General features: G+C 44.9%; 1 protein-coding gene and 1 pseudogene across 6 annotated transcripts; both read right to left on the reverse strand.

The window, feature by feature from the left end:
• Positions 1–3,577: 3,577 nt before the first annotated feature.
• DCAF4 (DDB1 and CUL4 associated factor 4) lies at positions 3,578–33,729 on the reverse strand. Of its 6 annotated transcripts, none has more exons than XM_065870903.1 (14): positions 33,644–33,729; positions 22,153–22,246; positions 19,933–20,033; positions 19,378–19,535; positions 18,618–18,700; positions 17,341–17,443; positions 15,375–15,518; positions 14,437–14,486; positions 9,625–9,704; positions 8,439–8,537; positions 8,219–8,316; positions 6,967–7,140; positions 6,496–6,610; positions 3,578–4,621 (listed from the first exon to the last, which is right to left on the reverse strand). In XM_065870903.1, exons 2-14 carry the CDS (start codon positions 22,239–22,241, stop codon positions 4,428–4,430), a joined length of 1,488 nt encoding a protein of 495 aa, XP_065726975.1. In that variant the 5' UTR covers positions 22,242–22,246; positions 33,644–33,729; the 3' UTR covers positions 3,578–4,427. The 6 variants fall into 6 exon arrangements, with proteins under 6 accessions (XP_065726975.1, XP_065726974.1, XP_065726977.1 ...); XM_065870902.1 differs by lacking the exon at positions 33,644–33,729 and adding an exon at positions 21,492–21,497 and having other exon boundaries at positions 4,428–4,621; positions 19,933–20,035; positions 22,149–22,241; XM_065870905.1 differs by lacking the exon at positions 33,644–33,729 and having other exon boundaries at positions 4,428–4,621; positions 8,240–8,316; positions 18,618–18,693; positions 19,374–19,535; positions 22,153–22,241.
• LOC136118356 (CBY1-interacting BAR domain-containing protein 1-like) lies at positions 31,272–32,228 on the reverse strand (annotated as a pseudogene).
• Positions 33,730–50,839: the final 17,110 nt, after the last annotated feature.

A 50,839-nucleotide genomic window follows, 5' to 3' on the forward strand; every position in this document is an offset into this window, starting at 1 on the left:
GACCAGTAGAGGAAAAGAAGGTAACCCGGTGTCAAAATAACCAAAGGTTCTCTTTTCTTGCCCTACATACCCAGGGTTCATCTTTTTCTTTTCTTTTTTTAAAAAATTAATTTTTTTTGCGGTACGCGGGCTTCTCACTGTTGTGGCCTCTCCCGTTGCGGAGCACAGGCTCCGGATGTGCAGGCTCAGCGGCCATGGCTCACGGGCCCAGCCGCTCCGCGGCATGTGGGATCTTCCCGGACCAGGGCACGAACCCGCGTCCCCTGCACCGGCAGGCGGACACAACCACTGCGCCACCAGGGAAGCCCCAAAATTAATTTATTTTTGGCTGCATTGGGTCTTTGTTGCTGCGCCCGGGCTTTCTCTACTTGCGGCGAGCGGGGGCTACTCTTTGTTGCAGTGCACTGGCTCTAGGCACGTGGGCTTCAGTAGTTGTGGCACACGGGCTCAGTGGCTGTGGCTCATGGGCTCTAGAGTACAGGCTCAGTAGTTGTGTCACATGGGTTTAGTTGCTCTGCAGCATGTGGGATCTTCCCAGGCCAAGGCTTGAACCCATGTCCCCTGCACTGGCAAGTGGATTCTTAACCACTGCGCCACCAGGGAAGTCCCAGAAAATTATCTTAAGGAGGTCTTAAACTTCCAGAGGAAAAGTAAAAATTCCATTCCCTCCAACACATGGGGCCTAATAGATTTCTTGAGCAGGAGACCCCGTTGGCTCTGCTACTTATTAGCAGGAGACCTTGGACAAATTGCTTTATTCTCAGCTTTTTCTTTGGTATATAGGAGTGACCTTCACGTGCTTCGTAGGGTTCTAAGAATTAAAAGGGAATAATGCTGGCAAAAATTGTTCATTCAACATACTAAGTGTCTAGATGTGGTAAGTGCTGGGGAAACTAAGCTTCCACGAGGTTTCTGTGAAGCTGAGACTCAACAGATGAAAGGAGTGGAGGACAGCTTGAGCAGAGGCCCAGATGACGGAGGGACTTGTAACATGTGTCCTGAGAGCGCCAGGTGGGAAGTGGAGAAGGGGCAACAGGGTGAGGCACATGTGATCAAATCTCAAGATGCCGCACATTTTATTGCGAGGTACAAGAAGGCGTTGAGTGCAGGGATCTCTGGGAAGGTCATTCCCGTGGCAGTGCCCATGTGGTGGGTGGCCTGGAGAGGCAGACTTAAAGGAGTGGGCCCAGGGAACTCCCTGGAGGTCCAGTGGTTAGGACTCTGTGATTTCACTGCCAACGGCCCAGGTTCAATCCCTGGTCGGGGAACTAAGATCCCACAAGCAGCGTGGCGTGGCCAAAGAAAATAAATAAAAATGAAAGGAAAGGCTTTTACTAACATACATGAATGGAGAAATGGAAGAAGAAACTGAGTTTAGCCTGCAGTTGTTTTCAGAGGTGGTAACATGGAAGATTTAGACCAGGGCAGATCGAGGGCTGACAGGTAAGTGGGGCTTACTTGGTCTCTGGGTGCCCTTGTTGGGGGACACCAAGTGTTGACCTGTGGACGTTTCTGGTAACCAGTTTGTGCCACTGTTCTCATCTGTTTAGAAGGCTACAGCAAGCAAAGAGCAAAGGGTTTACTGGAGCTCAGTGCTGCTGCCACCACCCCCTGCTCATTCGCTACCTTTCACTGTCACCTGGGGAATGGGGCAAAATGCCCTAACAGACCTGCAAGTGAAAAATGCTTCCAGACTGGGCAACATACTAATCTCTGGGACACTAAGAAGCAAACATACCAAAATGCTGAATCAGCTTCTCTGCTGAGTTTAACCACTTCTCATATACTCTAGACCAGGGGTCCCCAACCCCTGGGCCGCAGACCCGTATTGGGTGGTGGCCTGCTAGGAACTGGGCCGCACAGCGGGAGGTGAGCTGTGGGCAAGCGAAGCTTCATCTGCCGTTGTTCCCCCGCCCCGCCCCCTACCCTGGTCCGTGGAAAAACTGTCTTCTGCAAAACCGGTCCCTGGTGCCAAAAAGGTTGGGGACCGTTGCTCTAGACCAAATGTTAGGTGCAGTGACTGCTCACTAAAGATAAAGAACAGATTTTGAAGATGTCCCCCACCTCCTTTTCTTAAAAGCCCAAGGGAAACATAAAACTAATTCTTTGACAACTGTATTTGCCTAGCAAGAAATTTGGGCTATGGCACAGCTGATGAGTTAGGGAGGTATATAGGGATAGAGCCCCACATGTCAGAACTCACCAGGTATTCTGAGTGGTCAGTCGTCTCCACTGTCTGTGAGATCAAAGTTGGACTGAATAGCCACAGCTCCATTGAAATAGTACAGAATAGTGGCAAAGGCTCTTCACCAGAGGTGCAATGCCAGTGACTGTAAAGAGCAGATCATGTAATGAACAAACTAGTATGTTGTGAGAACTTTTAACTTTGGGGGCAAAAGTATGAGTGATATTAGGGTCATGGCTCAGCACTTATGCTTTTTTGTGCTCTTGGGGAGGGGCATGTCACCAAAATTAATCCAAAAGACCCTGCTGTGACTGCGGTCACCAGGACCCTTCAATCATATAGCTATTTCCTGGGACCTATGTGCAGGTCGGTATGCCAAGGCTGTAAAGATACAGGGGTGATGTCTCAAAAATTAAACACCTAAGAAATTTGGTAACTGGCAAGCTTCTTAGTCTTTGGTGAGTGCCAGAAAAGTTCATTTACTTAGCAATTAAATATGAAATGTTAGCACTGCATGTTTACACTCGCACCAAGCCACTCTGTGATTTCTCCTCAGCACTAGCTGTGTGTGATACACAAGTACTGTCAGCAAACAGAGGAGTGTGGAAAGTGGAGAACGTGATCTCTTCTGGTTCCAAGTCCCAGCTCTCCACTTAACAGGTCTGCGTGGAGGCACGTCATTCAATTTCTCTGTGCCCAGAAAATGATGCTAATAATTTTTATGTTATTACTACTGTCCTACCTCCTTCATACGTTGTTTTAAGGATCAAGTCAGCTAAGGTGGAGGAAAGTTATTTATAAAACCTAAGGCACTAAGAGTATTGTTGTCACATACTGCTCATCTACCAGATGACCAGTCTGATTCTCTCATGTTTTTTGGATTGCGCTCTTTGTACCTAGTAGGGTTCTGGCAGGACACAGATGCGTAACACTCAAGGGGGTAACTGAAGAGAGTTCAACTGGTGAAGCACCCTGGGCTAGCAACAGTGAGATGCAATTATCAGCTGTAGGTCTGAAGGGACAAATGGAGAGAAGTTACTGGAATCCAGAGAGCTGTGTTCCAGCAGAAGCTGTAGACTTGGGTAGAGGAACACAACCACAGCCCATCACACCCCAGCAGAAGGGGAGTCAGGGAACTAACAATCCCTCAGTCTTCTGCCTTCTGCTATCCTGCTGCTACGTCCCATAGGCTGAACCCACCCTGGGCCAGGGAGCCTGCTGAGGTAGTCCATAGCTTCTTGGGGCACAGGAGCAAGTGGAAGCTTTCCAGCAGAGCCATTAAAACTGGTCTCAGTTTCTTCCTCACACTGGGTTTGAGCAGATGTTGGTTTGATGCTACAGCAGCCAAGCATCACGATCTTCTAAACCATTAACAGAAGCAACAGGCCATGTCTGGTTCTTTCTACGTTCTAGTTTATTGTTTGGTAGAAAGGCTCTTTGTATTAACGCATTGTATAAACATCTCACAAACTGCTTCTCCTAGATTACAAAAGTCAAAGCCAATTTTCTCTGAGATGGGGCCCTTGAATCTGACATTCAGGTCACCATGATAGAAACAGGAGCTGCTGTACCTAACATTCTGGAAGGTACTTCAACATATGCATTCTAAGGCCTGTCTAGCATCTAAAAGGATCCATCTTTCCTTACAATGCCTATACATGGTAATGAATGAGAATCCCAGAGATCTGACACTGGTTATCGAGTGAGTTTGAGAAGGCTAGTTTAATGATTCCCAACTCAGCCGTAAAATCTCTAGAGACTCAGATAAATGACTCCCCCTTCTCTCCAGCTGGCTTTCTCAAGTATAGATGCATGTCTTTCTGGGACCCAGGCACTGACTGTCAACAGTCTCACCCAGTTTCATCATTAGGCTTCTTGAAAGGGCTTTTGGTGAAAGCAGCAGCTTTAGTTATTGTCAATCTTCAGCCCTTAGAAAAGTATTTTTTGTTAAAAAAAAAAAAAGGTGGAGGAACTATTCTAAGGAATTCAACAAGGAAATAGGTACCTTTTATGAAAAGGACTTTTAAGCTTCTTGAACCCACAACTTAACTGAAATAACTTAACTGAAGTGTCTCCACATAAAATACAGCACCTTTTCCCCAGCAGCTGGATGGATGGGATACACATACACAAGAGCATCCATCGGAAACGCCCTCGCTGAAAATGGCAATTGTGGCAAAAATATGGCTACCTATGCTCCCCTGAGTCACATCCACGGCTCTCCAGGCTGCAGCCTGCAGAATTAGCTGTAGGAGAAGCAGTAAAGGTCCTGTTGGATGGCCATGAGCAGCCCTGGCGCTCCCCGGAAGCCCCCAAGCCGAGAAGAGAAGGCCACACTGGGAATGTCGGCCTTGGAAGTGGGGTGTGGGGAGGGTATGGTTCTGAGCAGCTGGGCATCATGGAGGCTCCAGATTCTCGTGTAGCAGTCCTGGCCCACTAAGAAAGAGAGAAGACATGCGGCAAGTTAGAGAATGCAGAGAGCCTGTGTACCTGTGGCCCTGGCTTCTATGATTCCTAAGGGCTAAAGGTGATTTCACATGAGCCAAACAAACTCACAAATGGAAATTATTTCTACTGATAAGATGTCCCTTTTGAAAATTAAAGTTACAGGACTTCCCTGGTGGTGCAATGGTTAAGAATCCACCTGCCAATGCAGGGGACATGGGTTCAAGCCCTGGTCCGGGAAGATCCCACGTGCCATGGAGCAGCTAAGCCCATGCGCCACAACTACTGAGCCTGCTACAATTACTGAAGCCTGTGCGCCTAGAGCCCATGCTCCACAACAAGAGAAGCCACTGCAATGATAAGCCCACGCACCGCAATGAAGAGTAGCCCCCACTCGCCGCAACTAGAGAAAGCCTGTGCACAGCAACAAAGACCCAACTCAGCCATAAATGAATGAATGAATGAATAAGAAAAAGAAAATTAAAGTTACAGGTTGCCCTGGTGCTTTAGAACCACTGATTGCAGGTGTTCAAAGTGACAAGATGCACTGGCTGGCTGTGACACCCTGGGGTGTTCACGTGGCATCTTGGCTATCAGGTGACCCATTCTGCTTTTCTTGGTGACAAGGGCTATTCAAGAGGGAGCCCAGGCCACCTGTGCTAGATGACATGCAGCTGATTTCCTTTTTATGAGAGAGTAACCAGGAAGATCTCATAACTTCATTACATCCTGGGGACAAATCAGGTGACAACTCTCCCCAGAGCATTTTCTGGTGTAATGATTCAGTTCATAAGACTTCATAGTCTTTCAGGGTTCATAGTTGAGAGGAATCTGATACCTGACACCACTGGTTACAGCAACTCAGATAGGAAATATGTGCTACTGGAGATCTTCAGGGGGAGAAGGGCAGACCTTAGGCATCACGGATTTTAGTGTGCTTTTGACCATCTGAGTTGACTCTATGACCTTAGCTGTGGTTCATTCAGGTTGTACAATTCAAGGATTACTGCAGCCAGCCTACTCCCCACATCTGCCTCTCAACAAGGCTCATATCTTTTCTACTGTCCAGAACACAGAAACTCTCTGGAGATGAAAATTTGTGGAAAACAGACTTAAGGAAGCTAATTACTGGTGGTGGTGACAGTAGTAAATAAGTCTAAGGAAGTTCTAGCCAAGTGATGCTTCTTAGCCACAGAAAGTTTCATAGCAAATAAATACTTTCTGTAGGAATATTAGAAAATTTGACATCTGTGAAGACTGGAAACATATTCCTTAATGCCAAGGGCCTACTATTTCGTTTGTCAAACTGCCAAATAATCATATAATCTGTGATCAACTTGTTAACTCCTTTCAAGGGGGTTTGGTGCTAGAAAGCTCTGCTTCTATTCTACAAATCATGGGTTCACAGCAGTGGTGTTAAAGGAACCAGGTTCCTTTACAATGACCTCCATCTCTTTTCTTAGCATCCTCTGGTGGAAACGGGAGCACAAAGAACAGGGAGCCCAAGCTTTTCGACAGGACAGCTGCACGATGGGATTGAGGGTCACACTGAATGCTGACCTGGTGAATAGGCTTAAACTCCACACCCAGGTCTCCTAAACCAGTGTTTTATTGCTCCTCACTCATCTGTAACTGAAGTGACATTTGCCCAGTCACGTGGGGACACAGGGCTATCCACCTGGTGAGTGTTAAAACTGTTGCTTACTAATGTCCAACTCTACATCCCATCTTAACTCCCTGACCCCAACTGTCCAAAATCCCCTTTATTCAGTTTCGTTTTAGAGTAATTTCTCCCTTATCTGCTTAAGTTGCTGGTGCTCCTAAGGGACAGTGTTTGATGGGATTATCTCCTCCTCCCCAGGTACCTGCCACCACGATTCCTTCTTCCTCATGCACGTGCAGGGGCAGGTGGGCATACTCGTTGACGTGCCCTTCGTACTGCCTAATACACTTAGTGGTCCTCAGGTCCCACAGCTTGATCTGTGGGAAGAAGCACAAGGGGCGGTTAGGGAGGGTCCAACAGGTACACTGGTGAAGCCCAGGCACGAAGCCAGAGAGGGCGAGGTGGTCTCCAAAGACCTCTTCAAGTTAGAAAATATGTCTCAAACCCCCGAGCCGCAGAGTCCATCAAAAGCACCATGACCAGTTTCACGTCTGTTTAGACCAGATTGGGCTCCCAGCGGGCAGCAAAGCAGCTGCCCCGCACAACTCCCAACTCACCTGGTCTCCAGATGCCTTTCCCCTGCCGCCATCTGACGTCAGGGTCTCTCCTGCAGAGCCCCTCCCCCCACCCAGAGCCAGCTCCAGCGGCTGGAGAAAGTCAGTGGTATCCGTACCGTTCCAGCCATGTCGGATGCCATCAGGCATTGCTCCTCTTGCAGGATTTGCACAGAGGTAACTGCTGAGTCATGTAACAGGCGGGTGGCTTTCCAGCCCTTGCCCTGATTTCGACAACGGAGATCAATGGCAAAGATTTCGCCGGAACGACAGCCATTAAACAGCAAAGGAGCCTGCGGAAAGGGGGCCTGCTCAGTACCTCCCTCCCAAGGCTGGGAGGGGTGTGCCCTCCAGAATACACCCCTGCCTCCCCTCCCCTATCCCAGCCCCTAGGTCAGAGGTATGCGTGGAGCAGGTTGGTTAGGGTTTGAGCCTCAGTGGAGATGGAAGGGTTCCTTATCAAAGGGTCAAGAACTGGACACCAGGTGTCCCTCCAGTGTCCTCCCCACTGCCTGCCAACTGGCCCCTAAGGCCTCACCCTGAACCCCTCCCTGTGAAGTGAGGGTGTGCCCTCACTCCTCCCAGGTCGTTAGTGAGAAGCTGGGTGATGAGAGTGGAGTAAGAGAGATCAGAAATCCAGGTAAGACATGGGGTCCCAGACTGAGTGGGAAGATGGCTGAAGAAACCTGAATAATGAATTCTGTGCTTATTGCCCAAAGCAGGTTGGCACATCTTCCACCCTTTTAAAGAAAGGTGGCATTTTTTTTTTTTTGCGGTACGCGGGCCTCTCACTGCTGTGGCCTCTCCCGCTGCGGAGCACAGGCTCCGGACGCGCAGGCCCTGCGGCCATGGCTCATGGCTCCGCGGCATGTGGGATCTTCCCAGACCGGGACACGAACCCGTGTCCCCCGCATCAGCAGGCAGACTCTCAACCACTGCGCCACCAGGGAAGCCCGAAAGGTGGCATTTTCTACAGGTCAAGTCTTTGAAACGTAGTAATGACTAGAATTTTGATTTTTAAATTTATAAAATGTGTAACTTGACAGCTGCAGATAAAAGTGTTATGAATTGGGACATATTTAATTTATACATTAAAAAGTTTTACTGTCCTGCTGGCTAATCCAAGTACTCAAGAATTGCTAACAATTCGTAAGTTGTTTAAAGGCAGCTGAGCCATGCCCTTCCGGATCAGCCAAATTTCATTCAGCGCTGACTTATTCACCGAGTAACCTGTTAATCACTTCTGGTGCCCTCCTTCTCCCTGTAAAAGAGGGAGGAGGACTAGACTCCACACAGGGGAATCCCATTCCAATCCAGCAAAATGTCCACTCTTGGGAAACTTTCTATCAGGCCCTTCCCAATCCAACCAACCATAACAGCAAACTGCTGGGCCAAGACGTCACTGCTGGTCCCAAATGACTGCCGGTGTCCCGTCACCACGCTGGTCACCAGGACTCGCCGAGACAAGCCTGACAGAGACGGAGATGGGCGGACAGTGTCACTCGAGGTGTGGGGAGAGGGACTGTGGACAGGGGTTTAGGGTCTGTGAAATCCTTTACCCTGGGCACCTGGGAAGGCAGCCGTAGCTCACCTGTACTAAAGCAGTTATTTGCCTGGATGTTCAGGGACCACGCACAGGACCAGGCCCCGGGGATCCGGAAACTGCAGAGCATGCCAGGCCGGTCTCCTGCTGAGGGGACAGTAGTAGTGTTAGAAAGACTAACAGCTATCAGGGAGGCAGTATGGTGTCAGATAGGAGGGTTTCAATTCCAGCTATGTGGTCTCAAACTTTTTTCAAAAATAATTTCTTTAAATTGATAAAACATACATTAAGGGTACAAATCATAGTATATATACTCTAACGTATACTATGTGAAGTATAGCTATGTAACCACTACCCAGGTTAAGAAATAGAACATTCTAGTACCCTGGTACCCTTCCTGTCCCCTCCCAATTACTACCCTCCTCACGCCTCCCTAAAGGGAACCACTATCCTGACTTCTCACACCATCTTTTGGTTTTGTAAGGGAAATTCCGAACTTCTTTTTGCCTCAGTCTCCTCATCTGTAAAACGGTGATAATATATACTCCCACCTCATAAGCTTGCTGTATGATGAAATGCCAGGCACCAGGGTAAGTGCGCGTTAAATCATTTAATCCTCCATGTAACCTGAGGGGGCAGGTATATACTTTAGAGAGCTTAAGCGATCTGTTCAAACTGGTAAGGGGCACAGCTGGGATTCATGTCAGGTCTGCCTGAAGCCTGCACTCTTAGAGGCCTGATCCTTGTCTAATTGATCCTAATTCTCTGAAAGACTGAAAACTTAATATCCAGAATGCTGCCAGGCAGTTGGACTGCGTTCAGCCAGGCAGAATGTTAAGTATCCCTGACAGAAACTGCCATACAGTAGGAGCTTAACAGATGCTCTCTGGGCGATCTATATAGGCAGCCCCAATAAATATTTTCATCTCTTGTACTGGTCACACACACTTTTAACTGTTCCGGCTGCTGAAATGACCCAAAAGGAGGGTATAAGTGAAGATGCACATGCTTCTAGTACAAATCCTGGGTCAGGTTTAAGAAATCCTCCCAGGTGCTCTGCAGACTGTCCCCACCCTGCGAGCTCCGACTTGGGCTCACCAGCCCATGGTTCCCACCCCTCCTGTCCAAGCCATCACCACGGAGCTTATGCTGCTGTTGGCTGCAGCTCCTGGGAGGCAAAGGACAAAGATGTCCCTTAGCACCTCCTTATCCAAAGGAAAAGGACCCCTTGTACCTGGATGACTACTGACAAACAATGACGCTGGGAGCAGGGTGGCACAGCCTGGAGTCTCTGCAATTCCCATGAGGCACAGCCTGGAAAAGCCGTTAAGGACAGCCAAGTACAAGTCTCCTCTGGGAGGAGAAGGGGCATCAGTACCCTTCGAAAAAGGTATAATAATACCCATCATCCACATTTAACATGTTTACATTTTCCATATTTAGTTTCAGATTTTTTAAAAGGAAGAAAATGTCACAGATACAGTTAAAGGCCCCCTTTTAACTTTCCTCCACCCAGAGAGAATCGCTCTTCTAAAACTGGTCTGAGTTCTAGGGCTTAGTATTTCCACTACACATTTGTCCATCAACAATATAAAGAACACATTTATGTGTTTGATTTTAAAACGCATGTAAATGGCATCACACAGAATCTCCTACAACAGCTCAATCTGCATTGTCTCCTAGATGCAACTGTATTCATATTTGTAACTCCAGTTCATCTGTTTTCACCGCAGAGCATTCCTTTGTATGAACAGACCACAATTTATTTATCCAGTCTCCTGCTGATGAGCACTGAGATGGTTTTCGCTTTTTTTTTTCCCCCTCTGCTGCTGAAACAAGCCTCTCTTCCTATCCTCCTGTCTCCCACTCCCATGTATGGGAGGCTTCTCTAAGACAGTTTCTTACATCTGTGGTTAAGAATTTCATTTTTCACCACAGTGTGCTATATACACACAAACATTTGAAACAAAAGTTTCATAAAATATTTACACTTACTAAATATGAAACTGATATTTTCTAACCTATTTCATTAAAAATAAAAAGCTGCTCAATAAGCTGATTTCCTGGGCCACAGTTTATAGGATAGGTCATGACTCACAGTTTGAAAACACTGCTATACCTAGGGTGGAACTGGGGGGTTGTAAAGTACACGCATCTCCAACTTGAAGTGGCTGTATCGTTTACTTATACCAGCATTTCCCCCCATTCTCCACCTAGGCCAAAACTTGGCACTATCAGACCTTAAAAATCGTGTTTATCTGAACGGGCATAAAATATCTCCTTTTAACTTGCATTTCTCTGAACTACATCTGATTATAGTTATTTGCGTTTCCCTTACTGTGAACTGCCTCTTTATATCCTTTGCCTGCTTTTCTATCGGACCGTCTTCTGATTGATTTGTTTCCTTTCCCTTTCCCTTCAGAGCTTCAAGAGGAGCCTGTGTTTATCCCCACTTCCTCGCCTTTCTTCTACTCTTCAACCCACTAAAATCCAGGTCAGACCCTCACCTTTCCAGTGAAATGTTCTCCCCAAGATCTCCAGTGAGCTCCTAATACTAAATGTGATGAAGGATTTCCAGTCCTACCCCGGGCCATGCAGCACAATTTCTACCTATACACTCCTTCTTGGCCTCCACAACCACTCTCCTGGCGTTCCATCCTTGGACCTTCTCCTATCACCAAGATTCCCTGGTCCAGGTCCTAAGCCTCTTAAACTCGTGTCCCCTCCATTCCTGCTCATCAGTTCACACCCTCTCCACCACCGTCTTTAGTCTTGCAACAGCCTTCCATCCGAGGTCTCACCCTCACCAGCCTACCACCTTCACTGCTATATGAGAAATGAATCCATGACTACAGTCCTCCAGGGGCATCCCACAGCCCCAAGGATTTGGTTTTGCAAGGCACTACCTAGCCAGAGACGTCACCGATACCAAACCACTTACTGCTGCCAAATGTGCCAAGCTTTCCTCTCACTCTTCTAATGGGAGCTCCACGCCCTCCTTCCCATGTGGGAACCACCACCAGGAAGGCCACCCCAATCCCTGCACCCTACAATTCCCCATTGACATCACTGCAAAGACTGACCACCTGCTGAGGTGCCCAGCTCCAGCACCTTGCACAGGGATTCTAGATGCCCAATACATGCTGGTGGAATCAACACACACACCTCACTGAAAATGTACATCTTTGCCAAGCAACACCTCACTGAAAAAGGTACATCTTTGCCAAGCAATCAGGCAACGATCTTGACCATCTGAATGTGTGATGTGTGGGTATCGTGTTGCCTTGGGTGGTAAGCCCCACGTTAAATATCTCTAGTATAGAGGCTGCTGAAACTATAAATGAGAACACTGTATCTGGGCAGCTCAATTCCTTCTGAGATAAATCTCTTTTCCTTCTACGTTTGTAGGGCAAGGATGTGGGAGAAAGTCCTTACCCGTGTGCACTTACCCATGTTACTGTGGCTGAAACCCAGGTTACACTCAATCTTTATATCACACTTATAGGGCCAGTATCATAGAGCTAATCCTTTAAAAGGCCACAGGTCAATGAAGAACCTGCTAAGTGTAGAAAACGTTCAGTCTGACCTCCCACCACTCTGGGGAAAAGCACAGAGTGCAGGTCTGAACCATGTGTCATTTTTGTAAAGGAAGAAAGTTTAAGACCTTCAGCAGAAGCATCAGGTGCACAAAAGCCTGAAGATTACCTGAAATGACCACCAGAGGGCAGGCCGCTGACCAAACCACAACAGACCACACTCATTTCTTTTACTGTGCTTTCCTTTGCTGCCCTTCACAGATAGTGTTGTTGTTTTTTTCTTCAAATTGAAGATTTGTGGCAACCTGGTGTTGAACAAGTCCACTGGTGCTATCTTCCCAGTGGCATTTTCTCATTTTGTGTCACATTTTGGTAATTCTCACAATATTTCAAACTTTTTCATTACTATTTTGTTAATGGTGATCTGTGATCAGTGATCTTTGATGTTACTATTGCAAAAAGATTATGACCTGTTGAAGGCTCAGATGATTAGTATTTTATTAGTATTTTTTAGCAACAAAGTATTTTTAAGTTAAGGTATGTACATTGTTTTTCAAACGTGAAGCTACTGCACACTTAACAGACTACAGTATAGTGTAAACGTAACTCTTACATCTGTATCTGCATCTGTCTATCTCTGAGGTATGCCTATATATGGATTTTTTTTTTTCTTTTTTTTTTGCGGTACGCGGGCCTCTCACTGTTGTGGCCTCTCCTGTTGCGGAGCACAGGCTCCGGACGCGCAGGCTCAGCGGCCATGGCTCACGGGCCCAGCCGCTCCGCGGCATGTGGGATCTTCCCGGACTGAGACACGAACCCGTGTCCCCTGCATCGGCAGGCGGACTCTCAACCACTGCGCCACCAGGGAAGCCCCTATATATGGATTTTTATCCTCACAAAGAGAATCATGGATAAATGCCATATTGTCTGAATATCAGAAATGAGAGCGAGGTTCTTGTTTTCTCTCTTTTAAGGCTTGATCTCTTCTGCCCTCTGGTAAGATCAAGACAGTAACAGGTGGTCCCGTCACCCCACACACCCCACCAAATGAAAGCCACAGAAAACTTTCAATTTACAGAACACACAGTTTTCTGTTTGTCTTACATAAAAGTTATAATCAGATCTCTAATGTGCTTTAAGCTTTAAAACCCTTTGAGGGACTTCCCTGGTGGTCCAGTGGTTAAGACTCTGTGTTCTCAATGCAGGGGACCTGGGTTCAATCCTTGGTCAGGGAACTAGATCCCGCATGCGGCAACTAAGAGCCCACATGCCACAACTTAAAAAAAAAAACGAAAGAAAGAAAAAAAGGATCCCACGTGCCGCAACTAAGACCCAGGGCAGCCAAATAAATAAAATAACAAACAAACAACCCTCCCCCAAAACAAAAACAAAAACCCCAAACCAACAGATTCCAATTCAGGCATCATTTGTTGAGGACCCGTGACATGGCCAAGCACTGTGCTAAGTGTATTCACAGATGTTAACTAGTTAACCTTATGACAACTCTGAAGCTGGCGTCAGGTATGACAAGTGGCCACATAGTTTCATTTATGTGAGCGAACTCAGTTATTATGGAAATGAACCACAACACGACTCATTAACATGTGGCTTTGGCTTTGGGTCAAACAGTATCACTCCATGAAGGACATGACGGACAGCTCTCCTCTGCATCATCAAGAGACCCCAGGGGGCTTCCCTGCTGGCGCAGTGGTTGAGAGTCCGCCTGCCGATGCAGGGGACACGGGTTCGTGCCCCGGTCCGGGAAGATCCCACATGCCGCGGAGCGGCTGGGACCGTGAGCCATGGCCGCTGAGCCTGCGCATCCGGAGCTTGTGCTCCGCAACGGGAGAGGCCACAGCAGTGAAAGGCCCGCGTACTGCAATAAATAAATAAATAAAGGGATGTCGCCAGATCATATCCTAATAAAAATAAAGTTAAAAAAAAAAAAAAAAAGAGACCCCAGGGATCCCAGCTACCCTGACACTGTACTGTGTGCTCCTACAAAGCCCAGATGGCTCTCTGGGTAGGGAAGGAAGAGACTAGAATGAAGAGTGCTCTAAAGAAGGCCATCTCTGGGCAGGGGACCTAGGCCCAGAGCCCACAGCCCCAGTCCGATGTCAAAGGAACACCCTTCTCTGGTGTGTGCCCTCAGCCTCCCTGCCTTGGGAGGCTCCTCCTCCTCTGCCTCAGGAGGATTTGGGGTTCCTTTTCAAGGCTTTACTGTTCCTTTCTGCTTTGTTCCTCTGCTAAAGCACCAACTCTCAAGTTCCAGAACAGTGTCTGGCACCTGGTAACACTGACGTCATTCCCGGACCTCAGCTACTTCTCTGTGCTCCACGGGAATCCTTGTTTTCTAGTGGGTGCATTGCTCTTTCCTACAAGGTGAGACATTCGTGCAGAATGGCCTAGACCTCTGGACACTAAAACACCATCTCACAAACCCCACAGATGCCCTGGTCTACATCAGGGCATGGCCGGCCCACCAAACCTCTTCACCTGCCAAAAGATACAGAATGTGGGAATCCAGGTGATTCAGCGAGGCCCAGCTCACAGCGTTCACCTGGTGAGGAAACACACAGCCAGATGGCAAGATTGGTTTGATGCCAACTTATGGAGAGAAACAGACAAATACTTTCTTATAGAACAGTAATGTGACTGACTGCTTTCTTCAGGTCTCACTCCTTGAATAGGGACTGGAACGAGCATTCTGAGAACAAGGAAGCTCCCTGCCCCACCGTGCAGAACCTTGAGGGGAAAGGGAAGAAGTAACCCCCAGGCCTCAGTCCTTCATCATCAGCATAGCATGGGCATCACAATGAGCCATCTGGTATACCCTCTGGTATAGGCCAGGGATGAATTCTCTGCAACAGATCTCACTTCACCCAGAAACCATTTTCAACCTGTGTCCATCTTGTGGCTCATGTCTCAACAGAACAGAAAATCACGGCTTTTTACAGATGCAGCCATCACCCACTGCAATGTTAAAAGTTGCCCCCTAGATAGCAGGCTCCTTACATTTACATAAATTTCAGTGCTGGCTACGACTGACTGGAAGATTGACATAATGTTCTGATACATTGGGAGGGCCCTCCACCCAGCCCTCTGTGGCCCACCTCCCAGGAACTCTGTGCTTTAGCATCAGCTCCTTTGGATCAACTTAACCCCCCGGAGGGAAGTCCCTGCAACAGTTTAATTAAAGCAACACTGCTTCAAGTCCTCCCCCATGTAAATTCATTTCTCTTCCAAGATGAGAAACTGATGAGGCCCTTTTCTTCCCCTATGAGTTCTCAGGATCTAAAACTCCATTTTTTCCCTTGAGAAAATGAGGTAACCGAGCCCTGCCTTCTTCACAAAGCTCTCTCCTCTACTCTGAATTTGGCCAATTACTGCAGTGCCCTGGATCCAATGGCAGAGCAGGCTGCCATGGCTAAAGGGAAGCGCAGCATACCTTCCGGTTGGTGAAGTAGAGGTTTTCATGCATGTGCACCCTGAGCGTGGGGGTCTTCAGGCCACGCAGGTTGATGATGCCATACTTGGAGCCCCCGACTTTGACATCGTTCACGGTGAAGAGCCGGTCACTGTTGGTATCCGCCTGGAGAAGGGAGGCGGACTGTGGGTGGCCTCCCAGGCTGAGCCACGCGGTCTGCCGAAAGACCGTCTACCTAGCTCCCACGCTCTTGTGTGTTTTCACCAGGTGAGGGTTCTCGCCCATGAGGAAGTGCGGAATGACCTGACTTGCCCCTACTTGGTGAAGCCATCACTGGGCAAAGCTGACAGGCATCTGGTCTCACAGTTCAGGAGCAAAAAAGGCAGTGAGGGGGCACGGCCAGTCTGCACAGTGACCCCTCTCAGAACTGGGTTTGGGAGAGTCCTAACGTCCACCCAGAGGAGTTTAGATGAGCCGCGTGGTGACAGAGCAATGTGGCCATCATGAAAGCCACACAGAAATGTGGAAAATGCTGATTATAACTGCCAAGGGGTAAAAGAAGAAAGCAAAATTGTATTCCTATTACATAAGCATTGTGATTATCACCTAGTAAAAAGAAAGGCATCGCATGGGGGAAAAATTACAATAGGAAAGATGGCACTGGGATGTGGGTTATTTTTAAGATTTTGTGTTTTCATTTAAAAAATGTGGTTAATAATTATTTCAAAGCAAAACCTTTATATGTTTATGTGTTTTTTAAAATATATTTATAAATATAACACACACAAATACACATGGGTTTGGGTGCTGGTGAAAACACACTCACTTTGCAAGTTTACTTGGCAAGAATAGTTATATTCCTGAAGAATCATTACCAGTGACTAGAGTCAGATCTGAAAACTCTGATCCCTGGGTGACAAACTGCCCTTCCCACCCCTCTGGGTCACACCAGCCATCCAGTCTTCGTAACTCTGGATCATGGGGAGGGTCTTCCAGACACCAGCACACAGAGTATGAAGAACAGGTGCTCAGGCCATGCTAAGCAGCAGGTGGCAGTGATCTCCACTGTCCCCACCCAGTTTACTGGAGAACCCACCACAAGAAAGTATTCTACTTGACTCGGGTCAAACTGTTCCCCAAACACAGGAGAAAACATGAGTCCTGGCCCCTGACACTCCTTACGTGAAGGGCTCTGTTGTAGAGGTCCTGGGGCAGGACCTCAAGGGTAAATTCCGTAGCCTCAGCCTCCAGTCCTGTCAGTAAACCACCAGGCTGAGGCTCTCTATTTTGTGTCCTTCTCTCACTCTCCTTGGCTGTCCCTCAGCCTCCAGGAAGGCCTCCAGGAGTTGCCAGTCCAGCTGAGAGGTCTGGCTACTTCTGTTTGCAGTGGACCCCCTGATCCTCTGCCAACATTTCTCTGCCCCCTGGCTTCCAGTCTGGGTCTAAACCAGAAGCAGAGAGATCATTTTCTGCTCCCCGCGAATGATGCAGTGGAGGTGTGCTGGATGTGCAGGCCCAGAGACATGGCCTGCAGGCCCCTGTTACTGAGGTCAGGGACAGAAAGCAAGAAACTAATACGCTGTTGCTACTGAAGGACACTGGTGCTTCAGGTTTGGCCACCAAATCCTGTCCAGTATGGAAAGGATCAGAAGCCCCTGGTCCTCCATGTAACTTTTCAACTGTGTACACAACACACCCATGGGAAAGTTACTTTGTGATGGTTCTCTGTCAGCGTGTGTGGACCCCGGCTCTAATGTCAAATGACAGAGCTGTAGTGGGGGTGACAATGGTCACAGCACAGCCTGTCTTGCCAGCTTGGCATCTGCCAATGGGTAGCTGGTAGGTGCTTGTTAAAACCATAAAACCTGCTTTCATGGCTAGTGGCTTCTACACAGCCAGGCTTGATGAAAACAAATGCAAAGCCACGAATTGTCCAGGGGATGGCAACTATGTCTCTGGAACCTACAGATGGCTCCCTCCCACTCACCAGTATCAGGTTAAATCGGTCACTTGCCAAAGCGGAGGGATCCGAGCTCTGAACCTGGACCTTTTTCCTCTGCATGCAGCTCACTCGCAGCTCATGGGCTAAACTGCAGAGGAGAAAGAGGGGAGCAGGGGAGGTATGGACATCGTCCCTGGATATCCATGAAGATGCAGGGGTTCTGCTCTGTCCCACACCCTGAAGACCACCTTCTCTCGTCAGCTCTCTCTCCACGTTAAATCTCAGCAATGGAGCTGAGCAAGGCCCCCAAGAATCTCAATTTTAGAACTCTTAGGAAAACTAAAGCAAAGAAATGGGTGGCTCATTCACAGTGTCAAAGAAAGTCAGAACTAGAAGGACTTGTGTTGGATCATCTAGTGCAACTCGTTCTCGAGATGAGGAGAATGTGCCTGAGAAATGAAACAACCTGCTGAAGGGCACGCAGTCCACGAAGAGCCAGGCATGCAGCTGCCCATCCGGTTACCCCTCTTCCTCTCCACCAAAGACCGAGCACGTTTTAGGGTGAAGAACAGATCTTCCTAACTAGACCTTTAACTCTTTTCCCTCTCAGAAGGAGAGAAACACAGGACAAGCACACCCCTACCTGCCCTGGCTGACACTGCCTGCAGGGCTGGCCTTCCCTGAGGGGGCCTCCCTGGGTAGACCACCCACACCCATGTTGTTTCTTCACTGGCCCAGGTAGAGTGGGAGGCAGCAGAATGCAGGGGTTAGGAGCTCAGGCTGGGGAGTCAGACAGATCCCCCCGCTTTCTAGCTTTACCTTGAGCAAATCGTTCCACTCTGAGTCTCAGTCTCTTCTTCTGGAACCTGGGGAATGTGTCAACCTATCTCACAGGGCTTTAGTTAGAACTGTATCAGACATCACCAGTATTTAAAGTTTAGTACACATCCATTTAACTTTCGCTTTTTGGTGACAACTCATCAGAAGGAGAAAAAGAGGCAGAAGGCTGACGGGATGAAGTTAAAGGACCTTCTACTTAACTAGAAATGATTTACAAGTAACAAAGAGGAGTCATCTTGAGAAATTCCTGCCCAATTTCTCTGCCTAGATCCCCTCTCCTCTCTCGCTGGCTCTAAAGGAAGGACGATTCTCTCAGGGCTGATTTCAGCAGCAGAAGCAGGCTGTCGAGCTGAAGCTCCTCAGCTGTGAACACTCCTCACGGGGCAGCTACGTGCTCTATCCTGACAATTCTTGGATCATGGAAATAAGAAATAGGAAAAGAACGTCCATGAAGAAAACATAACAAAGAGGCGTTATCTTACCGGCAGTAACTGGTGACGTTGAGAAAACCCAGCTTGCTTTTTTGTAGTAAGGAAGATGCATTAAATCCCAACCTGGCTGTTTTCTAAAAGAGAGAAAGATTCAGTGAAGCTTTATGTTATTGTATAATGAATTATGTTTTTAGGATTCTAGTCTCCTCTCCTTGGAAAGAGGAAAAACCTATCACAAGGAAGTATGTGTGAGATGGGAAGTCTGCTCAGCACCTCTCCAAGTCCCCCATCAATTTATACTGAGGAGATGAGGCCACCGAGCTAGCGAGTGCAGGAATGGCACTGGACACTCAGGTCTGTAACACCCTTTCCATTCGACCTACGGTTACTGTGGGGCCCAGACTTTCCATTCTATTGTCCCCATGATCACGGAAATGTCCTGGCATCTCGTCTCCAGAAGGGGTACCAGAAACCCTCGTATCCAAACCACACACTCTGGTTTTCTATTTAAAATACACAGTTACAGAGGCTGTATTGGGCTGCTACCCAATAGTCTCCTGGGGAAGGACAGAATGTAAGAATTCCTGATGAAACCCAGCAAGTAAGAAAAGGGGGGTGGTGGTGGGAGGAGATTTCTTGCCTGTTCTTATTCTCTTCATCAGGTTCCTGCCAGGGACAATTCGACGCCACCCTCCTAAAGTGCGCTACGCTGAGGGTTACAGGGGCGTTTAATTGGCACCTCCTTGTGGCAGTGGGTGGATGCTGGCAGGAGTGGAGGGGACAGGGCAGCTCCTGGGGCTGTGGAGCCTACCTTTCCCTGCTTGTCCTCTTCCTCTAGCAGCTGCAGCCTTTTGCTCTCCATTTCCTTCTGCCGGATGCTCTCCTTCGTGAGGGGGTTGCAGTTGTTATGTCCAGGGAGCAAGCGGAAGTAGCGTTTCTTTTCAGGGTCAAAGTAATAACCTGGTAGATCTTTAGTCAAAAGAAATAAAATCCAACTTAAAACACCGTGAACCGAGCCACCCAGCGAGAAGCCCAGGGGCCTGCTTACCACCCCTCACAGCTGCCGGTCTTTCCTGAGGGGCAGGAGGTGGGCTAGCACTGCCAGTCACCATCCCGGGCCCAGTTCAGTCCTGTGGGGAGCTGTTTGCCTCAGGATCACGGTTCTTGTTTCAATTTGCTCCCAGAATTTCCTCCAAGCCAGGAATGGGCTGATGACACACATGGAGTGTACCCACAAACAAGTGAAGACACACGGGACTGAGGAGAAGGGCAGCCAGAACAGACATAACTAGATGACGAGGCACAACTCGCTTTCATCTTTCCCACGGGCAGGGCCGGAGGAGCCCTGTCCAGCAGGCTGCCTTACCCGGCACAGAAGAGCTGCCAGCTGTGCTTGCGGAGGTCGACGGGGCCGCATCATCGCTGTGGCTGGAACCCTGTGGGCTTTGCCGCACCCTTGTATTATTCCTGTTGACACACAGTCAGGGTTAGCTTGCAGCCAGTGAGTCCCAGTCATTCTTTGACTCTGGGGTCCTGCAGTTCCACAGCCTTCACCCCAACCCTTGATTACTTGGGGAGCACTGACCCCTCTTTTTCTTGGAAGCAGTTTACCTACTGCAAATACACCAAAGCTAGGGCACGGTTTTTGGTTTCTCATCCTTAAGAGGATGCAGGTCACAGTAGTTCCTCTTTTGTACCTCCTCATTTGAGCATTTTGTGAGGTCTTTTGGAATTTTCCAGATGAAAATGAGAACAGAAATCTTGGCCAATAAGAATTTTACCAGCTGGGCTCATTTGTCAGCTCAACAGCAGTTACAAGGCCAGGTGAATTTCATTTTTTATTGGATTCAGCAGTACAAAAGTTTAAATTTTACTTGGTTACTCAACCCTGCAGATGGAGAAACTGGGGTTCAGGGCACAGAGGTGATTTGCTCAGCAATACCGGGATAGAGCCATGGTTTAAATACTCATTTTGCAAAGCTACAAGCAGCTTCTGTGGCAATTATAGGCTGAAGGATATAATGAAAGAACAAAAGACCTAATTTTAGAATTCTGGTAAAATCCACTTTAAAATTAAGAACTTCCCCTGCCCCCTATAACACCAAAAGGAATACAAACTGCAAAACTAGGTTAAAGGAATCGAAGACTCTCTCTTTTGTCTATAAATACTAACTATGCACAGTTTTAGAGAAAATTATTTATTCTCCCTTTTTACAGCCCAGAGCTTCCTGAGGAAGCTCACGTGTGATCAGCAGCAAGCGGAGGAAGGATTAAGTGTTATAACAAAGGTCTACATCTCTAGCGCAAGGACCGCTGCCCCATTCTTTCCACAGGGAGCCCGGAAGGTGGCTGTCCAGCCGGCTTCCACGTGGCTCTGCCAAGCTGAATCAAGACTCTCTCCCTGTGCTGACCACAGTTTGCTGTACGACGCGCTCTTGAGGGAAGGCCTGGGGCCCAAAGAGTATCCATGGTTCTCCTCATAAAACATACAAACATTGAGTACCTGTCCTGATCTTTCTACAGTATGGGTCACGTTGGGGACTTTGGTTCAGAGTCCCTATTATTCTGCACCAAATGAGGTCCACCATATACACAGGGCCTACTCAGAGACAGGCAGCCTGATGGGCCTTTACATACATTATTACGAACCTCACGACAGAAGTATGGTACGAGAAGAGTGACTCAGGGTGGGTGATTGAGTAGCTTGACCAATTTCACACAGGAAAACGTAGAGCGTCAAACCCAGACTTCCTAATTCCAAAGCCCTTGTTTCTTCCACAACATTCTGATGCTTTTTTTTTTTTCTGTTTGAGTTAATCTGTTCTAGAGAAGCATACTGGCATTCGACATCTTCTGACCCTATAGCTAGAAATCTGTCCATTTTAAAAGGAGATCTGGAGTGTGAAAGACTTTTGAAATTGGCATACAGGTCTCCTTTGGTGAGGAGAGGGCTGTGCAAAGACTTCCTATGGCCAGAAGTCACGTCAGCAGCCCTGAACTGTGAAGAGGTATCCTCTCCTGGGGTGGGGTGGGGTGAATCACGTTCTGAGATTAGATAAGTAGAGTGTGGAAAATATTTATTATGGGGATTTCACCTAAGTATACACTGTTTTATTTTTCAAGCTGGGTGGTAGGTACCTAATATTCATTGTATTATTCTTTATACCTTTTTGTGTTTATTAAATACTCTATCGTATTATATAGCCTTATTTAGCATTTAGGCTGAATTAATGAAATTAGGTTTCCAGAAAGCTACTTTCATAGGCTGAAAAAAAAGAAGAAAGACTAAAACATGGAGAAAGAGCTCCCCAGTTGTATCAGATAATGTTTACTTCTAAGCCTGTGGCTAAGGCTCCAGCCAGAAGTCATGGTCACAATGAAAAGAAAGACAAGTGTGGCCACCTCCTCACTACTCAAAGTGTGGCAGGCAGGCTGGCCCCCAGCAGACACCCCCTTGGGAGCATGTGAGAAGCACAGACTCTAGTCGGCCCGACCTCAGAGCCTGCATCTTGCTGAGACCTCCAGGGAGTCACGTGCGTGTGAGGGTGCTGTCAACGCTAGTAAGACGCCGGGCAACAGCACTTGCCTCTCCTTAGAATCATGCTGTCTGAACCAAGGATTGTGTCGGTGGCTCCTTCTCCCATGTCTTCTACTCTGCCCCCTGCTTTTATGCATTTCAGCTGCTAAAAGAGAAAAAGAAAGAAAATTACATACAAATACACACGTGCACACCTCTCTCTTCTGTTTGCTTCTTTTTTTTTATTTTTATATTTTTAATATTTATTTATTTGGTTGCACAGGGTCTTAGTTGCAGCAGGCGGGCTCCTTAGTTGCAGCATGCAAACTCTTAGCTGTGAGGTGCATGTGGGATCTAGTTCCCTGACCAGGGATCGAACCCAGGTCCCCTGCATTGGGAGTGTGGAGCCTTATCCACTGTGCCACCAGGGAAGTCCCTGTTTGCTTCTTGATAGTTCCTTCATGCTCAGAACTAGGCAAAAGGATGGCCCAACGTGGGTTATCATTAAAGCCGCCACCAAGCCTTACCTGTAGGACTGCCACCAGGTGGACACACAAATAAAACCCAACGCGTCTGTAGCCATCTCTCTGGCTGCATGCAGTCCTCTTACCTCACAGCCTGGCCCGACAGCCTGCCTCACAGCCTGGCCCGACAACCTGCCAACCTCCATTCCCCAGGTCACTGTGTGACGTGTTGACAGACTCTCACAATTACTTTCCAACAACAGTCTGAGCCTGGCATGAGAACCCTCCTAAGCTAGTCTTCTTTTCCTTACCAGATTAACTCCAGAGCATATAATAATTTTTCTTTTGATCCACCCACATCCCTATTCATAGAGAATAGTTAATCGTGAACACTATCTCTTCCTCGGTTTCAGTATCAAGCAGGAAAACTTGTGAACAAATTAAATGGGGCCAGTGGCATGTGACTTCTCAATGTGCTTTAGAGAGTGTTTTAGTTTCCTGAAGTACACTAGCTGTTAAAGGGAAGGATGTGCACATGCATTTGTTGAAATAAGGAATGATGTCTTAAAGACACTGATGTTGCCATAACTATTTCGAGTGGCTTTTTCAAGTCTTATCTTGTATGGCCTGAATTTATCACTTAATCATCAAATCATCAGTTGTTTTAACACTGGGAATCACATTAGGAATTCTTAAAGAGACTGAACTGTAGTACACAGACAAGCTGCTGCGAGTTTCATGCTTTCCCAACACCTGGTGATCCTTTCCCCACTCAGTGGAGACACTGACATCTTACCGAACACACATTAAAAGTATATTCAAATGCCGTTAACAAAATTAGAAAAAAATTTCTAGGGCTGAATGCAACCAAAGAATAGATTAGAAAATCTATTTGCTTTTATTTTCCAACTTCTACTTTTGAGTAGGAAGTGCCTGTTAGCATCAAACAGAGCACCAGAAGTCTGGACCTACATTCCAGAATTCAGTATTTACCCAACGACTTCTGTGTCAACCTGTGATTGTGAGTTGGGGCTATTCGATACAAAGGAAGAGATATTTAGTGAGTATAGTACTTAACCAAACATTTCATGAATTCTGTAACGAAGTCCTTGATTTGCCTGCTTCAGAGTCAGTGGGAAGCAGACTCCACAACCTGGATTAGTTTAACCAGCCACTCTCTAGTCCTGTGCCAGAACGAATAAGCACGACTAAAGCTCATCAATATAGCCATGCCGACTTGGAGTCATCACAAATGTCTCACTTTCATCCTCTGCTGGGACAGTATACATTGACCTAGTTTTATTTATTCCTAGTCTGATTCACTCCCGACAATCCAGGGTGTTATCACTCTCCTAAAATCCCTTCCCACTTCCTCCTGGTCACACTTAGTAGACAGCATAGCTCCCTACCTCACCCAGAAGAGAGATGTTACCAGTACGAATACCCCCAACTTCTTTTTCATCCCCTCCACAAAGGCCTGCCTTTACTAATTCTTATCATCTTCCTTTTTGTCTTGGAGAAACAAGTGTCCCTGTGCCTTTTCCAGGCAAACCCATCCCTCCTGGCTGTTGATCTCATTTCCTTCTCAAACTCTGCAGACATCTGTGTTCACATATGTTTAATCAATCTCCCCCTCTCCTTATCTCAGCTTATAAACACGCTCAGGTTTTTCATTTGTATGTGCTCCACTTCCAACCCAAAAGGAACAGAAATGTTCTGGAAGCATGGTCTATATGTACACACTCCACTTCTTTATTTTCCAATCATTCTTCAACTCACTGTAGTCAGGCCTCCTCCATCCTCACCGTTCTGCTAAAATGCTCTTGCTGAGGTTAATGATCACCTACTTGCCAAAGTTAGTGGTCTCTTTTTAGCCCTTATTCCTACAACACATGACACCCCAAAGCTTCACTCTTCCCTAGGTTTCTGGAATATCTTTCTCTTGGTTCTCCTCGTACTTGTCAAGTTAATCCTTCTCTAGTTTCTCTTGGGTCACCCACTCTGTGTTTAACAACGTTCTGTCCCAGATCCTCTTCATTTTATACTTAATACAATCTCACCTGCAAACACCGTTTCATCTCTAACCTAGCATCAAGTTCTTATAAAAAGGCTGCCTCCTGTCTACTTTCACAGACCATGTTCCAAAGCGAGTTCATGATCTCTCCCTAGTTCCTAGTATGCTCTTTCACCTATCTGTATTTCCTTTCTCTGAAATTCTACCACTGCCCCATCCCCATCCAAAAATATAATAATTTTATTCATTTTCCTCAGCAACCACTTTAATGGCTCCTGAATACCACATGCACAGGTTTCCCTTTGGATCAATTATCTTAAGCCTCAGACAAAGAATAAAGCTGTATTTATTAATTAGTTACGTTACAGATTAAAGGCACTATGCACAGGAAGGGAAATACGTATGGATGGTGATAAGAAAACTGGTAAGAAAAATAAGCCATACTGACATAAGATTATCATTATTACCAACCAACTCTACAAAAAAAGGAAACTTATTTAGATTGCACATTCTGTACATGATTCCAGTCTGCTTTAGTTATGAAATGATGCATGAATAGTGGAAAAGCATAGGTAACGGCGAGTCAAAGGCGTCAATCACCCATTAGGAGGCAGGGCCATTGGCCCACTTGCACCACTGTCCTCAGTAGAGCACTGCACTATCAGAAGGACATGGTAAATAATGAAATAAATCGGTGAGTGCCGGTTTTGGCCAAAGACAATATTTCTAAACCACCACCTCACACAAGCACAGGTGCAGGCACTGCAGTGGGAGAGAAGGGAGTGATGGCTCTGAATGGAAGAGCCAGAGGGGAGAGTGAGTTTGAACCCAGTCTGTCAGGCAAGGTTGGCAGAGTGAGGGGCCTGCAAGCAGTTTGGTATGGCCACAGCCTAAAGTACAGGGGCTGGGAGATTAGGCTAGAGAGGCAGGCAGGGTCAGATGCTGAGGTCTCTGGGTGCTCGGTAAGTTCGCCGAGTAACATGACTAAACCTGCATTTTAGAAAGGCAGCGGTGGAGGGAATAAGTTGGAAGTTAAGGACTGCTGTAGCAACTCAGGTTACATGAACCCACCAACATGGAAGTGATACTTGGGATAGAGAACCCTGAATTTAGAAAGATTCAGGAGGTGAGTTTCATGGGAGAGGTGGAGAGAGAGCAGCTGAAACCTGATAAATGAATAACTGGTAGTGTTCTGACCTGAGAGACAAGGAGGAGGAGCTGTTTGAGGAATGAAGACAGTAAGTCTGATTTTGAACAAACCAATCTCAAGATGTTTGTAAAAAGGGGTCTGGGAATTCAGAGGGAAAATGAGGCTAAAGATATAGATTTGAAAGTCACCAGCACATGGTAACAGAGTGAGACAAATGAGGCTCCAAAGCCAAATATATATATATATATATATATATATATATATATATATATATATATATATATATATAGCAAAGATTAAAATTCAAAATTGAGACAATTTTATTGGACAGTAATATGAAGTCAGCACAATCAGTTTTTAGATTGGTGTTTCTCAACCAAGGGCAACTTCACCCACCAGGGGACATCTGGCAATGTCCAGGGACATTTTTGTTTGCCACAACTTGGCGGCAGGGAAGGGTGGGCTGCTATGGCATTGATGCTGCTAACCATCCTACAATACAGGACAGCACCTTACAACAAATTATCCAGCCCCAAATAGTGCTGAGGTTAAGAAACCCTGCTCTAGACAGGAAGCACTCAATTATAATTTTCTGGGTGAAATGTTGAATCCCAGATCCTCTGGAGCCACTCTGCCAGGCACAGACATTAAATGTGTTGTGGTAGGCTGAGCTTGGCTTTGCCTTTTACACAAGCTTTCAAGGACTTGAAGGATAAAGAATAATAATTTCTAAGAGACCATTATTCTAGAAAGACAATGTTAATCTCAAACAAATAAACAAACGTTATTTAACTTTTTGGAAAATGACTGAGCAATAATTATCAAGTAATTTAAATGTACATGCCTTCTTCTGGGAATAGATATGAAGAAAATAATCCAAAAGGTTTTAAGAATTATATGCAAGATATTTACTATAATTTTCCAACTCACTTTCTAAAGCTAGTAGTCCTCTGTTGCCAAAACCAGACAGAGGTATCACAAGACAAGAAAACTATAGATCAGCCTACCTTATGGACACAGCCACAGATCCTCAACCAAATCCTAGCAAACCAAATCCAGATGCATATAAAAAGGATAATACACCATGACCAAGTAGGATTTACCCCAAGTTCAACATACGAAAACCAATCAATGCCATACACCATATGAACAGAATAAATGAGGGGAAAAACCTCCACGTGATTTTCTCAAGAGATGCAGAAAAAACACCAGACAAAATCCAATACCCTGTCATGACAAAAACTAGGCACAGAAGTAGCTTCCACAACTTGATAAAGGGCATCTACCCCACAGCTAACATCAAAATAGTGAAAGACTGCAAGCTTTTCTCCTAAGGTTAGGAACAAGACAAGAATGTCTGTTCTTAGCATTTCCATTCAACATTGTACTGGAAGTTCTAGCCAGGGGCAATTAGGCAAGAAAAAGAAATAAAAGGCATGCAAACAGGAAAGGAATAAGTAAAACTATTTCTATTGGCAGATGACATGATGTTATACATACAGAAAATCCTAAAGAATCCACACACACAAAAACTACTGGAGCTAATAAGTGATTTAAGCAAGGTTGCAGGATACAAGATTAATATATAAAAATCAGGGCTTCCCTGGTGGCGCAGTGATTAAGAACCCGCCTAACAATGCAGGGGACACAGGTTCGAGACCTGATCTGGGAAGATCCCACATGCTGCGCAGCAACTAAGCCCAGGCGCCACAACTACTGAGCCTGCACTCTAGAGCCCGCGAGCCACAACTACTGAGCCTGAGTTGCACAGCTACTGAAGCCCGTGAGTCTAGAGCCTGTGCTCCACAATGGGAAGCCACCACAATGAGAAGCCCGCGCACTGCAATGAAGAGTAGCCCACGTTCGCCACAACTAGAGAAATCCCGCGCGCAGCAATGAAGACCCAACGAAGCCAAAGATAAGTAAATAAATAATGTATAAAAAATCAACTGTACGTCTATACACTAGCAATGAATAATCTAAAAATGAAATTAATACAAAACCATACACTAGCGTGACATTACATTAGCATCAAAAAGAATAAAAGTATTTAGGAATGAACTTAACAAATAAGTGCATAACTTGTACACTGAAAGCATAAGACATTGTTGAAAGAAATTAAAGAGGACCTACATAAATGGGAAGACGTCCACGTCATGGATTGGAAGACTTAACATGGTCTACAAATTGATGTACAGATTTAACACAACCACTATCAAAATTCCAACTGCCATCTTTGGAGAAATTGACAAGCTGATCCTGAAATTCATATGGAAATGCAAGGGACACAGAAGAGTGAAAACAATCTTGGAAAAAAAAGCAAAGTTGGAGGACTCACACTTTCCAATTTCAATGCTACAGTAATCAAGACACTGGTACTGGCACAAGGATAGCAACATAGATCAATGGAGTAGAACTGAGAGTCCACAAATAAACCGATATATCTATGCCAATTGATTTTTGACCAAGACCATTCAGTGGGGGAAAGAATAATCTTTTCAACTGCTCGGACACCTGGACACTCAGCTGCAAAAGAATGAATCCGATCCCTACTTCACATCATATATGAAAATTAACTCATGGATTCAAGCTCTAAAACTGTAAGACTTTTATAAGAAAACAAAGGTATAAATCATGAACTTTCAATAAGCAATGGTTTCTTAAATATGACACCCAAAGCACAAGAAAAAATAGATTACGTAGACTTCATCAAAAGTAAAAACTTTTGTGCAAACACATGATCAAGAAAGTGAAAAGGGGGCTTCCCCGGTGGCGCAGTGGTTAAGAATCCACCTGCCAATGCAGGGGACATGGGTTTGAGCCCTGGTCCAGGAAGATCCCACATGCCATGGAGCAACTAAGCCCACGAGGCACAACTACTGAGCCCGCGCACCTAGAGCCCGTGCTGTGCACAAGAGAAGCCACAGCAACAAGAAGCCTGTGCACTGCAACGAAGAGTAGGCCCCGCTCGCCACAACTAGAGAAAAGCCCGCGCGCAGCCACAAAGACCCAATGCAGCCAAAAATAAAATAAATTAAAAAAAGAAACAATCACCATTCATTTCAAAAAAAAAAAAAGAAAGTGAAAGGACAACCCACAGAATGGGAGAAAATATTTTTAAATCGTACATTTGATAAGGATCTAGTATCCAGAATATATAAACTCAACAAGAAAAAAATAACTCAATTAAAAAATAAGGAAAAAAATCTGAAGACATTTCTTCAAAGATATACAAATGGCCACTTAGAACACGAAAAGATGCTCATCATTAGTCAATAGGTAGATGAAAATAAAAACCACAATAAGATACCACTTTATACCTACCAGGATTGTTATAATAAAAAAAAAACCTAAAAAAAATAACAAGTATTGGTGAGAATGTGGAGAAATTGGAACTCTCATACACTGCTGGTGGGAACGCAAACGCTGCAGCCACTTTGGAAAACAGTTTGGCAGTTCCTCAAAAGGTTCGACATAGAGTTACCATATGACCTAGCAAAATCCAGCAGAAATGAAAACATATGGCCATATAAAAATCTGGACAGTAATATTCATAGCAGCATTATTCATAATTGCCCCAAAGTGTAAACAATCCAAATTTCCATCAACTGATGACTCAATAAACAAAATACAGCACATCCATATAACAGAATGTTATTCAGCCATAAAAAGAATGTAGTACTGAGGCATGCTACAATGTGGATGAACCTTGAAAACACTATGCTAAATAAAAGAAGTGGGACACAAAAGGCCACACACTGTATTATCTATTTGATGTATATGAAATCTCCAGAATAGGCAAATCCAGAGGGAGAAAGAGAGAAATGGTTTTCCAGGTGCTGAAGGAAGAGGGGTTACAGAACAGGGAGTATAAAGGTTCAGGTCCTTTTTTTATAGCTTCTCGAAAGTCTACTTTTCTGTTATGAATAATTGCTTTTTCCAGTTACCCCACATGAGTTGATAAAGACTCTGATTAAATTGTTTTATGTTTCCAAGAATAACTGTTATATCTTTTTATTATCTAGGTGGTAGCTTAGAAAAATTTTTATAGAATTTTAAATGATTTATGGTGTTCCATGTGTTCTAGTTTATGTTTTTCTAGGCAACATTCCACCAAATTACTAGCTTTCCAAAGGCTGTAGTACCATTTATAGTACTTTAGTATGACAACAGTTTAAAAAAATTTTTTAAAATTTAAGTATAGTTGATTTATAACGTGTTAATTTCTGCCATACAGCAAAATGATTCAGTTACACATATATATTCTTTTTTAAACATCCTTTTCAATTATGGTTTATCATAGGATATTGAATATACTTCTCCGTGCTATACAGTAGGATCTTGTTGTTTATCCATCCATTCTATATATGACAGCTTACACCTGCTAACCCCAACCTCCCCCCGCCCCTCCCCCCTGGCAACCACAAGTCTGTACTCTATGAGTATGACAGCAGTTTTGTTTTTTTTTTTTTTTTTTGCGGTACGCGGGCCTCTCACTGTTGTGGCCTCTCCCGTTGCGGAGCACAGGCTCCGGACACGCAGCCTCAGCGGCCATGGCTCACGGGCCCAGCCGCAGGGCATGTGGGATCTTCCCAGGCCGGGGCACGAACCCATGTCCCCTGCATCGGCAGGCGGACTCTCAACCACTGCGCCACCAGGGAAGCCCAGCAGTTTTGTTTTAAAGCCAGAATCAAGTTGAATGTGACTCTAAACTAAAATTTATGCTTTGTTCATTTGTAAAACATGGATATATTGGTGTCATATTTCCTTTATTCTGTTTGATTATACACTTGTTGAAAGGTAAATTTACAGATCAAATGATGAAACTTCATGTTTCAGTAAAAGTTTTTTCAAGAAAAGAAAACTTGTCTTTTTATTTAAAGCTTCATGGGATAGAATTTATATTTAATCAAAATGACTAGATAGGGGGCTTCCCTGGTGGCGCAGTGGTTGAGAGTCCGCCTGCCGATGCAGGGGACACGGGTTCGTGCCCCGGTCTGGGAAGATCCCACATGCCGCGGAGCGGCTGGGCCCGTGAGCCATGGCCGCTGAGCCTGCGCGTCCGGAGCCTGTCCTCCGCAACGGGAGAGGCCACGACAGTGAGAGGCCCGCGTAACGCATAAAAAAAAAAAAAAAAAAAAAATGACTAGATAGGATCCTTTTGCAGAGTCAGTCTAAAAGAAGCTAAATGGAATTGGTAGATCTTTTGGTTTTTGATATCTACTTTACTATAGGACTCCCAAGCAGGTACAGTACATTAATATGAAATACTTTGAAACCCATAATCTTAAAAAAAAAAAAAAAGTGTGGGAGTTATACAAAAAGATCATATATCACTAGGTAGGAAGTTGAAATGACTGGCTGTGTAATATTTTTTAAAACCTTCATTTTGGATCAGCATACATATCCTTCCATTTTTCTCCCCTATTTTCAGTAGCATTCCATTTTGATGTTTAGCATAGCAAGCCAGAATAAAGTTTTATAATTCAGCAATCCTGAATTCTGAGTCATATTAAGATAAAAATGGAAACGAGACATGTACTGAGGAAAATTAATTTTCTTATTCTGTAATGTCTAATTCATCTTCTTCTTGCTGATCCCCTTAGTCCACAAGTGGACACCTGTCCTGTTGCAGACACTTAGCTAAAAAAATCTCTGAAAAGGCAACTTTGAATTTGCTCTTACAATATACAAGTGAGATGGATAATCGGGTGAATACCTAGAGCTTCTGAAAACCTCAGATCTTCTCATCAATCTTTTGTATATTTTGGTAGGCACCAGTGTATACCTCTGAAGCTTTGCTCTGAAATAGCATTTCAGTAGTGATAAATTCTGAAAATACAGTCCTTTACTTTCTGCTTTTCAAAACTGCCAGCAGTTTCCTCCAGATGAGCGTTGTTTGCACAGCATCCAGGGTAGCTCTCTGTAAGTGGGTTCGCCATGAAATAACAGGTCCAGCGGATGGGTGTGCTCACTTGTCCTTTCTACTTCAGGTAGCTGCTTAGCTTCTCCATTCCTTGATGTTGATGTCGCTGTGAGGTCATCCCGTTTCATTTCTACAATGGTTCCTTCGGCCGCAAGTCTCAACTGTGGCGGCACACCGATAATCCTTAAGTTCGGCACACTCCTCAGAGGTTTTTCCGGCCCTTGCTCAAATCTGGGGTCTCTGCGGAGACCCTCTTGCAAGAGAGTCGGCTCTGCCTCCCAGCCGGGCAGTTTTCTGCGCAGGCGAGCCGAAGCCTTGGCACAGCTCTCCAAACTGCTTCCGGTTTGAGCGGCCCAGTTTCCGGGTACCGCTTCCTTCCCCTCCCACAAGACGCCCTTCTGGGCCTGGCCGCCAAGTTCCGCCGGTGCCACCCAGAAAAGGCCCGGCCTGGGGGCCTCAGGCTTGTGGGGTGGCAGGCAGCCTCCCTCCCGGCCTCTGTGAGAGTGGGCCCGGTCTCGGCTGCGGCCCACAGCCGAAATTCAGCACGGAGCGGAGGTTCCACTGCTCGCACCCGAGCAGCCGCCTCAACATCCTGCCGAGCACGTGGCCCGTGGCCCCGGGCCTGGAGCCTAACAATGCCTCGGCCTAGGCCGCGCCGGGGCCACAGTGCTTATTTTTGGGGTGATGAAATGTTCTGGAATAAGATGGTCGCACAACCTTGCGAATATTCTACAAAACCTGCCAAACCGTACACCGTAAAACGGAGAATTTTATGGTATGTGAATTATATCCCCCAAACAAAAAAAGATTTTCTACTACAGCAGTACTATACCATTTATGAGTGAGGCACATCCTAAATATCCAAAGACAGGTTCATGGGGATTACAGAGGATACTGGACTGCATCGTGGAAAACGCTAACACCACTGGTTTGAAAAGCCCTACGCAAAATGGCCTCCACAGGGGGCTTGCCGTGGCCACCCTGCGTCGGCGTTTATTTAAAACTCTACCTCACAAATGAGGAAACGGAAGCTTAGAGGGCCAAGCATGGTGCCCAGAAAGACACACTGCGTGGGGGAAACGGCATTCCACCCCTGCTGGTCCGGCCCCAGGACGCCACCTCAACTACAATCTCCACCGTTATTTAAAACTGGAGTGTGGGGCTCTGGACTTTTGTCTCCTCCAGGAAGCAGTGGCCTCAGTCTTCTTTCCTTTGGGCTGTTTCTGCGTCTGCCAAGGTCTGTGGACCACACCACGCCCGTCCAGGGGGACGGGGTGTCATGGTTTCTAAGGATAACTGGGGAGACGACGAGGCTTCCTGGACACGGCGAGTGGAAGGCGTGGCTTTGTCGCTACCGTAACTCGGTGTGGAGGTTACCTCGGGAAGCTTGGGTTCATCCCACGGCTCTGTCACTTTACTAGTTCGCGAGTTACCTCGGGTAAGCAACAACCTCACTAGGGCTCTTCTGCGTCTGACGGAGGTATTACACTACCACCTACCTCACTGGGCTGGTGTATGGAAAGCTTAGTTAATGCCTGTAAAGCAGTTGGCAGTGCCTAAGCACTCACGAGGCGCTTGTGTTAGCTGTTATGCTGACCTGTTTGAAAAAATCAACCTCAACCTCAACTTTCAGGTAAGCCGCCACCAAGGGCCCGCAGTCCAGCCACTGGCAGCTGTTGGGTGGCAACTTCACATCAGGATTTAGAAAAACGCTCCTTCAGGGCGGACACGGAGCGGTGACACTCGGGGTCCCCCTCCCCCCGTCTTTACGGCGGCAGATCCGACAAGACGCGCGAGCTCCACCCGCCCACCAATTCCTCCCTCACAGCCGGAGCTCGCCGGCCCAACCAGCCACCCACGCCAGGGTCGTGCCGGCGTTCCACGTGCTCGGCTCCTCCCCGCCCCTTTCTCGGGCCTTCCCCCGACCCCCATCCCACCCCGAGCTCTGTCGGGGTAGCAGCAGCCGCCCCTGGACCGACGCCAACAGTACTTCAGTCAGCGTAGACTTACTTCATCAGAGCGGCCTTTCCGGCTCTCCCTTGGGCGCAGGATCGGCAAGAGTGGGAGCGAAGCGTAGAAGGACGCGGAAAGACCGAGGTCTAGAATCTGCCAGTAAGTTGTGTCCGTTCTCGCGTTGTCTCAGCGGATAGGGCCATGGCGGCCACCCCTTCCTTCTCAGTGGACGCGTTTTCTGACTGTCTACGCCAATGGGGCGGATCTTAGAGAGGGGGAAGGGATTGGGAGCTCGGCTCCGCCCAGGCCTGGTGACGATGCAGCGAGTCGGCTGCAGGCTTGCTTGGGCTTGGCGCGTTTGGGGCGGGGCCGGGCTTGAGGGCAGGGCCGGGGCGGGGCCGGAGGCTGAGTTCAGACCCCGGGAGCTCCGATGCTACTACCTCTTCTCTAGCGGTGGGAACCCCACCCAGCACCGGGTATTTTCTGTGTCCAACCCGGTTGACAGGGAAGCCCTCTCGCCGCTGAAGATCCCTACCTTTAAAACTGTTACTTAGAGACGAGGAAAGATTGTGTTGTGGAAAGGTCGAGGGAGGCTCTGAGATGAGTGTGAGGAAAGAGCAACGCGTGTTGAACTGGTGGTGACGTGTTTGGTTGTGACCTCTGGTAGCTGAGGCTGCTCACCCTAGATCTGCGTGGCTCCAAGGTGCAGAGGAGCATGCCCTGAACTTCAGTCAGGAGGCGTTAGTTCTAGATCTAGTTCTGGTTCCTTCTTGCTGTGTGACCTAGGGCGAGTCTCTTCCCTTTCTGTGCCTTGATTTTTTTTTTTAAATTTTTTAATTAATTTATTTATTTTTGGCTGTGTTGGGTCTTTCTCTAGTTGCGGCGAGCGGGGGCCACTCTTCATCGCGGTGCGCGGGCCTGTTACTGTCGCGGCCTCTCTTGTTGCGGAGCACAAGCTCCAGACGCACAGGCTCAGTAGTTGTGGCTCATGGGCCTAGTTGCTCCGCGGCATGTGGGATCTTCCCAGACCAGGGCTCGAACCCGTGTCCCCTGCGTTGGCAGGCGAATTCTTAACCACTGTGCCACCAGGGAAGCCTCTGTGCCTTGATTTCTTCTGTTGAAACAAGGAAGTTGATCTAACGTTCTGATGTTCTTGCCAGTGCAAAGTTTTGTTCATACCACTGATACTTCCAGAATGGTCTCTTTGTGCTGTGCCTGTTCTAGGTATCAGTTGACAGCTGTCAGATCTAAAAGAAAAATGTAAGTCTGTGAAGGGCTCTTGACCAGAAGTGACAGTTTGCTTTTTTTTTTTAAATCTAGATCTGGTTTATTTTTATTTTTGTTGAAGTATAGTTCATTTACAAGGTATTAGTTTCTGGTATACAGCAAAGTGATTCAGTTATACATATATATATATTCTTTTTCCTGTTCTTTTCCATTATGCTTTATTATGGGATATTGTCTATAGTGCCCTGTGCTATGCAGTAGGACCTTGTTGTTTATCCATTCTATTTATACTCTGCTAACCCCAACCTCCCACTCCATCCCTCCCTCACCCACCTTCCCCTTTGCAACCACAGGTCTGTTCTCTATGCAGAAGTCACAGTTCTGTGAGGAGAGCTGGGTTCAAATGGGCCAGGCTTGGTTGTTGCCATGAGCAGGCCTGGCACACCATGTGCCCTGTTAACCCAGGGCCCTGTGAGTGGCTAGACCCATTAGAAAATAGGTTGTGGGGTTTATCAGTTGTACCTGTGTGTGAAAGCATTTCAGTAAATAACAAGGAAAGTAGGATTCCGCCTCTAAAGGATTTTGTATAAGAAAGGGTGTGGAGTGGGAAGAGGTGATGAGGGTAAGGAGGGAAGTGAGTATAGTCAGAATAAAGGACAGCTTCTTGAAGCTTGAGCTGCCTGGAAGAGAGAGCAGAGAGAGAAATCCTAAGCTGAACAAACAAGCTGACTGGAAGCCTGTTCATGGAGTAGTGAAGCATTCGTTTTGGCTGGATGGGTAGGGAGTCTTGGAAGCAAAACTGGCAGAATAGGTTGGGTCAAATGTCAAGGGTAAGGAGCTGGCAGAGGGAGCCTCTGAAGGTTTGAGAGTTGGGGAGTGATAAGACTAGAGCTGTGGTTTAGGGAAATCACCTGGGCAGCACTGTAGAAGAAACTAGAGAGGAAAGATTGTGGAAGGCAGCTGGAAGCTTCCTTAGAAGCTTAGTGCAGCTACCGTGCCTGCAAAAGATAGTCAGGGTTGAAACATAGTGGTGGCAGCTGGGATGGAAGGGAAGGGTAGAGTCGAGACATTTCAGAGGAAGGAGAACCTGTAAGACTTGAACACTGTGTCAGAAGTCAAAAGGATTCCAAGCTGAAGAGCCAGGGTCACGGGAGGAAGTCAGAAGGAGTTGGCTTGGGGCTTGCTGAGTGAATGAATGGCAAACAGCCAGCCAGAGGGGTCTCTTGAGTGTTCACTGAGGGAACCGGGTATAGGCACAGGATATGCCTTGGGGACCTGCAGCAGGCATGCCAAGAGAAAGGATTAAAGAATATTTGCAAATCAATGCACAAAGGAAGCTTGACCTTGGGCAAGTCTTTTGGCACCTCTGAACCTCAATTTCCTCATAGGTAAAATGAGGATAATGATACCTGCTGAAGCGGGTTTTTTTCCCCAAATATATATATAATATTTAAATATATGTATTTATTTTATTGAAGTGTAGTTGATTTACAATGTGTTAATTTCTGCTCTACAGCAGAGTAATTCAGTTAGACATATATATATTCTTTTTCATATTCTTTTCCATTATGGCCTATCACAGGATATTGAATACAGTTTCCTGTGCTCTACAGTGGGACCTTGTTTATTGAAGAGAGTGGTTGTGAGGAGTAAATGCAGTGACCATAAAGCACCTCACTGCTTGGTCTACACTCCCATGGGCTGGGCACCCTTTATTATGTGGATGGCTTGATATGTAAATAGTGCATATTATCAAAAGTGAGAATAATTTCTTTTTTTCACTTTATCTCCAGAATTTGAAGCCAAGGCAAATATGTTTTTCTTTGAAACGGCACCTAAAATGAATCAGCATTAACTTTGACTACATTAAAAAAAAACACAATACTTTTTATAGTCCTTGTCATGTGCCACCTATTTTCTAAGCCCTTTCCATATATTGTTCTTTTAATTACAGCAACCCTGTGAGGCAGGTACTATTAATATCACCACTTTACTGATGAATTGAGTCACAGAGAGGTTAAGTAACTTGCTCAAGCTAGTGAGTGGCAGAGCCAAGATTCAAACCCAGGTAGTTTCCAGAGTTTGAGCTCTCCAGGCGAAAACTATCATAATGAAAGTCGAAAGACATACTCCAATTTGGTATAAAATATCTACAGCTTGTATCACAGAAAAGGCTAATTTTCCTAAAACATAAAGTGCTTCTACAAATAAACTCAATAGAAAAAGGAGCCGCGGCTATACCAACTATGCAGAAAAGGAAGTCAACATGAAAGGGTGCTCAGCCTCACTCAGTGTAAGGAAAATATAGTTTAAAACTCCTCTGACATATCCTTTTTCATAACCAGATAGGCAAAATCCAAAAGTTTGTTAGTATTCAGTGAAGCTCTCATACAAGCTCTAAGGGAGACAATTTGGCAATATATCAATATTTATCAAAACTAAAAATGCATATACCTTTGACCTAGCAGTCAGACTACTAGGAATTCATCCTAAAAATATAGTTGCTTATGTGCAAAATAACTTAGGTACATGGAACATCGTGTAATAGCGAAAGTTTGGAAGCCATCTTAGTGTCCATTAGTTAAAGACTAGTTAAAAAAGTAATGGTACATTCATTCAGTGGAATACTGTGTACTTAAAAAAAAAAAAAGGAGGCTCTTTATATACTAATGTAAAATTACCTCCAAGATAGATTCTTGGTGAAAAAAGGAAGGTGAAGAACAGTACATAAAATATTACATAGGGTAGGCTTCCCTTGTGGTGCAGTGGTTGGGAGTCTGCCTGTCAATGCAGGGGACACGGGTTCAAGCCCTGGTCTGGGAAGATCCCACATGCCTCAGAGCAATTAAGCCCGTGTGCCACAACTACTGAGCCTGTGCTATAGAGCCCGCACACCACAGCTACTGAAGCCCGCGTGCCTAGAGCCCGTGCTCTGAAACAAGAGAAGCCACTGCAATGAGAAGCCCACACACCACAACAAAGAGTAGCCCCCGCTCGCAGCAACTAGAGAAAGCCCACGCGCAGCAACAAAGACCCAACACAGCCATAAATAAATAAAAATTAAAAAAAAAATTACATAGGGTGAAAAATATGTGTGTATGTATGTGTATCTCCCTGGAATGATATCAGTTACCTCTAGGGAGGGGACCTGGGTGGTTAGGTGACAGGGATGGGAGAGAGCTTTTCACCCCATTGTACCTTTTGAATTTTGACTATTGGCATATATTACCTATTAAAATATAAAATTTAAATGTTAATTAAATCTGCATACTATGCACAGCAACCAACTGCAGAAGTTGTTCATTTTAAGAGGTGACATGTAAATGAGTTTTTAAAGGAACTAAGACATCTGTCAAATCCCATCATGGAGACACGGATCCAAAATATAATCAATACAAGAGAAACATAATCAACATGTTCATTATGTGATAACAGTCCACCCAGATCCCAGAAAAAGGAATCTTTTCATCAGAATTTACCAATGTTTATTCAGTAGTATCCAAGGGATGTGAATGTCTTGGTCACTGGAAATCTGGATCCAGAGTAATTCTCCAGTCCTTTCCCTAACGTGAATTAAACATCCCACAAAACTCTCCAAACCCCTTATTATGATTACACGTTCACTGAACTGCTGATGACCGATTCTATGACTCAGGACATGATTCTGGGAAGGAGGGAGCCCTGAGTAATGGGCAAGAATATTCTAGACACCAGGAAGTTATATATCCCAGTAATAATTAACCTATAGTATTGGTATTCTAGGTACTTGGGTGGACTGAAGCAGTTTCCAAGGGTCTGGTCCAAGTAACTGGTAACATCAAATGTTGGGATCCAGAAACCCAAGGATGAGACTGTGGTGCTTCTAAAATATTATTCTTAGCTAGTTAGCAGCCTGACCAATTTAACAATTAATAAAAACATGCTTGATTCAGAAAATTTAAGAAACAGAGAAGCATAAAATTAAAAATATACCCAAATTACCTATGATAAATCCATACCTCCAAAAAACCACTGTTAATATTTGGATGTCTTTATTTCTAAGCATGTATTTGTTGTAGTTGTTTATATAGTTCATTAATTCCTTCAACAAATATTTACTGAGCCCTTGGAATGCCATGCCTGTTCTAGGTGCTAGAGATGTAGTTGTATTTTTTTAATAATTAAAAAAAAATTCTTTTTGAAACAATCACAAACTAATAGAAAATTCCAACTATGTACAGAGAACTTTCACACTGGAATACTTTTAGTTGTATTTTCTGCAAACAAGGGTATTCTCCTACATATTCTCAACGTAACCATCAACATCAGGAAATTAACATTTTTAGACCACTACCACCTAATCCTTGGTCCTACTCAAGTATCACCCATTGTCCCAATACTTTTCTTAAGGGCAAAAGGATCTATTCAGAATCACATGTATTTAGTTATGTCTCTTAAGTCCTTTTTTAATTTTCATAACCTTGACACTTTTGAAGATTATGGTCCAGTTAATTTGTAGAATGCCCCTCAGTTTGGGCCCTCAGTTTGGTTTTGTCTAATGTTTTCCATGATTGGATTCAGACTGCATGTTCAACAGGAAAATCAGAGAAGTGACATGGCATTCTTCTCATTGCATCCTATCAGGTGGCACGTGATTTTGGTTGGTCCCATTATGGATGACGTTAATTTTCACTTCTTGATTAAGGTGATGTCAGCCAGGCTTCTGCAATGTAAAGTTACTCTGTTTTTTTAATTTAAAAAAGAAAAATTAAAAGAAAAATTGAAATAATTAAAGACTCACAGGAAGTTGCAAAAATAGTGCAGAGAGGTCCCTGTACCTTTCATATAACTTCCCCAGTGGTAACATCTCATATAACCATGGTACAATATCATTCTTTTTTTTTTTTTTGCGGTACGCGGGCCTCTCACTGTTGTGGCCTCTCCCGTCGCAGAGCACAGGCTCCGGACGCGCAGGCTCAGCGGCCATGGCTCACGGGCCCAGCCGCTCCGCGGCATGTGGGATCTTCCCAGACTGGGGCACGAACCCGTGTCCCCTGCACCGGCAGGCGGACTCTCAACCACTGCACCACCAGGGAAGCCCCAATATCACTCTTTATCTTTTGTAATTTGGCTAGTATTTGTAAGTCTATGTAAATATCCTACTCTTTGTCAAACATTCAATTAATTTAAGGGCTTATGGTTTCCTCTGTTATTCAGTGGGTTAAATTCATGCTTATCATTTATTTTGATGCTCAGATAGTCCCAGTTTTGCTAGTAGAAGCTCTTCCTACCTACTTCTGTGTTCTTTTGACATGTTCTCATCATTCTTTTCTGGCAAAAGATGTTCCAGGCTCATCTTGTACTTTTCCTGCCCAGGCCTGGAATGAGTCATTTCTCTAAGGAGTCCAAGTCCCATTTAGTGGAAATTGGTATTTAGAAGCCAAGATTTGAGTGCCAAGTGTACTCATTGCTATTAGGGTATCCCTATTCCAAGGATACTGGAACTCAGGGTTGCAGTTGGGAATATATACCCACACACTCCCACACACAACACAAACATGCATATGCATTTACATCTACATTTATCTATCTATCTATCTTGAAAACCATGAGTTCACACCAATACTTCCAATTGTAATCCATCACCACAAGGCTCATTCAAGTTTTTTCCCTTTCTATATTTGTATCTCCTTTCTTCAACAGTGAAGTTCCCATTATCTTTTTTTATTTACTTATTTGAACAGTCCCTCTGTATGTGGCCATACATAGAGGCGTCTCTGCCACTACTCCCTCCCCAATGCAGATGCCCTCCTAACCCCACACAGGTTCTGAGAACCTGTGGTGGGACATACTCTCCACCCCCCACAAAGAGGATGCCTTCCTCACTCCTCCTGGGCTCCAGCACTCCATGTGAGAATATAGTTTTGGAGAGACAAAATCCTTAATTTCAAGGAGCTTACATTCTAATGGTGGGGGGGGAGGGGAAAAAAGAAATAAAAATAAAACATGAGGTAATGATAAGTGCAATTAAAAGAAACAGGATAATGTGATAAGAAGTGACTGGGGTGCTACTGTGGGTTGGTCATGTTGGTTATTCCCTTTATGTACCCCCCCATCCTTTGCCCTGCTCTCTGCATATCTACAAAATGTATTATGTTGGCTCCTCTGCAGCCTGCTTTCTGATTGAGTTCAACAAGCAGGAGATTGGTGAGTGGGAGGAGAGGGAATCCCTTGCCTGACTTGGGATGTATTATCTGCTTGCGGCGCCTCCTCTGGCTCCAGCTCTCATCAGGCTCCAAAAATTCCATTTCCTCCCCTTGTCCCTTCAAGGCTCCTCGTGGTAATAGGTTCCCACTGTTGCTAGCTTGTGGGCGCCCCAATGGCCTTGTCTCTTTTTATTCTGCTTACACTTTTTTTTTTAACATCTTTATTGGAGTATAATTGCTTTACAGTGGTGTGTTAGTTTCTGCTTTACAACAAAATGAATCAGTTATACATGTCCCCACACCTCCTCCATCCTGCATTTCCCTCCCTCCCACCCTCCCAATCCCACCCCTCCAGGTGGCCACAAAGCACCAAGCTGATCTCCCTGTGCTATGCGGCTGCTTCCCACTAGCTATCTGTTTTACATTTGTAGTGTATATGTGTCCATGCCACTCTCTCACTTTGTCCCAGCTTACCCTTCCCCCTCCCCGTAACCTCAAGTATATCCTCTGGTAGGTCTGTGTCTTTATTCCCGTCTTGCCCGTAGGTTCTTCATGACCATTTTTTTTTTTTTTTTAGATTCCAGTATGGAGCTTCCTTAAAAAACTAAAAATAGAACTACCATACAAGCCAGCAATCCCACTACTGGGCATATACCCTGAGAAAACCATAATTCAAAAAGAGTCCTGTACCAAAATGTTCATTGCAGCTCTATTTACAATAGCCAGGACATGGAAGCAACCTAAGTGTCCATCAACAGATGAATGGATAAAGAAGATGTGGCACATATATACAATGGAATATTACTCAGCCATGAAAAGAAACGAAATTGAGTTATTTGTAGTGAGGTGGCTGGACCTCGAGTCTGTCATACAGAGTGAAGTAAATCAGAAGGAGAAAAACAAATACCATATTCTGCTTACACCTTTGTTAAGAGTACCTTCATTAAATTCTTTTGAACCAACGAGTTGGATTCTATTTTAGGAAAGGGCTCTTGGAGGAAATGACTTTTTTTTTTTTCTTTTTGCGGCACGCGGGCCTCTGACTGTTGTGGCCTCTTCCGTTGCGGAGCACAGGCTCTGGATGCGCAGGCTCAATGGCCATGGCTCACGGGCCCAGCCGCTCTGCTTCCTGGACCGGGGCACAAACCCTTGTCCCCTGCATCGGCAGGCGGACTCTCAACCACTGCACCACCAGGGAAGCCCATGACTCTTTGTTTAAACAATTATTGTGAATCGTTTTTCAGGTTAATACATATTCTTCTACAATATGATTTTCAAAAACTCAATTTGATCAGTTGAAAAAGGAAAACATTAGCCAGGCTTGTCTTTCTGGAATTGTGTGCAGAATGGATTCTCCTGCTCCTGACCTAAGGCCTAAGAAGCTTGAGTTGTGCTTTCAAGGGGGTGACATGCACACTGTTGTGACTCTACCCCCCAGGCATCCAGATTAGCCAAGAAATGCGATTTTTTGGCCTCTTTATGATACAGACGGTATTTCCTTCATCAGAATTTGTCCTCAGTTGTGCATTTCTTCAATCCCTGCCCCGCCTAGGGAGGGTTCTCAGCCATTAGGAGTCAACAGAGCCCTTTCTTGGATATGCAGCCCATTGCAGGAGCCTCCTTTTTCTTTTATTACCTTGTCTTCTTAATGCCAAGAATTGTACCATTTGGAGGATTCTTCAAATAATTTTAAAAACTTTTTTCTGCCTCTGTTAGACATTTGCAAGACTGCGGGATCTTCCCATCTAGATTGGAGAGTGAGAAGGGGCTTGCAGGAAGAGTACCTTGCTGTAGCTTCCAGAAGCATCATTCATTTCCTCAGCAAGACTGAAGGACATTAAAAAGATGTGCATTGTTTCCTGTGACTGGCTTTATCAGTGTCAACAGCTTTATAGAAGTAAAAAGCTATAGACTGAGAGAAGGAAAAAAATATCCTGCAGAATAAGAGTAGAAAAAAAAAATTCAGGCATGTAAGTGTTCCAAATCTTACTGCCTCCCTGGTTTCCCCTGCATCTGAATTTCTGTTTAACACTGATAGGAGGATTGCCTTTAGGGGATACGAGGAAGGGAATAGGGACGAATTCGGCTTCAGTTTAGGTTTAGGAAACTATAGAAGGACTTGAAGCGGAACTGAATTCATCAAGAAACCCATATGTACTTGCGCCTGGGGAGGCTTTTAAAAAATCTGGTGAGAATGTTGTTCCTGAGCTCAGGAGAGGAATCTGTTGTGTTTTCCGGAATTATATACGTAGACAGTCAGGTAAACCAAGAAGGCTGAAGTAAGGAAGCTCTTCAACCACAGATAGTGTGCCCTCCCCAACTCTCAGAAGCTACATGCTCTCACAAGATTAATTTCTTCCTTGTTTTGTCCCAGATTTCACTACCTAGTCCTTTGTTAAGCATAAAAGGAGGTAATTTGAGGTATTGTGACCCCACTTTTCCAGATTAGAGAAATACTACACTATGGATAAACAAGACAACATATTTGAAGGTGTTTTGTTTATTGGAAGGAAGACACTTTATAAATAATGTTGCTTATTATTGTTAACCATCATCTGAAATACAGTCTAGAGTTTAAGACTGTGTGCTGTGGAGCCAGTCGGCCTGTTTTCAAATTCCTGTTCCCTCACAGTTTAGCTGTGGGATCTTGGGCATGTTTCTTGACTTCTCTGAGCCTATTTCCCCAAATGAAAAATGAGGATACTAAGGGTATCCCCTTCCACATGAGGATTAAGTACACGTGGATTATGCAAAGCACTTAGAACAGTGCCTGACCCACCGTGAGCACTTGAGAACTCAGTGGAACAGCACCCCCAAAGCTGCATTGTAACCTTGTCCCACACAGTGGGCATCCCAGCAGCGTGGCTGTACCCTCTTGAGAGAGCAGGAAAGGTAAAGGAGAATCGCAGAGGGAGATTTCTTCCCAGGCATCTGTCTTCCCATTTTGAAGCATGAGTGTGATTTCCCTCCCTCTCCTCTGAAGAGGCCGCTCCTTCAAATGAGGCTGTCAGCCATGGTGGGTTTTGCTGCAGAAGCTTTAACCACTTCATTTTACAGGCTTCAGCAAAATAAGTTCTTTCTATAAATGGCTTCCTCTCACTGCACCTTTGTGGACAGTGTCTAATGGTGGGGTTGGCTCATTTACTGGAGCCAAATAAACCTTTGTTCACACTAGCCCCATGGTGATAGTACCACTAGTAATGAGAGGCCGCATTGCCCACTGCTGCAGGAGCCATTAGGGAAGCCCTGATAGAGTTCTGTTGATTGACAGGGGAGGGGTCAGAGGCACAGATGGGGCTTTCTGCCCCCAGAAGATCATGCAGTGCAAGTAGCCAGACCAATCATTCTTAGACTTGTGAAGTCAGGTTATAAATTCTAAGAGGAATAAAAATGGGTGAGATAAAGGATTTGAGGTCTATGATTTAGAGTCATTTTTCAGGTTTCTGAAATGTTGAATAAGTTAAGGTAATATGACAATGCAATTGAAAGGACACTTCATAAAAGGGTAAAAGTTTGAGTAGTTCCACATTAAGGAACCAACTCTGAGTTGGTTTCCTTGTCAGAGTTTGCGTTCTCTGGGGGAAGCCTACATTCTCTGGTGCTCAGGAAATATGCATTGTAGGTGCTGAGCTGTAGGGGAGATCTTCAGAATGAATAGGGCCCATCACAGTGCAATACGCACAGAATAAATGTGACAAAATCCACCGGTCCCTGAATTATGACCAAACCAGCCTCTGCAAATACACTGGGACTGTGCGTGGCCAGCTGGTTGTCAGAGAACACTAAATTTATACGAACATGAGATTGCTACAGGAATAGGTGCTTCTCAGAATTTGCTTAAGGCAGGCTGGACAATCCATCACCGAGCCTTTGTAGGTGCTGATTTTAGATCAGTTTGTTTTTGGCTAGATGGACTGAGATTTGCAGATAGATGGATATCCTAGTTACTCCTCTTTGTGCAAAGTACCAGAAAACCTGTCAGGTTAGCACAAGCCAAAGTAGAATTTAGCGGAAGGATTTTGGGATTTGTCGTGGTATCAAAGAGGCGGCGGCACTGGAGTTAAGAACTGGAGTATCAGGAACCCAGGTGATTTTCTCTCTGCCTTTTGAGAGCTATGTGAAAACTTTCATCTCTGCTTCTCTCTGCACATCTGATTGTACTCCTTGACACAAATCTCTGCAGCCTCGTGCCTACTCACATGAGCAGTAAAGTTAAAAATAAAAGGTCTAACAGTGCAGGAAGGTTCCCTTTTCTCCACACCCTCTCCAGCATCTGTTGTTTGTAGATTTTTTGATGATGGCCATTCTGACTGGTATGAGGTGATGCCTCATTGTGGTTTTGATTTGCATTTCTCTAATGATTAGTGATGTTGAGCATCTTTTCATGTGTTTTTTGGCAATCTGTATGTCTACTTTGGAGAAATGTGTGTTTAGGTCTTCCACCCATTTTTGGATTGGGTTTTTTGTTTTTTTGATATTGAGCTGCATGAGCTGCTTGTACATTTTGGAGATTAATCCTTTGTCAGTTGCTTCATTTGCAAATATTTTCTCCCATTCTGGGTGATGGCTTTTCGTCTTGTTTATGGTTTCCTTTGCTGTGCAAAAGCTCTGAAGTTTCATTAGGTCCCATTTGTTTATTTTTGTTTTTATTTCCATTTCTCTAGGAGGTGGGTCAAAAAGGATCTTGCTGTGATTTATGTCATAGAGTGTTCTGCCTATGTTTTCCTCTAAGAGTTTGATATTTTCTGGCCTCACATTTAGGTCTTTAATCCATTTTGAGTTTATTTTTGTGTATGGTGTTAGGGAGTGTTCTAAATTCATTCTTTTACATGTAGCTGTCCAGTTTTCCAAGCACCACTTATTGAAGAGGCTGTCTTTTCTCCATCGTATATTCTTGCCTCCTTTGTCAAAGATAAGGTGACCATATGTGCGTGGGTTTATCTCTGGGATTTCTATCCTGTTCCATTGATCTATATTTCTGTTTTTGTGCTAGTACCATACTGTCTTGAACCCTCCTGCACTGTTGGTAGGAATGTAAATTGATACAGCCACTATGGAGAACAGTATGGAGGTTCCTTAAGACACTAAAGACACTTAAGACACTAAAAATAGAACTATGATATGACCCATAATTCAAAAAGAGACATGTACCACAATGTTCGTTGCAGCACTATTTACAATAGCCAGGACATGGAAGCAACCTAAATGTCCATCGACAGATGAATGGACAAAGAAGATGTGGCACATATATACAATGGGATATTACTCAGCCATAAAAAGGAATGAAATTGAGTTATTTATAATGAGGTGGATGGACCTAGAGTCTGTCATACAGAGTGAAGTAAGTCAGAATCAAACACTGTATGAAAACGCACATATATGGAATCTAAAAAAACGGTACTGATGAACTTAGTGGCAAGTCAGGAATAAAGACGCAGACATAGAGAACGGACTTGAGGACACGGTTGGTGGGGGAAGGGGAAGCTGGGACGAAGTGAGAGAGTAGCATTGACATATATATGCTACCAAATGTAAAATGGATGGCTAGTGGGAGGCTGCTGCATAGCACAGGGAGATCAGCTCGATACTTTGTGATGACCTAGAGGGGTGGGATAGGAAGGGTGGGAGGGAGGCTCAAGAGGGAGGAGATATGGGGATATGTGTATACATATAGCTGATTCACTTTGTTGTGCAACAGAAACTAACACAACATTGTAAAGCAATTATACTCCAATAAAGATATTTTTTGAAAGGTCTAATAATGTTTTAGAAATGAGGAGATATAACTAAAAAAAAATATTAAGGAAAAGAGGCCTCTGCCAAAAAAAAGTAGAACCCAGAGTTCAAGGAAAATGAAGAAAGATTCAGATTTCCTTGGCGTCAATTGGCATCACTAGGAGGGAAGAAACGTCCGGGTACCCCAATGATAATATGAGAGTGGAGGGAACCAGGACTGTCACACTTCCCTGAGTGAGGTACCAGGCAGGAACATGGGTGGAGTCAAGAGGAAGCAGAAGGAGGAGAGACTCATATCTTATAGATCCCAAAATCAGGTCTGTGTGTTTGAGAATTTTTTGATTTCTGCAGGACTGTCCTGCTGACTCAGGTCTAGGCAATACGGGTAATAAATTGGACATATCATTGCAGCCTCACCTGTTTTTCTAGTTGGCATTGCTACTAGAGAAAGCTGTCCTGGAAAAGGTGAAAAATACCCTGTAAGAATGAAGGTGAGATTTAGTCCAAAAGTCATTAAGTAAGGCTAAGCAAGATAAGTCGTCATGTGATGGGGCTGTCAGCTCCTGAGTGGGACAAGGAGGGCTTATACAAGGTGGGGGGATATTAGTGATGTTAGTAGCAGCAAGGTTAGCCCAGTGTGTGATATTAGAGCCTGAATGGGGTAAATAGCCCCAGCCAAGGGGCGGGCTGGGGAGAATGGGTGGGGCGGTGATGGGAGACTAGTTACAAACTGGGGCAGGAGTGGGAGGGTAAGGAAGGAGGGCAGGAATTGATCTGTGTTAATTTGCCTGGGCTGCCATAACAAAACACAACAGACTGGGTAGCTTTAAACATCAGAAATTTATTTCCTCATGGTTATGAAGGCTGGATGTCCAAGATCATGGTGTTGGCAGGATTGGTTTCTCCTGAGGCCTCTCTCCTTGGCTTGCAGATGGCCACCCTCTCACTGTCCTCACATGTTCTTTCCTCTCTGCATGCATTCTTGGAATCTCTCTGTGTCTCTCAGATTTCCTCTTCTAATAAGGACCCCAGTCATATTGGATTAGGGCCCACCCTAAAATTAAAATTAGGGCCTCATTTAAATTTAATCACCTCTTTAGTGGCCCTATCTCCAAATAGAGTCACATTCTGAGGTACAGGAGTGTGGTTAAGGCTTCAACATATAAACTGGGTGGGGGGAGGACGCAATTCGGCCGATAATATGATTCAATAAACAATAACACGATTCAATAAACAAATATATTGAGAATAATGGGAGAGAGGGTTCTTACTGTTGGAGAAGGGAGCTATAAATATAGAAAGATAGAAAACTACATTGGAATTGAGGTACTAAAGTAAAATCATTGTTTTCAGTATGTACAGATATATAGAAAAACAAATACAGATGAAAATGTGTGTGTGTACACATATGCATATATTCCATATCCCTGGCCACTGAGAGGGCCTAGGAACAGCAACACCCTAATAGCAATAAGCCCCCTTAGTGTTCAGACCTTGGTTCCTAAACACTATTTTCTAGTACAAGGAATCTGTTTTTCTTTCTCTTTCTTTCTTCCTTTCTTTCTTTTTTTTTTTTTTTTAAGAAATGCCTGATTCCAGGGTTAGGGAAGAGAAAGTCTAAGATGAATCTGGAATATCCAGTTTGAAGGGACTCCTACTGGTTAAATCTGGGGCAATTTGACCATCAAAATGAATGATGGTAGTAATGGATTCTAAACCATTGAGTAAGCAGGAATCATTGAGTCCATACTGATATAACTAAATGAATAAATAAGTGAAGAGAGGAGAAAACTTTTTCTAACAGTAGAATGCCAACAAATGGAAAAGGGATGGTGGGGTTAGAAAATCACTGTTTGTCAACCATATAGAAATAATTCAGCAAAGAAACATCAATGGATGCTGAAACTAGAGGGTAAAAGTTTTTTTTAAATTGAAGTATAGTTGATTTACAATGTTGTGTTAGTTTCAGGTATACAGCAAAGTGAAAATATATATATATATATATATTCTTTTTCAGATTCTTTTCCCTTATAGGTTATTACAAAATACAGTTCCCTATGCTATACAATAGGTCCTTGTTGATTATCTATTTTATATATAGTAGTGTATATATGTAAATCCCAAACTCCTAATTTATCCTTCCCTCCCCCTTTCCTCTTTGGTAACCATAAGTCTGATTTCTATGTCTGTGGGTCTATTTCTGTTTTGTCAGTAAGTTCATTTGTATCTTTTTATTTTTTATTTTTAGATTCCACATATAAGCGATATCATATATTTATCTTTCTCTGTCTGGCTTACTTCACTTCGTATGATAATCTCTAGATCCATCCATGTTGCTGCAAATGGCATTATTTAATTCTTTTTTATGACTGAGCAATATTCCATTGTGTATATATACCACATCTTCTTTATCCATTCATTTGTGGATGGACATTTAGGTTGCTTCCATGTCTCGGCTATTGTAAATAGTGCTGCAATCAACATTGAGGTGCATGTATCTTTTCGAATTATAGTTTTCTCTGGGTATATGCCCAGGAATGGGATGGCTGGATCATATGGTAGCTCTATTTTTAGTGTTTTAAGGAACCTCCATACTGTTTCCCATAGTGGCTGCACCAATTTACATTCCCACTGACTGTGTAGAAGGGTTCCTTTTCCTCCACACTTTCTCCAGCATTTATTATTTGTAGACTTTTTGATGATGGCCATTCTGACCAGAGTGAGGTGATACTCAGTGTAGTTTTGATTTGCATTTTAGAGGGTAAAAATTTGGTGAGGTAAGGATATATACATAATTTCAAGATACTGCCTAAAAAAATACTTGTTAATTACATAGCGGGAAAGGGTAATTTATACAGTGGAGAAACCTGGCAGATACCACCTTAATCAAGTGACCAAAGTTAATATCACCTGTAATGACACAAATCTGGATTGGGTACCATCTGATAATATGGAGTGAGAAGGGGACTTCCCTGGTGGTCCAGTGGGTAAGACTCTGCGCTCTCAATGTAGGAAGCCGGAGTTTGATCCCTGGCTGGGGAGCTAGATCCCACACGCATGCTGCAACTAAGAAGCCCGCGTGCAGCAACTGAAAGATCCTGCATTGCCACAACTAAAAATCCTGCATGCCACAACAAAGATCCTGTGTGCTGCAACTAAGACCTGGCACAGCCAAAATAAATAAACAAACAAACAAATAAATAAATAAAACTGCAGTGAGAAGAACATAGCATCACTTTTGTGGTATTCCTGCCCAAAACACATAACTTGAAACTAATCATGAAAAAACACCAGATAAACCCATGTTGAGGGACATTCTACAAAATAACTGTCCTGTAATCTTAAAAAGTTTCAAGGTCATGAAAGACAAGGGAAGTCTGAGGAACTATTCCAGGTTGAAGGGGACTAAAGAGACAAGACAATTTTATGCAACGTGTTACCTGAATTGGATCTTTTAGTTTTCTAGAGGAGATATATATATATATATATATATATATATATATATATATATATATATATATGTGTGTGTGTGTGTATATATTTTTTTTGTGTGTGTGGTACGTGGGCCTCTCACCGTTGTGGCCTCTCCCGTTGCGGAGCACAGGCTCCGGATGCGCAGGCTCAGCGGCCATGGCTCACGGGCCTAGCCGCTCCGCAGCATGTGGGATCTTCCCGGACCGGGGCACGGACCCGTGTCTCCTGCATCGGCAGGCGGGCTCTCAACCACGGTGCCACCAGGGAAACGCCTAGAAGATATTATTGAAACAATTAGCAAAACTTGAATGGGTCTCTATATTAGATAGTGATAATGTGTAATGTTAATTTTCTGATTTTTTTTTTACATCTTTATTAGAGTATAATTGCTTTACAATGGTGTGTTAGTTTCTGCTCTATAACAAAGTGAATCAGTTATACATATATGTATGTTCCCATATCTCTTCCCTCTTGCGTCTCTCTCCCTCCCACCCTCCCTATCCCACCCCTCCAGGTGGTCACAAAGCACCGAGCTAATCTCCCTGTGCTATGCGGCTGCTTCCCACTAGCTATCTACCTTACGTTTGGTAGTGTATATATGTCCACGTCTCTCTCTCGCTTTGTCAC

Source organism: Phocoena phocoena, chromosome 2 (genome assembly GCF_963924675.1).
Source record: "Phocoena phocoena chromosome 2, mPhoPho1.1, whole genome shotgun sequence".
Taxonomy (NCBI): domain Eukaryota; kingdom Metazoa; phylum Chordata; class Mammalia; order Artiodactyla; family Phocoenidae; genus Phocoena; species Phocoena phocoena.

What these genes read in the sequence shown, in the direction of transcription:
- DCAF4 (XM_065870902.1), bottom strand. Translation starts at nt 22,241, where the DNA reads ATGCATAAAAGCAGGGGGCAGAGTAGAAGACATGGGAGAAGGAGCCAC. An exon ending in AAATAACTGCTTTAGTACAG is followed by an intron (nt 8,317 to 8,438) that starts GTGAGCTACGGC and finishes CGTCTCTGTCAG; the next exon opens with GCTTGTCTCGGCGAGTCCTG. An exon ending in CCCAGCAGTTTGCTGTTATG is followed by an intron (nt 7,141 to 8,218) that starts GTTGGTTGGATT and finishes CCCTTTCCGCAG; the next exon opens with GCTCCTTTGCTGTTTAATGG.